Source organism: Schistocerca nitens, chromosome 8 (genome assembly GCF_023898315.1).
Source record: "Schistocerca nitens isolate TAMUIC-IGC-003100 chromosome 8, iqSchNite1.1, whole genome shotgun sequence".
NCBI classification, from domain to species: Eukaryota; Metazoa; Arthropoda; class Insecta; order Orthoptera; family Acrididae; genus Schistocerca; species Schistocerca nitens.
This window is the reverse complement of record NC_064621.1, coordinates 284,769,669-284,841,757: the sequence shown is the minus strand read 5'-3', so window position 1 is coordinate 284,841,757 and position 72,089 is coordinate 284,769,669. Positions and strand designations below refer to the sequence as shown.

The following is a 72,089-nucleotide window of genomic DNA, read 5'->3' as shown; positions in this document are numbered from 1 at the left end:
TGAAAGTATTTGTATGGAGTGTAGCCATGTATGGAAGTGAAACATGGACGATAAATAGTTTGGACAGGAAGAGAAGAGAAGCTTTCGAAATGTGGTGCTACAGAAGAATGCTGAAATTAGATGGGTAGATCACATAACTAAAGAGGAGGTGTTGAATAGAATTGTGGAGAAGAGGAGTTCGTTGCACAACTTGAAGAGAAGAAGGGATCGGTTAGTAGGACATGTTCTGAGGCATCAAGGGATCACCAGTTTAGTATTGGAGGGTAGCGTGGAGGGTAAAAATCGTAGAGGGAGATCAAGAGATGAATACACTAAGGAGATTCAGAAGGATGTAGGCAGCAGTACGTACTGGGAGATGAAGCAGCTTGCACAGGATGGAGTAGCATGGAGAGCTGCATCAAACCAATCTCAGGACTGAAGACCACAACAACATGTGCAGGCCAACGCAGTAATAGGAAAACGAGGCTACAAGTGCACTTTTCTGCTTGTGAATAGTTTATTGGTGGCTGTCATCTTGGTCTGGGAATTCCTGCGCGAGAGGGACGCAAGGATCGGCATCTCACGTGGACTTTCTCGGATGTTAGACAAAGAAGAAGAGGAAGCACTGGACATGGTTAAGACTATTAACATACATGGAAAATATTGTCATGAAATCAGGGTAAAATATACCATACCGAATGTTTTGTCTATAAGCAATAATCAATCTAAAGAGGGAAATTGCCACATAAAAAATAGCCAAAACGAGGAGTTCCATACGATTACCAAACTAACAGAGGCGAAAGTAGCCGAATCTGTCTACTTGAGTCTGCCACAACAACGAGAACTTTCTGAGTTGTTGAATGATTATCGAGACGTGCTCTTGAAGGAACCAGGTGCAAGTTAATGAATCCCAGACGTATTTCACGCTGCCTGTACTGGACCGAGAAGCAAACGGTGATGAAGGGGATCGGAAAAATGATAGACTGGGGAATTTCTGAATCATTGTTATCACTAGGGCCGTTAAAATATCGATATATCGATAAATTTCCATAGTATATCCATAAACATCGCCAACAACTTTTCTCCGTTGTATCAATATCAAAACGGTAATTTTGTGCGATATTTTACTTTTATTTTATATATTTTTACAATTTTCGGTAAATATTTGAAGCTGTTCTTTTGAAATTGTAGTAGAACATAATTGTATTTCCAATGTATGAAGAAGTCTTACTATTTTTTGAGCTTTCATCACGCCCATTCTGTCACTTTGACTATATGAAGAAAGTGTATGTGGCACAAAAGAAGACGTCCGATGGCGCTGGGGTGGGGGTGAGGTGCGGGGGGGGGGGGACGGAGGGGGCGGGGGGAGGGATCCTGAACGTTGTAACATTTCCAATGTGAATAAATAGCCCACCAGTTGCGTTGAAAAACAATTTTTAACTCAACAAGTGTACTATTTCTTCTCATCCGCATTCTTCAAAAACAATTGCTGAAAATGATGAACAAAAATTTAATCTACAGGACAGGTCTATGAGGTGGGCGGAGAAGTGTGAGGGGAAATGCTGATGTAAAGCATTTGGCGCTGCCAGCAGAACCCCGCAACGTTTAGCTTCACAACGCAAATTTGGCACTATGACTGCTACAACACTGGCGTTGGCAGGCATGAAAAAATAGTAAAGGCGACATGAAATGTTCTGGGCGAATGCGATATATGCCGACACCAAATGACGGACCCATGGGCACCTTTCACTGTCACTTACATGTCGTTACCATTGTTAGCAAAGTGGCTATCGCCAAACGTTAACGTGCATCGTTTTCCTTTCAATTCTTGAACTAAGGGGGATAGGCAGGCTGCTAGCTTGTTGACGTACAGAATGTCTAATAATAAATCAATACTTAAATATACAGCTGTAAAACCGGCAGTATATTCAATACGTGCAGCCAATGTCTTTATAGGTCGGTAAGACGATAATTTTCCGTCGAGATATCGATACATTTTCTGTATGTCAAGAGCAGATAGTGATATTGGTTAGATACTGATATATCGGACACCCGATATTTTTAAAAATATCAACAGTTCAAGTTCTCACCATACAACAAACAGTCCTTTGTTGGCCGTTGCAAAAGCTAACAGAAGCATTCGCCTGGTGTTGGGTGCTCGAGATATACGAGTATACAAAGTAATTATAGCTGTGTCGACAAGGCCAGAAAGCCTTTAAGAACAGACACAGAAGTATTACGGCGCACCATAAGTAACCCCAATAGACATGTGCTCTTCTTGTTGGTGAATTGCGTTGTCAGAGTCGTCTAGGAAATGTAAAGGTTTCGCATTTGTTGGTAGAAGTTACCAGTTTAAGGTACTACCTTTAAAAATGTGAGTGCACTTGATACAGTATTAGTACCAGAACTCACAGAGTCACGGTGCCTACCATATACATCATACTCCGCAGTTCATCTGATGACATGTGGCGGAGGGTACTTTTATACCACTAACTGAGCCCTCCAACCCTGTTCCACTCGCGAATAGCACAGAGGAAGAACGATTGTCGACTTACTCATCGCCTTCATTAGATTAGTCTCTTTCTTCAGACGTTTTGTACCAGCCAGTTCTTGAATAATGATGCTTTACTGAACTGATTGAAAAGGAATACACATTGGTACTGGTGTGGTACTGGTCCAACGCGTTCAGAGCAGCATTTGACAAAATCTAGCAGGCTCTGGTGAATTCAGAAATATTAAAACATCTGTATATGACAATGGACTTTTGTTTAGCAATTGATGCCTCAGCCTGTGGCTTGGGGGCGTGTCTATTCCAAATCGCCGAATCATCCGGAAAGACTGAGAAAAAGGTAATTGGTTTTGTGAGCCTAGTATTGACAGAATGCGAAAGAGCACATTCCGTTATGAAACTCGAGGCTCTCACAGGAGTGTTGGAGTCGTCTAAATATAAGGCTTTGCTGATCAAAGATATTATCTATAGGCAACGTTACCTGAGCATATGCAGGGACAAAGACAAACAACAAGATGCAGACCCTTTGTAGAAGAACGTTATACATTAAGGGCAGATACTAATCATGCCGTAATTCACTGCTATCGGATACAAGGGAATATATTGTTCTTCAGACACGACATAGACAGGGGCAAATGGTGTGGATGTATAGCAACTGATGGCCTAAAGGATTTTATCTGGTGTACATACGGTTCCTGGGGGCATTTTGGAATCACGTTGTTGTTGTTGTTGTTGTCTTCAGTCCTGAGACTGGTTTGATGCAGCTCTCCATGCTACTCAATCCTGTGCAAGCTTCATCTCCCAGTACCTACTGCAACCTACATCCTTCTGAATCTGCTTAATGTATTCATCTCTTGGTCTCCCTCTACGATTTTTACTCTCCACGCTGCCCTCCAATGCTAAATTTGTGATCCCTTGATGCCTCAGAACATGTTCTACCAACCGGTCCCTTCTTCTTGTCAAGTTGTGCCACAAACTCTTCCCCAATTCTATCCAATACCTCCTCATTAGTTATGTGATCTACCCATCTAATCTTCAGCATTCTTCTGTAGCACCACATTTCGAAAGCGTCTATTCTCTTCTTGTCCAAACTATTTATCGTCCATGTTTCACTTCCATACATGGCTACACACCATACAAATACTTTCAGAAACGACTTCCTGACACTTAAATCTATACTCGATGTTAACAAATTTCTCTTCTTCAGAAACGCTTTCCTTGACATTGCCAGTCTACATTTTATATCCTCTCTACTTCGAACATCATCAGTTATTTTGCTCCCCAAATTGCAAAACTCCTTTACTACTTTAAGCGTCTCATTTCCTAATCTAATTCCCTCAGCATCACCCGACTTAATTTGACTACAATCCATTATCCTTGTTTTGCTTTTGTTGATGTTCATCTTATATCCTACTTTCAAGACACTGCCCATTTCGTTCAACTGCTCTTCCAAGTCCTTTGCTCTCTCTGACAGAATTACAATGTCATCGGCGAACCTCAAAGTTTTTATTTCTTCTCCATGGACTTTAATACCCACTCCGAATTTTTCTTTTGTTTCCTTTACTGCTTGCTCAATATACAGATTGAATAACATCGGGGACAGGCTACAACCATGTCTCACTCCCTTCCCAACCGCTGCTTCCTTTTCATGCCCCTCGACTCTTATAACTGCCATCTGGTTTCTGTACAAATTGTAAATAGCCTTTCGCTCCCTGTATTTTACCCCTGCCACCTTTAGAATTTGAAAGAGAGTATTCCAGTCGACATTGTCAAATGCTTTCTCTAAGTCTACAAATGCTACAAAAGTAGGATTGCCTTTCCTTAATCTATTTTCTAAGATAAGTCGTAGGGTCAGTATTGCCTCACGTGTCCCAGTATTTCTACGGAATCCAAACTGATCTTCGCCGAGGTCGGCTTATACCAGTTTTTCCATTCGTCTGTAAAGAATTCGCGTTAGTATTTTGCAGCTGTGACTTATTAGACTGATAGTTCGGTAATGTTCACATCTGTCAACACCTGCTTTCTTTGAGATTGGAATTATTATATTCTTCTTGAAGTCTGAGGGTATTTCGCCTGTCTCATACATCATGCTCACCAGATTGTAGAGTTTTGTCAGGACTGGATCTCCCAAGGCCGTCAGTAGTTCCAATGGAATGTTGTCTACTCCCGGGGCCTTGTTTCGACTCAGGTCTTTCAGTGCTCTGTCAAACTCTTCACGCAGTATCGTATCTCCCATTTCATCTTCTTCTACATCCTCTTCCATTTCCATAATATTGTCCTCAAGTACATCGCCCTTGTATAGACCCTCTATATACTCCTTCCACCTTTCTGCTTTCCCTTCTTTGCTTAGAACTGGGTTTCCATCTGAGCTCTTGATATTCATACAAGTGGCTCTCTTTTCTCCAAAGGTCTCCTTAATTTTCCTGTAGGCAGTATCTATCTTACCCCTAGTGAGATAAGCCTCTACATCCTTGCATTTGTCCTCTAACCATCCCTGCTTAGCCTTTTTGCACTTCCTGTCGATCTCATTTTTGAGACGTTTTGTATTCCCTTTCGCCTGCTTCATTTACTGCGTTTTTATATTTTCTCCTTTCATCAATTAAATTCAATATTTCTTCTGTTACCCAAGGAGTTCTACTAGCCCTCGTCTTTTTACCTACTTGATCCTCTGCTGCCTTCACTGCTTCATCCCTCAGAGATACCCATTCTTCTTCTACTGTATTTCTTTCCCCCATTCCTGTCAATTGTTCCCTTATGCTCTCCCTGAAACTCTGTACAACCTCTGGTTTAGTCAGTTTATCCAGGTCCCATCTCCTTAAATTCCCACCTTTTTGGAATCACGAAGTGCACAAAATAAGTAGCTATCTTTTGCCATTACCCTAAACACCTGACACCTCTCTTAGCTGTGGGTAAGCTGTTAGTTTAAGAGTGACACTTTGGAAAGGGTTCAGAAGGTATTATCAGATGTAACTCTGTTTTACTGCAAATACTTAGGGGTTTTGCTTTCTGCCAAAGAATACAAGTTCTGTACTTGTCTTTTCAAGTTAGGGTAATAGCAATAGGTAGAGCAAGTAAATATCTGACACCTCCCTCAGATGTAGGTATTGAACCTGTATTGTTTGCCAGAAAGCAGAAGCCCTAAATATGTGTAGTAAAACGAAGTTACATTCAGTAATACCTTCTGAACCCTGTCCAACTCGTCGCCCTTGAGCTGACAGCTTACCCACAGCTAAGGGAGGTGTCAGATGTTTACTTCCTCTGTACCCAGTAAAATCTTCAATCTGCAGTTCAATTATGAAGAGAATCACTTAAAATCACATACCCTCTGTACGCAAACCAATTGCTATATTGTCAGATAATGTTTCTTACTTTATCAGCTGGAAATTGTAAGGTTTCATGCAAGAACGTGAGATTAAACATGTTTTAATTTCACGCTTTAAACCTAGTAGAAATTCAGCAGAGAGAATAGCCAGAACAGTTAACCTATTCATAAGAGCCTATGCTACTAAGAAGCAGAAAAGATAGATTGAGTATGTTGCTCAATTCGAGACCATATACAATAATTTGCCTCATGCTTCCACAGGTTCAGATGGCTCTAAGCACTATGGGACTTAACATCTGAGGTCATCAGTCCCCTACACTTGGAACTACTTAAACCTAACTAACCTAAGAACATCACAGACAGCCATGCCCGAAGCAGGATTCGAACCTGTGGCCGTAGCAGCAGTGCGGTTCTGGACGCTTCCACAGGTTTCACACCATTTGAGTTAATGTTTATTTCTGATGAATCTAATGAATGGTTAAATCATCTCCTGTATGGCAAGGATCGAAGGAAGAAGTTAAAATGGAGTAATGTGCAAACATATCAAACTGGGAACCTTGTGTTAGTTTGAACTCATCCTAAGGCCTCACTTATAAAGAAACAAAACAAAAAGTGGCATTTATTGTACACTGGACCACACAAGATAATCAGTATTCTTTGTAAAGGATGTTAAATTCTGGGACTCCCAGACATACATGATGAAAGAGGTGTATACACTCTTGTAGATTTGAAAAGATTCATTGTTGAAAAAATAGAACTAGTTGTAAGGATTCTTCTTTTTCCAGTGGTTAGTATTTATTCCATGTGTACGTCACATTTAACTACCAAGAGCAAGTACATAAATGGATGTACACAGTTAGTGTGAATGTTAACATTTTTCTTATGGAATGTGGAGGAGTGTTTTCTCAATAAAATGCACTACCTTAAGAAGTATAAAGCAGCATAAAAAACATACCCTTGGTGGAAGGAGTAAATATCTATTTAAAATGTTCTTATAGTAATTAGCTTTATTTCTATGGAAATATTCACTTTGTGTATGTTTCACTTCTTGGCTTGCAGAACCCAGGGTTCTATTTATTTATCAAAATATGTCATGAAAGTTAACGATCAGTTACAAGGGTCTAGTTTAGCAGGGGATACAACCCGTCGGCTTTGACCAATGACGTCAGAATTCGCCAGAGAGCATGTATTACAAAGATGAAAGAGCTGAGAAGAATGTTCAGAAACAAAGGAATGCCAGAGAGAAAAACTGTGCCTCACATATATAAGGGCCAGTAGTATTTTCACGTTAACGATATCGCGTGTTTGTATCTTAGTATTTCTCCGCAAAATACAATGGAAAGAAATGAATGAAATATGTTACTAGCAAAGAATACATCACGTTACATGTATGTCAGTTGTATCTCGAAAGTCTTTCGAACTGTATTGCTTAAGTGCAGTACGGGATACAAGTTCAGCGTAGTCGATTTCTTAGTTTCAACTAGCATTGCTGTCCTGTTGTTCACTTGAACTATGTATCCCCTGCTTCACTAAACCGCAAATGAAACACCCGATACAAATTAAAAGCTCATTCGAAGTGTGTTGCTTAAGTACAGTCCGGAATACGAGTTTGTCGTAAGGCGATTTCTTCGTTTTCACTAGCATTACTGTCCTTTTCTTCACCTGAACGATGTATCCTCCGCTTCCGTAAACCCTAAGTGGAACACGGGATACAAATTGTAGATGTGCTGTTTATTTCGTCTCCGCTATTACTAACAGTCTTTTCTTACGTACATATCAGTATTACTGCTGACAGAAGGACCTACGTATGTAATATATGTATACCATACTTCCATTGACCTCGATATATGTACACTGGTAACGAATAGGTGGAAATACACGTACGTTACATTTGCAACCTGTTTCATTTTATATGTTTTGATTGTTTATTTAACCTTTGTGTTTCACTTGTTGAAAGCGAACTACACATTGATCTTGTCAAAAGCCGAGAAGCGATTCTTCTTAGTGTTGTAGCTCCCTGGGGCACTCTGGGATGCTCTCTGGGTCACTCTGGGATTCTCTGGGACACTCTGGGATTCTCTGGGTCACTCTGCCTTGTCCTGGTCACTTTGGTATTGTCTTCGTAATCTATTCTATTTTCAGTTTACCATTTTCGCTTTTGCTGTTATGTTTTAGTTTAGTTTTTTTATTGATTGCTTAATAAAGTAGGATCAGTAAATATTCTATCTCGTGAGATTTTTTTTTTAAATCCAAAAAACACTTATCAGCTACTGAAGCATCTGTATCTTAGGATCAGTTTATTCTATCTCGTTAGATTTTTTTTGAAAAGCCAAAAAACACTTATCAGCTACTGAAGCATCTGTATCTTCTAATGGGTGCGGGAGTTCCGACTCCTGGGGAGGTGGGTGGGTGTTAAGCATGGCTGTCTTAGGTTCAGCTGTGTCGCTACGAAAGGCGGAGACAAGAAGACGACACATGTACAAATTTGCATCCCGTACTTCACTATGGGGTACAGGTTTCGTGTTGCCTTGGACGCTAATAGTATCCCATTCATTACTTGAGCTACAATCCTGGAAATGGAAAAAAGAACACATTGACACCGGTGTGTCATACCCACCATACTTGCTCCGGACACTGCGAGAGGGCTGTACAAGCAATGATCACACGCACGGCACAGCGGACACACCAGGAACCGCGGTGTTGGCCGTCGAATGGCGCTAGCTGCGCAGCATTTGTGCACCGCCGCCGTCAGTGTCAGCCAGTTTACCGTGGCATACGGAGCTCCATCGCAGTCTTTAACACTGGTAGCATGCCGCGACAGCGTGGACGTGAACCGTATGTGCAGTTGACGGACTTTGAGCGAGGGCGTATAGTGGGCATGCGGGAGGCCGGGTGGACGTACCGCCGAATTGCTCAACACGTGGGGCGTGAGGTCTCCACAGTACATCGATGTTGTCGCCAGTGGTCGGCGGAAGGTGCACGTGCCCGTCGACCTGGGACCGGACCGCAGCGACGCACGGATGCACGCCAAGACCGTAGGATCCTACGCAGTGCCGTAGGGGACCGCACCGCCACTTCCCAGCAAATTAGGGACACTGTTGCTCCTGGGGTATCGGCGAGGACCATTCGCAACCGTCTCCATGAAGCTGGGCTACGGTCCCGCACACCGTTAGGCCGTCTTCCGCTCACGCCCCAACATCGTGCAGCCCGCCTCCAGTGGTGTCGCGACAGGCGTGAATGGAGGGACGAATGGAGACGTGTCGTCTTCAGCGATGAGAGTCGCTTCAGCCTTGGTGCCAATGATGGTCGTATGCGTGTTTGGCGCCGTGCAGGTGAGCGCCACAATCAGGACTGCATACGACCGAGGCACACAGGGCCAACACCCGGCATCATGGTGTGGGGAGCGATCTCCTACACTGGCCGTACACCACTGGTGATCGTCGAGGGGACACTGAATAGTGCACGGTACATCCAAACCGTCATCGAACCCATCGTTCTACCATTCCTAGACCGGCAAGGGAACTTGCTGTTCCAACAGGACAATGCACGTCCGCATGTATCCCGTGCCACCCAACGTGCTCTAGAAGGTGTAAGTCAACTACCCTGGCCAGCAAGATCTCCGGATCTGTCCCCCATTGAGCATGTTTGGGACTGGATGAAGCGTCGTCTCACGCGGTCTGCACGTCCAGCACGAACGCTGGTCCAACTGAGGCGCCAGGTGGAAATGGCATGGCAAGCCGCTCCACAGGACTACATCCAGCATCTCTACGATCGTCTCCATGGGAGAATAGCAGCCTGCATTGCTGCGAAAGGTGGATATACACTGTATTAGTGCCGACATTGTGCATGATCTGTTGCCTGTGTCTATGTGCCTGTGGTTCTGTCAGTGTGATCATGTGATGTATCTGACCCCAGGAATGTGTCAATAAAGTTTCCCCTTCCTGGGACAATGAATTCACGGTGTTCTTATTTCAATTTCCAGGAGTGTATATAGCTATACGCAACATTTTTATCTTGCTCGCGAATTGACATATATAGTGTCAGTGTAAAGGCGAAGTGAAGGACGGGATACAAATTATAGTTGTGTCGTCAGTGTAAAGGCGAAGTGAAGGACGGGATACAAAATTTAATTGTGTCGGGGGTTTCGCCTGTAATATAGCAAGTAAACATTCGAAAATGTCGAACTGATACTAGTGCTGGGAAACGAAAGAAGATCGACAGCTGAGAAATTTCTATTACGTACTTCACAACACGAAAACACATATATTGGTGGAATAAAACTGTGAAATATGTCAAAATTGTGAAATACAGTGAAAGAAGCAAATGGAAAAGTGAGCTTACCACACGGAAATAGAGGAATAACCGAAGCTCGTCTAGACAGACAGTAACGAAAATTACATTCCCACAAACAGGCAAATCCATTTCTATAAACGAAAATAAGATTAAAAATTGTTCTACAATAACAAACTAATACTCCAAATTACCTCAATATCATTATGAATAATTATTTTAATGTACAATGATAGCGCTTATCCGGAACACAGAACTCATTTATTATCTATGCCTCGAAGTGAAGACATTACTATCTATGACTAAGGAATGACGTCATTGTTCAAAGCCGACGGGTTGTATCCCCTGCTAAACTAGACCCGACAATTTTATGTTTAAATGCATGCAATGTAGACTGTCTATAAAGGCCGGCACGTAAGTGGAGTCCTCAAGGTCACGGCCGCTCCCTGCTGTCAGCAGGGGCTGAGGGTTGTGATTCGCCCGCCTCTCGGCCTTGTTGCCATGTAGATACCGTTAGTGGTGCGGTAGGTCAGAGCAGCTGAAAGCTCAGTGTTACCGTGCTATATCGAGTGTTCACATCTGATCTCAGTGTCATACTGTCTTTAGAAAGGTGCTTTGACGTGTGTTCGGTGATGAACAACAATGCAGGAACAACTGCCTACTTTGTTGTACTCCTCCGGTCGGTGTGCGTAAAGGGCGGAAAGACATTCGTAAACAATCGAAAATCATCATATCGAATGTAACCAATTTTTTTACTGACCTGGCCGACAATGAAGAAGCCAGGAATAACTTAAATTTTGCGCCAATTCATAAACTTACTGCTAAAGCGCGTGGTGTCTCCGAGTCAACTGTAAGCCGTATTAGCAAATCTGTTTCATTGGCAGAATCTCCATGCATGACTGAGTGTTTCGATTCTCCAAGAAAGGGATACGAACGTGAACGGAAATCAACCGACTTTGACGACTTTAACAAAGAGCTCGTTCATAGAACTGTACTTGGATATTAGGACAGAGGAGAGTACCCAACGGCTAAAAAAATACAGGCTGACCTCCGTGAAAAAATTAATTACTCGGGCTCAGGACCACAGTTCTTCGTATTTTCCGCACCCTTGGTTTCCGATTCAAGAAGTGTAATGACGGACGGAAATTCTTAATGGAATGCAGAGACACTGCAGCAACAAGAGCGAAGTTTTTGTGTAAAATGCACTTCTTGCGTGCTGAAGACACCAGGCCTGTTATGTTCTTGGACGAAACTTGGGTTTCACAGAACCACACCAATAAGCATATATGGCACGACTTTAAAGGAAACGGCGGTTTCGAAGTGCCTACTGTTAGAGGTGGCCGATTAATCATCGCCCACGCTGGTTCATTAACCACAGACTTCATACCAGAAGCAAAACTTGTTTTACTTGGTGGGAAAAGTTCTTGCCAATCCGGTTACCATTCAGGAATAAATGGAGAATTTTTTAAGAATTGGTTTATTCGACTGTTGTCTGCGCTGGGAGAAGGGTCATTTATCGTGATGAATAACGCCAGCTACCACTCCATTAAGATAGAAAAGCTGCCACGTTCAAATTGTCGCAAGACAGATATTATGGAGTGGTTAAAGAGAGAGAATGTTTCATTTTCAGTCGATGAAACTTAGGCTGAACTCCTGTTTAAGGAAGAAATCGTAGGTGCCAAAAAGACTTACGAATTAAATCAACTGGCAAGCGAAATGGGACACCAAGTGGTACTGCCAGTATAGTTCCACTGAATCGATATGGGCCCAAGTAAAGGGAGAAGTAGCGAAAAGAAATACTACTTTCAAACTTACTGATGTCGAGAAACTAACACACGAAGCTCTTACAATGTTACTCAGCAGGACTGGGAGAGGTGCTTTGCAACAAACTGATTTCTTGAACGAGTCCTTTTTTTCATAGGAGTTACTGGCTGTTTCATAGTAAGGGTAATGCAAGCCCGCCCGGTTGGCTGTGCAGTTCAACGCACGGGTTACTGGGCGGGAAGGAGCGCCTGGTCCCCGGCACGAACCCGCCAGGCGGGTTTGTGTCGAGGTCCGGTGAACCGGCCAGTCTGTGGATAGTTTTTAGGCGGTTTTCCATCTGCCTCGGCGAATGCGGGCTGGTTCCCCTTATTCCGCCTCATACACTATGTCGGCGATTGCTGTGCAAACAAGTTCTCCACGTACGCGTACACCACCATTACTTTACCACGCAAACATAGGGGTTACACTCGTGTGGTGTGACACGTTCCCTGGGGTGCGGGTGGGTAGGGGGGGGGGGGTCCGCCGGGGGCCGAACCTCACAACAACCCTGGGTTCGGTGTGGGGCGGCGGAGGGGTGACGTGGACTGCGGTAGTCGTCGTGGGGTTGTGGATCACTGTGGCGGAGCCTCTCCGTCGTTTCTAGGTCCCCGGTTAACATACAATACAATACATATAAGGGTAATGCAGTTCATAAAATTACAAAACGTTGTAGCGCTTCGGTATCGACTGTATATATAAACAGTGCTGTAACATCAGAACAGTCCCAGCACCTATTCTGATGCTCCGAGAAGAGCATAGGAATCCATGATATTTGACGACTTTTACAAGAAGCTAGAATGTAGAATTGCATTACTTTAGTATGACAGAGGATAGTATCCGATGATTATTAATAATTATGGCCCACTTGGTTTTTAATTCAGAAACTGTAATGATGGACGAAATTTGTAACACAAGACAGGGACGTTGTAGTGGTAATAACGAGGTTTTTGTGTACCAAGCACGTATTACGCGCTGAATATAGTAGGCTTACAGCAAATTTAGATAAAACTTGGGTTTCACAAAACCTTTAGAACAAACATTTTGCTCGACTTCAGTGAAAATAGTGGTTTCAAAATAACTGCAATTACTTTTGCACAGCTTAACTTGAAGTTATGATAGATGGAGGCAATGGCGAAGGATATGTATTAGCAGCCAGTAAAATATTTTTGGGAAGCAGGGAATATTCTCGGTCATATGAAAGCAAGCCGTCCCAACAAAACTCTTGGTGACGTCCTACAATGACTCACGCGCTGCTGCGCACGGAATATCGCGGAAATAATTTGGCTCTGTACGTGATACAGCAATGGTGTCTGAAATGTTAGCAAAAATAATTTTGTAGTTTTCTTAACAACTTTGACGCGGGAATTTCCTTCTCAGTCCTAAAGAACGAAAATTCATCAGCGTCCACATTTTTCGCTACGCAGTCGGCACAGTTTCACACCTCTTATAATATTTTATTTTTAATCTCTGGATACTTTTATGTATCTGAAATAAAAGACGCAGCATATGCATCTGTAAGCTTTTACGATGTTCATTTTTTTTATTCAGTCCAATTACATTAGTGATTCTGTTACTACCACAGGTTGAAGTAAAAAATTATTTTCTTCCAAAATTTCTTGTAACGTTAATTTTCATTTCTCTCCCTAGCAGCTAGTGAGAATTTTCTTTTGGAAAGTACTCCATCATATTCAGGATTAAAAATAGAGTTGCCCAATATTTTTTTAAATTTTTTACGAACATTTGAAATTATCACTATAAAAAAACTGGCCTTGCTGTAAGACGGCGAGATGACGTTGAATCCCTATTTTCATGCCGGTCACTATAGTAGGCCTACATGTTCAAGGTCGTAACCGAACATAACTTACGAATATCGGAATGTACTTGGTCCATTTGCATTTTTGGGTTGTTGTTCAAGGTTCAAAAATTGGTTCAAATGGCTATGAGCGCTATGAGACTTAACATCTGAGGTCATCAGTCCCCTAGAACTTAGAACTACTTAAACCTAACTAACCTAAGGACATCACACACATCCATGCCCGAAGCAGGATTTGAACCTGCGACCGTAGCGGTCGCGCGGTTCCAGACTGCAGCGCCTAGAACCGCTCGGCCACTCCGGCCGGCTGTTGTTTACCTTTGCTAGCGAGTTTGTTTTTTCAGTGTGAAGAGCAGAAGTACATGCATAAAGGTCCTCTTTTTTTGACAAAAGGTGCAGAGAACTAAAGCCAAGGGGTGAATCTGTGTTGAATGGTTCAGGAAATGTACAACATACTCATCATTATGTAGACTGGTATGGTCAATTGATACGGTATTCAGCAAAGGATGAATTTTTTTTTTTATTGTGGGACCAAACTGCGGAGGTCATCGGTCCCTAAGTTTACGCACTACTTAATGTAACTTAAACTGACTTACGCTAAGGACAAAACACACACCCATGCGGCTACCACGCGCGGCCTGCAATTTATTTGCAGAAAGACAGTTTGTAAGCGAACCTTATGTACGGATACATCAAACTGTCAAAATGAAAAACGTATTCAAAGTGAATGAAAAATAATGGTACTGAATGGTAAAAAGTAGTTGAGTATGAACAAGGATCACAAAAGGTACAGTATAGAAAGGATCACGGAAAGTACGAGTATAATAAAGAAAGGATCACGAAAAATACAATATAGAAATGAAACTTCATTGATTTTAGTGATAATCACATACTCTTTATGAAAAATACGTAAGCGAACTGGTGAAATGTACTAGTGATGTTGTGCTCTGTGGGTGAAATATCACTTTTAAATTGATCGGAAAGACGTTCGCGTAATAACTGTTGAAATAAACCATATATATTTCAGCCAGGCCTGAGAGATGAGCTACTGCGTGTGGACAAGTATATGTGGTGTCGGATGTTGTGGGACCGACTGTTTCCGTGCAGCGCTCAACAATTAACTTTCCAAACGGTCTCTCGTAAGCAGGGAGCATCGCGGAAGCCGACAAAGCAAAATGTAAATAAACAGATAGGCATGTGCATCGCCAAGAACACTGATTTACATGAAAAATCGTTATGCCAAATAGTCGTGACTATTATTAGCCCTTAACTCACGAGGTGTGGTCTCTCAGGCCGCGCGAAAATTTCCGAACTCGCTCTCCAAGGCCAATTGTGGTGGAATGCGCTCTCCAAGGCCAGTTGTGGTGGAATAGTCGTATTTTGCCCTACCCTCCTTAAATTGACAAGCCTACGATGTTTTGCTGTCGGTTGCGTTATCGCCTTCTGTCTTTATTGTTGACACGTGTTATTGATAGGTGTTGGAGCCTACTAGACCGCGCCTCGTAAACTATGTACCTGTTTTCTTCAGTACGGTACCGCACGAATGCGTCATTTTTATCTTTCCCGAGTTTGATGAAATTGTTAGTCGGTCTACGGAGGAAGGTGTCAGTGACATAGATCAAGAAATATTGAGAGGGAGAAATTCAGGAAAGTTGTGATGGGGATCTGTCTGTTTCTTCAATGAAATACTGAAAGTGACTGTTAAAATCGAATGTGTTCTGAGTGGTGATAAAAATGTAGTTCGCGGCAATGAATGCCAATTTGACATACTTTCTTTTTGTACCTATCAGGTGGAATTTTTATGCGCAAATTTAAACCCTGGAGTTTAGTTTTATTTGGAAATTTATTTGCTACAGAGATTGTATAATTTTTCGGAATGTAAAATTCAATACTCTAACAGTCTATTTATGCGTAATATTTAAAAGAACCACACAAAATTATGTGATTTTGTGTGATAAAATGCAAAATGCTGCAGGCTTTGTTTAGTGCAATGAAATAAACTAGAAACATTTAAACAACACTTAAATAATTGTAAAAATAAATGTTATATAACAAAAATTAAAAATTTCAAATGATTTTTGTCTTAAATCTCGGTTTTAAAACAGGGTCCCAGAGACCCCACCTCGTGGTATACGTTACAGAAAAGTCATATTGCGAGGTAAGGGCTAGTCGAAAATGAATAGCAAAATGCCAGATAGAAGCTGGGCGATACAGTGCTCAGCACGGCCAGCGCATAAATAATAATAGTACAAAACACACATGTGAAAGTACTGTGAATGACAAACATTAACCACTTCGTTATAGGTGTTATCAAGCGTTTATTTTGTGAGCTGATGCTAGCCTTAACTTTTCATGGCCACTCGGCGACGTGTGATGTCTCAGAAGCTTGCGGCCTGGACTTTGCGGCCGTGTGAGCGACCCAAGATTCAACTCTTCCGTTTTACAGCTTACAGCAGATTCACTAACTGGACCGGCGGAAAACGTGACGCGTGTACCGGTCGGGCGTGCGTCGTGCGCCAACGACCTACGCGTGTGTCTAACAATGCCTTCAAAAATGAGGAATATAATCTTTACAAAAGGGCATAAAAACTCACCAAAGTTTTAAAACGATTTCCATAATGAGAACGAAGGCATGGACATTTTTCCGTTGTAGACAGTGCTTTGGAAATCGTTACTGAGCACCGAAATTTTACATGCATTTACTAAACATCTGCGTAAATGTTCTAAATGTTTTACGAATTGAAATTTTCAACCGTAATAGATGTGTTTCAAACCACGGTTGTAATTTTACGTACGATGGTATATGTGATATTAATATCAAGGTAATCTGAATCACAGACATGCAAGTCGCAACACCCTACACAAGTCACATGGTGTGGTCTGATAAATTAAAAAAAAAAAAACATTAATTTTTGTGGTTTATTAGTCTTCATTATATTTTAATGAAGAATGTGTAAGTGTTATAGTGCTTTTGTTTGATTTTACACATTTAAAAAAAATCTATGCTATTATAATCATAGCTGAAAATGCTTATTAATTCACTTTTTATCAAACTCGGGGTACATTCATTTGACATCAGTCCACTTTAATGTCATCTACGAAAAATCCCTTTCAAAGAAGCCATTAGAACTAGGGATACTAAACATAAACCATGAGACGTGGAAAGTTAGGGATTTCGTACTTGGAAAACCCTTCCAAGACTTTCTTCATTTCTCAGTCGCACCCTACTTTTTGTCATCAAAAGACTGTGTCATGTCCAAGCTTCTTTTCATTATTTGAAATTATTCGTATAAGGAATCCTTGTTCAGTTGATCGATCCTTAAAAGTTACGCAGCTTTTTGAAAATGGTCGTAATTTATTAGTGATTTTAAGTTTAAAAACAGCATCTTGCAAAGGATTTTGTTTCCTGGGAAATCATACCGTGGTAACAAATATCCTACAAAGTTGGTGTAGACCTATAGAAAATCGTTCCGAGTAGATTCTTTTGCGTTAGTGCTCAATTCACCCCTTATTTCTCTTGTCTTGGTTCCAAAAACGTTGCCTTTTATTCTTTGCTCATTCTTTCGCGAATCCCGTGCATTTCAGCATGCATCTCAGCAACTGACGGAGAATATTAATGATTCTTCTTCATTGTTGTTTCTACCGAAAACATTACGTTATGCAGAAACGACAAATACGGCAAACTTTTTTTTCTTTTCTTCTTCAGATGTGATTACCTTTTTAATAAACGAGGACATTCGTTGCGGAATTCCAGAAAATGAGATTTAGTGCAGGCCATATTTTTAATACTCTTTCGACAGCAGGACCAAGAGATAAGAATCTCGACGTAACATGTTTTATTATTTCTTCCCATTGCGTCTCATTCGCTTCAAACTGGAGTCGCAAATCCTCTCTTTTGCAGATCTACTGAAGTGACTACATATTTTCAGTATCAGACTTTCTACAACCACTTCCAGTTTATCGGCACTATATTCTGCAGCATTGTAGAGAATGTGGACGGGGCAACCAGGTTTGACAATTTTGTCATTTTCAGCTAAAAGAAGTGTATAAATGGATGGTTTTTCTGCCGAAGTTTACATTAGTGTTGTAGGGGGCGAATGCCGAAACTTTATTTAACGACAATTCATTCCTTTCCATTGTTTCTATTAATAACTTCGAAACTTGTTATGCACATTCATCGTCACATTCTAAAAATTCCAGTAGACGGTCTAGAATCACAGTATTGCAACCAAAGAATCGTAAGCAAACAGCAAAAATTTTTCTATTTCTTTATTACTTGCTTCTGTCCCTATAGGAAAGTATCGATTTTTTTCTTGGATGGTCTAAAATATTTTTAAAGATTCTTTGGCCAATACTTGGCATACTATAGCTTCCGCTTCTGTTCTTCCGCAACTAAAGCTTCGAGCGATTTTTGAATCACTGCAGATAAATGGTAATAATTTGTGTGGACAGTTCACACTAATGCAACTAAGAGAATGCTTCATCGTGTGAGAAATAGATGCGAGTTCTCCAGCAGTTATCTTGTCCTTCTCCGACGCAGATGGTTTAGGCTTCGAGGAATATTGGGATAAGGTACTTGATGCTCTGTTGCTAATAACAGTCATGGGAGATTTAGTAGAAGCGTGTTGTTTTACATCAGCAACGCCTCCATGAGCACATGATAAATCTTTATTGCACAGGCGACAGTACGCCTTGTACGAGTTTTCTTTTACTCGTCTAAACCACCTGTTCGGATTGTACTTAGTAAGCCTTTTGGCTTTATTAGAAGGTATTCCATCCCTTCAAGACGAATTATCTGAGCCACTGTCACTTAAATCATTCATTTTATCTATAGTTTTAGAAATAATTAACAAGCGTAACGCGTTCAACACTGAACAGTTCTCGCAAAACAATGAACGAAGTTCTAAACCAGAATGGAATTTAAAAAAAATCCTTTCAGTATTGTTAACGTAGGTTGACATAGTATTTAAACGAGTTAGCAAATGAACGAAAATGCTAGACGGAAAATTGTAGAAACAAAGTGAGATGGGTAACAAACAAATAGAAGATTTAAAACAGGCAGAAGCAAGCAGAGATACGCAACGGCGCGCGAGAGGGTGGGGCGCTATCATGGACCGACAGCCGAACTAGTCGTGTTTTCATGCGTTTCTAGGTATTCGCCAGCTGTAGCGGGAAAGATTTTGCAAAAATAATCGAAGTTGAAACACGGGACAGAGCCTGTCACAACGGGACATTTAAAGTTATTCGGAAATACGGGACGTCAGAGGGCTCCAGAGGGGTTTTACATCTCAGGATTTTTCACGCCTTGTAACCCAAACTGGGGAGCATTAATTTATTAACATATCAAGAAGTATGCTAAGTCTTTTCCAGGCTATATGAATTCTGATACTTACCGTACAGTAATTTGAACCACATTTTCAAAGAAAACATCGTAACTCTTTTGCAATAACAAATGATTTACGACACATACCTAAAGGCAATTACTCATGTATTTATCACATCAATATGAACGACTTGTCTATTACTGAAAGCGCAAAAAATAGATATTCTCAGTTACATAACTAGGTGTAACTAATTCACCGATACAAAGAACATTTGTACCGCAACACTTTGTTTTTATGCTTTAAATGTTTCTGGGGGCATTGTACCGTCTCCTGGAACTGACTTTCGTAAAGACGTTAAAAATGCGTTAAAAATACTCATGTCTAATTCGCAAGGTGAACATAATCAAAGGCATAATATGGAGTAGTGTGTGTGTGTGTGTGTGATCTAGACAAAAACATTACAAAAACTGGATGGCATATATTTTGTTTTGATGAAATGTTTCATCTCTCTAGCTACTACCGCCGAATTGAATGGGCTCACTAACATTTTGCCTCATTTCTCATGGTCTGTAACAATTAATAATTTCTAGATTTGTATTTGAAAATACATTTATTATTATAAAGTTTAAAATAATATTCTGTAAAAGTAGCGCCCTTTCCTATGTAGTACAATACTGAGATTAGCCAACTATTCCCATTGTTGGGCCAGCCGAGGTGGCCGAGCGGTTCTAGGCACTTCAGTCCGGAACCACGTGGCTGCTACGGTCACAGGGTCACAGATTCGAATCCTGCCTCGGGCATGGATGTGTGTGATGTCCTTACGTTAGTTAGGTTTAAGTAGTTCTAAGTTTAGGGGACTGATGACCTCAGATGTTAAGTCCCATAGTGCTTAGAGCAATTTGAACCCATTGTTGGACGCCGTTACGATGTATAATATTAATTTAGTTAAATATGGCCCAGAGAGCCAAGTTTTGCTAAGTAGAAGTGATAAATTCTTGACATTTAATGAAATACTGAATAACAGTCCTAAGAATTTTCACGTTTTCCTTCAACTTTCAGTCGTACCGGATAGGATATTCTAGTAAGTTACCTAATAGCAACTAGAACGGGGAAATTTTACATTACGTTAAGTAAATGATATTAAATGAATTTAACAAATGAAAAGTGTGTTTTCTACATATAGATCGAAGCAGACAGCTGAGACAGACACCTGAGATAATTATAGAGCTAATGTTTCAAAGTATTTGCAGCCCCTGGTGTGAGAAAACGGTTTGCGTGCTGTGTAATAATTCCACAGCTCTGCAAGGACATTTAATAACAATACTGAAAGTAATTATGCTCCAAGGTTTATTTAAAAGTGAAGTCATTAAAGTTACCATTTGTATTTTTAACCTACAACGCGTTTAAACAAATATTTTTCATGCTGAACGTGCAGTCATAACAGACCTCACCAGACTATATTTTATGAATATACTGTACATAATGTACCTGTTCCTCGAATAACCGAGCCGCGGCGCAGCGATAGATAGTTTTGACAACATAATACTTGAAACACATTGTATTTTCGCTTACCAAGAATGTCGGTGTACAAACTGCAATCTGAGTAGTCAACATCAAATCTTTAGTCCTGAGAAGGAAGATGTGAAGCGCATAAGGACAAAATGCAAATACATCGTTCAATACGCCTTAGACAACTACGTTCCAAGCAGGGTTTTAAGGGATGAAAAAGACCCACCGTGGTAAGTAGTAGCCGTGTTAGAAAGCTCCTGCGAAACAAAGAGAGATTCGTCACGGATTTCAGCGAAGTCAAAGCCCTGCTGAGAAACGCAAACTGAATGAAACGAAAATGAGCTTAAGAAGAGCCATGAGCGAAGCGTTGAATGAATCTGAAGCAAAAATTTTGCCACCCCGTCTGACTAAAAGCCATAAGAAGTTTTGGTCTTATGTAAAGTCAGTAAGCTGATCGAAATCATCTATTCAGAAACTGTGGCCCTACTGGCACCGAAGTGGAAGATGACAGGGAGAAAGCCAAATACTGAATTCGGTCTTGCGAAACTGTTTCATCGCTGGACATCTTAATATTATTTCCTCCTTTCCGTCACGGTACCAACGCGGAAATGGCGTTGAGATAAGTGATCACCAGAAATATAAAAGCAACTACAAACGCATAGCAGCGGAAAGGCTCTCGGACATAGATTCTGCAGAGACTATGCGAAATAATTTGCTTCCACTCTGGCAGTAGCTGATCATATATCGCTGGAGCAACGAAGGCTAACTAACTGGAAAGAAGCATACGTTATTCACGTTTTCAAGTTGGGCCGTAGGACAGACACACATAATAATAGGCCCATATAGCTGACCTCCATCTATTGCTAAATTATGTAACAACTTCTGTGCTCAACATGGATTCCACCACCAGAGATCGTGGGAGACTCAGGTCGCTCTGTTCGTGCACGTGACCTAGAGCGCAGTTGACATCGGCGCCCAGGTTGATGCCGTATTCCTTGACGTCAGGAATGCTTTTGATGCAGTTCCGTGCTATCATTCTGTGACTAGATTCAGACTTCCTTGCATACAGTCTCGACTTGTCGCTCTTAACGGTACGAAATCGACAGACGAATGCCAAGTAAGTCTGTTTACAGTATATACATATACTCTCGCTTTTTGTCGCGGTTTCGTCAGCGTATAATTATGTCACATATATTCCCCACATATTTGCCAGATTCTCACCTATTTTACACAATATGACCCTACAGAGGACGTTAAACTTATTTGTGGTATTCAGCTGTGTGGCATTATACTGATCCCCGAACCATGTTGAAGAAAGTATTGGCTCGCTGTAGTGCTCGTTCTAACGAATTAGTTGGCACTGTGAACTACACAAGTGAGGGACAAACGAGTTTCAGGCTTTTAAAGTATTCCAAGTCAACTAAATACGTTAAAGAAATACCAACAGGTCGTTTTATAAAATTTACACATATCACTATCTTATCATACCCGTCACCCGCCCTTGGGGTACTAGGGGTATATGACTGTATACAAAGATGGTAATGTATATACAAAAATTACCTGAAATAGTTCCAGGAGGACCTGAGCTATGCTTTTGTCACCCCTTTTCACCCCACCCTCAGCTGTCGGGGTGCTAGAGGAGTCCCATTTTCAGAGTAATTTTTTCTGGGTAGCAAATCTACTTACCAAGTTTGGCAGAAATTGCTTCAGGCACTACGTACATAACTTGGTATGTCACCTCAGCGTCGTCCTCCCCGCCCCCCCCCCCCCCATCCCTATTCACGACTGTCACCGACCGAGCCTAACGACACAAAAAACTATGGATTCAATAATAATATTGGTCTTTATTGAATGTAGTCACATTTTTTCATGAATTCTCATACTCAAACTCACTACTATGGATGTTAGTTGGGGATATATTACCCAGACAGTATTCCTATACAAATAATGAATCAGGAATAAGCAAATTTTCATTCAAATTGCTCCAGGTGCTTCTGAGTTATGCTTCTATGTTACCCCGTTTCCATTCCCACCCCTACAAAACGTAGGTGCTTATTACTCACATAGTGCTTCACAGATAGTAAATTATACTTGTGTACTGTATGTGTGTGTGTGTGTGTGTGTGTGTGTGTGTGTGTGTGTGTGCATATTCAACTGGGGACATAGAAACAACGGAGAGACTTTGTCTGTAGCCCTCAGTGGTTCACAACCCCACAACAGGCCACAGCAGCCCACTCAACCCACCGCCGCCCCACAACGAAGACAGGGTTATTGTGCGGCTCGGCCCCCATTGGACCCCCTCCTGTGAACGTCTCATACCAGAGGAGTGTAACCCCAAATGTTTGCATGGTGATCCAGCCCACATTCGCCAGGGCAGATGGAAAACCGCCTCAAAAACCATACACAGGCTAGCTGGCACACTGGACCACAACACTAATCCGCTGGGAGGATTCTTGCCGGGGACTGGCACGCCTTCCCGCTGAGGAAGAAGCGCGTTAGACCACGCAGCTAGCCAGGAAGGCAAATTATTCGCGTACCCCAAGTTTGGCTGAAATCGATGCTGTGGTTTAGGATGTGATGTGGAAGTTACATACATACACAGAGAGTGATAACTGCGTTAGGAGAGCTGATGTGAAATTGCAAACTGTAATGCAATCTCGTGGCGAGCTGTAGAATTACCTTCATCCAAGTTTCAACTACAGCTGTGCACAAGGTCAAAGCGTTAGCATCGCTGCAGCAGGCATCCTGGCTGTGAATGTAATAGTTTGTGTTTGACACTCGTCGGAAAATGGCGGTTGAGCAATGAGGCAACATCAAGTTTTGTGTTAAGTTAGGCATATCAGCCAGTGAATTCGTCTAATTCTACCCAAATATCGAGAGTCAGGGTCCTGGTCGCTCCTCCACAACAAAAGCTCAGCCCACAAAGTGAAGATGGTGTGCGAGTGTTTGGCCAGCAGAAGGATCACAGTCTTGGATCACCACAAATCCCTTCAAATCCTAGAACGCCATGCGCTCCGCCTCGCCTATCGCATCCGTCTCCCCTCCCCCAAGCAGATCCTGTATGACCTTATTCCGTTGCCACACCTCCTCCTTTCCCTCGAACGGATACGGAACCTCTACACCTCCTGTAAACTTGATCCCCCTCACCCGCTTATCTCTCCCATCCTTTCCCACCCCAGTCCGCTGCCGCACCTGTATTCCCATGTCCCACCTGCTCTCCATCTCTCCACTCTCCATACCCTCTCCCAAGGTGGCTTCCACCAACTCCCCCTCCCTGATGATGCCCTCATCCCATCTACCCCTCCTACCAACTTTGATACTCCGCTTCCACACCATGTGCTTTTTTTCCTTAGGGTACCCTCTCTCCCTTCTCTCCCCACTATGTGTTTTTTTATCCTTAGGGTACCCTTTCTCCCTTCTCTCCCTCCTCCGTTCCTCCCCCCTCCTCCCCCCAGGCTTCCCCCACCCCCCTACCTTCTTTCCTCCCCCTCCCATCTCTGCCACTGGCATCTCCGCCCTCCCCTCTCCCTCCTCCCCCAACTTTTCCCCTTTTGGCAGGTCCCCAGACTCGTACACATAAAGTGAACATTCGCGCGCCAGAGATCGTCGCCAGTGTGTTGTGTGTGCCTTCATGTTAGTGATTCAGTGTTCCGTCATTTGTGCTCCTTCGTTCACGTGTGCGTGTTTCTGTCGTCTCTGTTAGTGCCCAAGTGCTGAACGTTTTTTTCTTTAGACGTTGCACTTGTGAACGACTTCATGTATTTTTAAATTTGTATGTCTACTGTTGTCTATCCACCGTGTTGTTTCGTTTTTCGATGTCTCCACTTGTAATAAATGTACTATTTGTGGCCGAAGAGCGGCGTAGTATTGCCGCTGCCGGCCTACCTTTGTATAAGGTGTCAAAATAACAATAAAGGGAAAAAAATCTTGGATCACCAATCCTATTCGCCGAATTTGGCCTCAGCCGACCTGGTTGTTCCGCATGTTGGAAATAGAAATGAAGACGCTGTTGAGATGCACTGAAGGACATTCAAGAATATTGTAACGCGGTACTAAATGCAACTCCAAAAAAGGACTTCAGTGACTATATAAAAGAGCTTTTAAGACGATTTCAACTGTGTATTAATTCAGGACGAGTCTATTTTGAATACATACAGTGATTTTGTGAACATAATCTATGATTTTTGTTTTTCATAGATACAGTGCAAACGGAACTTGTCTACATCTATTTTCATGACGTATGATCTAGTGGATTACGTCGGAAGTTCAACAGGCTGTTCGCAGATGATTCGGTTGTCTATAAGAAAGTAGCCAGATGACTGTAACGAAATGCATGAAGATCTATAGATGGTTGGTGACTGGCATTGACCCTGAACGTTGGGCCGGCCGGAGTGGCCGTGCGGTTCTGGGCGCTACAGTCTGGAGCCGAGCGACCGCTACGGTCGCAGGTTCGAATCCTGCCTCGGGCATGGATGTGTGTGATGTCCTTAGGTTAGTTAGGTTTAATTAGTTCTAAGTTCTAGGGGACTGATGACCTCAGAAGTTAAGTCGCATAGTGCTCAGAGCCATTTGAGCCTGAACGTTGGTAAGTAAAACATGTTGCGCATAAATAGGCAAGGAGATCCAGTACTGTATGAATACACTGTTATTGATAAAGCACTGGAAACAATCACTACTGTAAATCACCCAGGTGTAGTCATCCAGAGCGACCTAACGTGGAATGACTAGATAAAACAAATAGTAGGTAAAGCAGATCCCAGAATGACATGAACAGCAAGACTCTCACAGACAAATAATTCATCCACGAAAGGAGTGACTTACAAAACTGTTGTTCGAGCGATCTTTGACCATTGCTCATTGGCATGAGACCTATACCACGTGCGATTAATTGGACAGATATACAAGATACAACGAATAACGGCGCGTTTCGTCACGGAATCGTTTAGTCGGCGCGAGAAAGTTACGTAGATGCTCAATAAACTCCAATGGCAGGCGCTGCAAGACAGGCATTAAAGTGTCATCGAGGTGAGTACTATTGGAATTCCGAGAGAGTACTTTGCTGGAAGAGTCGGCAATATATTAAGCCACCCCACACATGTCTCGCGGGATGAAGTCAACGAAGAACTCCGAGAAATTAGTGTTAATATTGACATTCTTCCATTGTGCCATTGACAAATGGGACAATGAAGGCAAGACCAAACAGTGGTACCAAAATGTCCTCCGCCAAACACTGTAAGGTGGCAAAGTGTATATCCTGATATGGACAGCGGAATTTGTCTTAGGAAAGCACGGAATGCAGCGCTGGCACACTGAGGATATGATTCACGTTCATACCTTCACTGCAGGACGCCCACAGCAGTGTTTGAATACGGAAGTGTTAAATTTCGTATATCATTTACTTTTTGCAATAATTATTGTTATAGTATCTATATATTTATAACAAGTATCACTTTGCCCCACCGTAGATACATCTCCACTTAGAGCCTGTAAAAACAGCTTATTAGCACTGCATTATTTTGTGCTAAATCTAAGTCAGAACCCATCATGAATTTAAATTATTACAAACTGTTTATGAAATATAGTGCTACCATCCACTAGTGTCATCATTACATGATCAGTGTGAAATGACACGCTTGTCGCTAAGTATTTCCAGCACGCAGATCCAGTGCAACTCTAGTAGCTCCAAGCTGCCAGTTCCGCTCCTGCTATTCGTGTCCGTCCAGTGATTAATTTTGTGCACTTACTGAATGACATGTAGCCACCTCAAAACAAACTACAGTTGTCATTCTTGTATGCAGTGAGGTCAGAAACAATCTGAAGAGCTTGTAACGGAGTTGAAGGGTAGGTCATGTTGGGGAAAGATGTTTAGAAAAAATTTCGATACGTTGCGCCGTTTCCGAATTAATTGCCATTGAAGATAGCCGTTCACTCGCACATTCAAGGAACCCCGTCAATTGTTCTGATAGTACAGATGATACCACACTTCCGGATGCAGAAATATGGTTTCTATGGAGAAAATAAAGTTTTCGGCTGATCGGCGAGCCACACATTTCTTGGTCCAAGGTGAATCGGCAGCCTCTTAATGCCTTTTTAAGTGGCCAAAACAAGTGGCGGTCGGAAGGGGCAAGACCAAGACTATACGGAGGATGAGCCATTACTTCAAACTTGAGTTTCCCGGGCATTCCAGCAGGGTGGCCAGACCTACGTGGGCGGGTGTCGTCATGCAGCGAGACTACACATTTTGAAAGTAGTCCTCAGCGTTTGATTCGATTTGCTGGCTTCAGCCTGGTAGTAAGTATGTCACTACAACGCGACTGTTTATTGCTTTGCCACTCTCCTGATACTGTTCCAAACTGGGGCTTTTGAGTCCCAAAAAATAATAAGGATCAGTTTTCCTGTGGATCGTTGGGTTTCGAACTTTTTCTTGCATTCCATACTCTGCCGAATACTCTCCGGATGTTAATGGTGGAGACAAAACTTGGCTCCAGCATTACAATTTTGCAATCCATTCGTTGCGACAAGACACTGTTCCCATATTGTACCGAAATTCATTGATGGATTGAGCCCCCGATACCCCTTCCGACCACAAAAACGGCAACACCATTCGTTGTTCCTCTTTGGTGCAAACTTCTAATGGAGTGTAGATTATCACGGTATAACTATATATGTGTGTGGGTATGGGCACTTATCACGGGATAATTATATATTTTTATTATTATAATTATTTTATGATTTTGGTTAGGGTGGCTTTAAATATTGTGGGCTAGCATGAGACTTTTAATTAACTTATTCCGCGATAACACTCGTACAGACATCGACTGCCCCGAAGTACGTACGATATAATATTTCTTAAACATAAGGCGCGACTCACCGCCTTCTAATAAATAGTTTGCGTGAGCGCTGCTATACAGAAAAGAAAATATGCGTATTCTTACGCAACCTGTAATTATTAATATGAGTCTCAGGGGCTACTGGTTATTTATGTACCAAATGTCACAAAGCTTAACTGAGATATTGCGGAGCTTGTTCATTATTTGCAAGGCAAAACTGGAGAGAATCTCATCTGCCGTTAGGCGGCCGAAATGAAACATACTGAACTCATTCAGTGCTGTGGATTGTAGTAAATGAAATTTATCACTATGCTTTTTAACTTTGAAATTAATGAAAGATCAAAACTGAGAAGTCTCTCGCATTTACGTTTCATATTATGACTTAAAATTTTAATTAAATAATACAGAGTCCGAAGCTCGTGGTCGTGCGGTAGCGTTCTCGCTTACCGCGCCCGGGTTCGATTCCCGGCGGGGTCAGGGATTTTCTCTGCCTCGTGATGACTGGGTGTTGTGTGATGTCCTTAGGTTAGTTGGGTTTAAGTAGTTCTAAGTTCTAGGGGACTGATGGCCATAGATGTTAAGTCCCATAGTGCTCAGAGCCATTTGAACCATTTTTTAAAAATAATACAGTCAGCGTAATAGCCGATTAAATCCTGCTAGGGGAGACGAGCTCCCTGCACTACGATTTCAGTAAAAAACTTGGTTAATGAGAATTAATGGTTGCGGTCATGAGATGTGACAACTAAGTCAATAATACACACTTTCTAATAACAATTATAAGTATATTTTACTAAATTAAAACCAAACTTGCATTAAATATTATCCAGCGCTACAATGGCAGCCTACCTCTAGACGAAACAAAAAACAGGAGAGCTCATTCAGTCAAAGCATTGTCTCTGATCTTCATGGCCTATGTTACACAAAGATTATACTAAAAAACTGTTTTGTTAATTACATCGATATTTGTGTTTTGATAATAATAACTTACATTGTTTACTATTTGTTATACATCGTGCAGACGTACTTAGACATTAGATAATTTGTTTTTCATTTGTCTCATAGCAAAAACTTCTTTTCTCTTTCGCCAAATGTCCATTTATGTGACGTACCGTCACAACATGGCCTGTCTGCAACAAAAGGAACACAAATTGAAGAATTAGGATCAAACTTTAAGAGCGGGACCACAATGGTATAACAATAATATAAACCTAGACAGAGATTAGTATGACCAATATAAGAAGAGTTCTGTCAACATTTGGGGTAATTTTACACTTACCCTTGCACTTTCGGCAAGAGCGCGTGAAAGCCTCGCGATGGTCAGCTTTGTGTAGACTGTTTCCAAGTGGTCCTTGAGAACCCCTAAGTCGTGATTTACTGCGTCTGCTGACTCAAATGTAAGTCATGATCGTGGTGGCCATGGTGCGCAACTGCCGGGTATTGTTCTCCGCGTCTAGTTCGAGACTGGCAAATTGCGTGGTATTTCAAGGGTTTCCAGGTTTTCTTCCACGTCACCCTGTAGCTGCTGCCAACCAGCATATATCTTCTCAGCATCTTCCGCGTCGGCAATACCGAATACTGCCTTTACGATTATGCCACCTGTGTCTACCCAGCTTCTTTTTTGCCAAACTCGTGGGACCAATTCCGTGGTCTGACGCAGTTGCTCCTGCAGACGTACGAAAGTTGTTCGTAATAAGCGATATTGCTTTTGATATAATGTATTTTCGCTCTGCCTTGAATCAGAGAGTGTACTTTCTCGAACGTGTCCTCGAGCAGCTGAATTTCATTTCCTACTGTCCATACATCTAAATTCTAATCAAAGTCCTCTGGTGCTCCGAAGTCAATACGTCTGACTGCTGCGTAATAAGTAGCCCACTGCATCTGTGACATTTTGGATTTGCTCCACAGGCCCAGGACCACCAAAATCAGCAATCCTGTGGCTCTCATGTTTCCCTTGGTTTATTTACAGAATCAATTTCAGTCAGAGCTACCGTAGATGCCTCTGCGTCGTCCAGGGTTCTCGGAAACTGCAAGAGTACTTTCCGAGACACTCTGGACGACAAACCACACAAAAAAAGCATCACGCCCCCTGTGTTCTACCTCCTGCAAAACGGATTTGTCGGAACGATCGTGATTTGTTAATTCATATACCCCTCTACTGACTCGCTTTTCTTCTGGGCACCATACCATTAAGTTGTTCAAGGAATCACGATAATACAGCGAGCTACCCTTCTTCCTTTAACAATCCACTATCCCTTCTTGAAGCCTCACAATTTTGAAGAAGGCTGACAGCAGCAACAGGAAATAAAGTTTTAATGTATAAAGTATACTGCCAACCGGTTGCGTAAGTTTACTGTAAAAATCTTGACCAGGTTTCAATACCACTAAGGGTATCTTTTTCGGGAGGAAAGTCACATATTTTACATGACGTCAGAATGGAGCTCTAGCCAAACAGTCAGCAAATACGGAATAAAGTGCTGTATGGAAATACTAAAAATTGTTACAGAGGTACAGCTTGCTAAAAGAGCAGACACTGAACATAACGTGTGGCAATTAGCTAGGTAAACGTGGTGTAGAGCGCCCCACTTACGGGGCACTATTAGCGTGATAAGCGGTCAACTGTACGAAGTACACAACTCTCACAGCAATAATTCAGTATCATACGTATTTAAATGTTTTAAACAAAGTAAACTGTAGTATAAAAGCAAGGATACATAAAAGACACAAAAGGAATAACACAGTTTTTATAAAAACGAAAACGATAGTATGTAGCATAAAACGACTAACATGGTTAACTACAAATACGCACTGAAAATAAAGAACAATCCGTAGCAGAACCATTAAAACCACTGACAGCCTTGGGAGAGCCAGGCCTAAAAAAACTCTACCATCTAGTGAGCAAGATGTATGACACAGGCGAAATACCCTCAGACTTCAAGAAGAATATAATAATTCCAATCCCAAAGAAAGCAGGTGTTGATAGATGTGAAAATTACCGAACTATCAGTCTAATAAGTCACGGTTGCTAAATACTTACTCGAATTCTTTACAGACGAATGGAAAAACTAGTAGAAGCCGACCTCATGGAAGATCAGTTTGGATTCTGTAGAAATGTTGGAACACATGAGGCAATACTGACCCTACGACTTTTCTTAGAAAATAGATTAAGGAAAGCCAAACCTACGTTTCTAGCATTTGTAGACTTGGAGAAAGCTTTTGACAATGTTGACTGGAATACTCTCTTTCAAATTCTGAAGGTTGCAGGGGTAAAAAACAGGGAGCGAAAGGCTATTTACAATTTGTACAGAAACTAGATGGCAGGCATAAGAGTCGAGGGGCATGAAAGGGAAGCAGTGGTTGGGAAGGGAGTGAGACAGGATTGTAGCCTATCCCCGATGTTATTGAATCTGTATATGGAGCAAGCAGTAAAGAAAAAAAAAGAAAATTCGGAGTAGGTATTAAAAACCATGGACAAGAAATAAAAACTTTGATGTAATTCTGTCAGAGACAGCAAAGGACCTGGCAGAGGAGCAGAAAGGAATGGGCAGTGTCTTGAAAGGAGGATATAAGATGGAGATCAACAAAAGCAAAACGAGGATATGGAATGTAGTCGAATTAAATCAAGTGATGCTGCGGGAATTAGATTAGGAAATGAGACGCTTAAAGTAGTAAATAAGTTTTGCTATTTGGGGAGGAAAATAACTGATGATGGTAGAAGCAAAGAGGATATAAAATATAGACTGGCAATGGCAAGGAAAGTGTTTCTGAAGAAGAGAAATTTTGTAACATCGAGTATAGATTTAAGTGTCAGGAAGTTGTTTCTGAAAGTATTTGTATGGAGTGTAGCCATATATGGAAGTGAAACGTGGACAATAAATAGTTTGGACAAGAAGAGAATAGAAGCTTTCGAAATGTGGTGCTACAGAAGAATGCTGAAGATTAGATGGGTAGATCACATAATTAATGAGGAGGTATTTAATAGAATTGGAGAGAAGAGAAATTTGTGGCACAACTTGACTAGAAGAAGGGATCGGTTGGTAGGTTATATTCTGAGGCATCAAGGGATCACCAATTTAGTATTGGAAGGCAGTGTGGAGGGTAAAAATCGTAGAGGGAGACCAAGGGGTGAATACACTAAACAGATTCAGAAGGATGTAGGTTGCAGTAGATACTGGGAGATGAACCTTGCACAGGATAGAGTAGCATGGAAAGCTGCATCAAACTAGTCTCTGGACTGAAGACCACAACAACAACAACTTTATATTTTAAGATTTTGAAAAAAATTGTGTTATCTGTAATGAATTCTCCTACTAGATACCATAAATATTTTAAGTTATATGTCACTTCCACAGTAAATGCCATATTAAATAAGGTTCAGAACCCTACTTACACATCAAAGCCCCTTTAAAAAGTATGTTGTGAGTAAAAGTCAAGAACAAGTAAGAAAATTTTGCAGTTTTAACTTTTTTTCAAGCAGGGAATTGAGCCCCTTGATAGTACACGTTATTGAAAGTTCATTGATATTGCTTAAAGTTTTCTAAAAGATATTTTCACGCTCATATCACTACTAACACACCTGTACATCAGTATAAGGTATATTGTTAATATTAGGCAACAACTGTTAACCAGTGTTGGACTTTTTTCTAATTTTTTAATGGAGGGTGTAAAGGATGTCCCCTTTCCCTTGGTAGTGTGCGTTATGGAAAATGCGTTGGTAAAGCTAGGGTTAACCTAAGTTCCGAAGAGAAATGCTTTATTGCAAGTGGTTTTATTGCAAGTGAGCGAAATATTATTTCAGTAAGGTGGAGTAGTTGGCGGCATTTGTCACACCTATATGGCTCTTGGGCGGGGAACTGTAGTTCATTTTTGACATGCTACGGTGTAGTGAAGCTATATTTGTGCTGTTATAAGTAGTTCTGCAGTTTATTGGAAATGAGTTCACACAATTGTTGGAGTAACCCAAACGTATTTTCTTGTGTTCGTGGCATTTACGTATTTGCTAAGGAAAGAAGGGAAATTGTTTCTTGAAAAATGTCTACTGTCTACACTTGGGTATATCGCTTTGTGGTAAAGACGAAAGCTGGGCTCCACACAAGGTATGCCGTACCTGCGTTGAGGAACTGAGTCTGTGGAACCAACCGCAAAATCATGCAAATGATTGTTGTATTGGTATGGCCAACGTTAAACGTCATAAGGTGGAAGGTAAGAAGGATGTGAAATATCCTACCAGATCTTCGGCATTGGAATCAGTGACGTATTGTGGATCTCTCCATATTTCAGTTCCCCTTACGGTTTTCGAAAATCTGCAACAGGATAGCTACCCTGAAAATGAATGCGAAGACGGATAGAAGGGGATTCTGCACCAGAATTATTCAGTCAAAATGAACTAAGTCTTAACTCGTGGCTTGAATGTGACAAAAAATGTCGCCGAAATGCTTGGGTAAAGACTGAAAGCAGAACATATCCTACTATTCGAAGTGTCATTCTCTTGGTACAGGAACAGTTGTTGCCTTATATTAAAATTATACTTTATAATGATGTACAGGTGTGTTAGTAGTGTCCTGAGCGTGAAAATATCTTTTAGAACACTGTAAGCAAGAGAATAGGAATTAATGAAACTCTTTAAAGAAGAAGACATGTTTTTGTTGCGATTTTTAGGGTTTATTGAATTTCTTTCGTGACATTTATGATCCAGTCCCTATTGCACATTCAGTACTCTATATGAAAATGTCAAAGCTCTGTCGACATACGTGAAATATGAAATGTTTCTTTAAGGCAATTTAAGAAATTCCCTGTTACAAGAAATGTGATTTCAGCTGAAACTTTAGACGTAATGTGTATAAAAATCTGAAGTTACACAGAAAAACAGAAATCATTTTTAAAATCGGAGTAAAAAGTACTTTTAAATATCACCTTACAGTCGTAAAACATCCTTCCAAAAGTTTTAAAATGCAGCGTTATTGGCGACCGGCTCGTGAGGCCAGACATCCTTTCGCAACGCCTCACAAGCGAGGCATACCACACACCCTGCATTTGGCCCAGCCCCCCTGTTAGAAGACGAAGGTTATTGTGCCTACTCCACGGCGGTACTCCAACACACCACTACTGAGAGTTGAACTAAAACACTATCACAGACAGTACGTTCGCACTTGTCTGGAGTGTTCTCACGCGTGTTTTTCAATCACTGAATTCTACACTGTCAAAGATCTTCTGTCTCCGCCTGAGTGAATCTTGTTTGAAAGGCATGTTTGTAAAATGTTTATTTTTCATAATAATGTAAATGCCTGCCGAATGGACATTAGTGGCGGTACCTTGCGATTTTCTCACGGTGAAGTTTTCCTCTGTTTACAATTAATGACTCGTCAAAGGCTTAGTATTACTCGTCGAAGAAATTCCACGGTAGGCTGTTGCGTGTGGTACAGTAGCGAAAAGCCGACCGTATGTACAAAGAAAAGTCCCGCAATAGGAATCATCATAATCTTTGTATATTTAAGTTTTAAAGCAACAAAATGGTTCAAATGGCTCTGAGCACTACGGGACTTAGCAGCTGAGGTCATCAGTCCCCTAGAACTTAGAACTACTTAAACCTAACTAACCTAAGGACATCACACACATCCATGCCCGAGGCAGGATTCGAACCTGCGACCGTAGCTGTCGCGCGGTTCCAGACTGAAGCGCCTAGAACCACTCGGCCAATCCGGCCGGCTAAAGCAACAAAAAACTGATCGCAGCCGCTTTATACAGGGTGGTCAGAAACAGTCTGAAAAGCCTGTAAGTGTGTTGCAGGGTAGGTTACGCAGAGAAACAGTTCTTAAAAAGTCGATACGTTGTGTTGTTTCCGAGTTAACTGGCATTGAAATTAGCCAGTTGGGCAGTTGTGCGCGCCCAGTTCAAGCTGCCCGTCAGAGACGGTGTCGCCAAACGTGTTTTTTTGTAAGGTTTATTAACACTAAGCAAGAGAGCGATACATAAATTGGGCATTTGACTGTAGTAGGGATCGAAACCGAGCAAGAGGCTGAACAGTCATGTGCGTTACATCTAAGCTCTTAGAACATTTGACACTAATATCTGTCGGGTCGCTTGAATTTGTAATTGCAACGGCTTGATTGTGTAACTTAAATGCTGAGTAACTCGAAACGGTGTAACTATCGAATTGTTTTCTTAACAACTATTTCTCAGCACGGCCTACCCTGCAGCACACGTACAAGCATTTTAGACCGTTTTCGACTACCCTGGATGGTAATGAATGGATTCATATGGATTTTTGCGCGGGAAACGTAGATTTTAATCCACGAACGTAGATCATCTTCTTGAAAACATCGACTCCCTTCACTCCAACGCCAAAAAGCAACAACGCTACCAACTAGATGTCCCTCAAATGTACATCAACAAGAGAGCCACTTGGCCGCTCCTATATCCTGTTTGCAAATTTTAATGTTAATTGAATAAGTGACATTGTTCTCAGACGGTGTAATTTGAGATTTTTCTATACTGAGTCAAAAGCTTTCTTTACAAACTTCCCAAACCCCTGACGGATTAGAAATTCTTAGTGTCGTTGACGACTCTACAAATATACGTTGTGGCATTTCTACATAATGCTAGTTTGTTCATTTAAAAAAAGATAAATACAATCTTTCTTCCTGTGCATTTTGTGATAATTACAGAGAATGTGTAATGCCTTCTGGATAGGCTACTGGTATATACTTCATAAAGTTTTATCTACACTCTATCTTGCGAAGTTTAAAAAAATGCGGGTTCCAATTTGGAGGAACCTCAAACTCTGCAGACATTTTTAAATAATTTTAACAAGATCCTTCAGTTCTTCTTTTCATCCAACATTCATTATTTATAATGGAATACCATTACCTTCATTCACACGTTATTTCTTCATCCTCCGAATGGCTATACACACCTACTCTGGGAGTGCTTCTGTGATATCATTATTTTCATTATTGTTGTGACTCGTTTCTGCTTCGCCTCCGGAGCAACGCAACCATTTAAATACACTCCTGGAAATGGAAAAAAGAACACATTGACACCGGTGTGTCAGACCCACCATACTTGCTCCGGACACTGCGAGAGGGCTGTACAAGCAATGATCACACGCACGGCACAGCGGACACACCAGGAACCGCGGTGTTGGCCGTCGAATGGCGCTAGCTGCGCAGCATTTGTGCACCGCCGCCGTCAGTGTCAGCCAGTTTGCCGTGGCATACGGAGCTCCATCGCAGTCTTTAACACTGGTAGCATGCCGCGACAGCGTGGACGTGAACCGTATGTGCAGTTGACGGACTTTGAGCGAGGGCGTATAGTGGGCATGCGGGAGGCCGGGTGGACGTACCGCCGAATTGCTCAACACGTGGGGCGTGAGGTCTCCACAGTACATCGATGTTGTCGCCAGTGGTCGGCGGAAGGTGCACGTGCCCGTCGACCTGGGACCGGACCGCAGCGACGCACGGATGCACGCCAAGACCGTAGGATCCTACGCAGTGCCGTAGGGGACCGCACCGCCACTCCCCAGCAAATTAGGGACACTGTTGCTCCTGGGGTATCGGCGAGGACCATTCGCAACCGTCTCCATGAAGCTGGGCTACGGTCCCGCACACCGTTAGGCCGTCTTCCGCTCACGCCCCAACATCGTGCAGCCCGCCTCCAGTGGTGTCGCGACAGGCGTGAATGGAGGGACGAATGGAGACGTGTCGTCTTCAGCGATGAGAGTCGCTTCTGCCTTGGTGTCAATGATGGTCGTATGCGTGTTTGGCACCGTGCAGGTGAGCGCCACAATCAGGACTGCATACGACCGAGGCACACAGGGCCAACACCCGGCATCATGGTGTGGGGAGCGATCTCCTACACTGGCCGTACATCACTGGTGATCGTCGAGGGGACACTGAATAGTGCACGGTACATCCAAACCGTCATCGAACCCATCGTTCTACCATTCCTAGACCGGCAAGGGAACTTGCTGTTCCAACAGGACAATGCACGTCCGCATGTATCCCGTGCCACCCAACGTGCTCTAGAAGGTGTAAGTCAACTACCCTGGCCAGCAAGATCTCCGGATCTGTCCCCCATTGAGCATGTTTGGGACTGGATGAAGCGTCGTCTCACGCGGTCTGCACGTCCAGCACGAACGCTGGTCCAACTGAGGCGCCAGGTGGAAATGGCATGGCAAGCCGTTCCACAGGACTACATCCAGCACCTCTACGATCGTCTCCATGGGAGAATAGCAGCCGGCATTGCTGCGAAAGGTGGATATACACTGTACTAGTACCGACATTGTGCATGCTCTGTTGCCTGTGTCTATGTGCCTGTGGTTCTGTCAGTGTGATCATGTGATGTATCTGACCCCAGGAATGTGTCAATAAAGTTTCCCCTTCCTGGGACAATGAATTCACGGTGTTCTTATTTCAATTTCCAGGAGTGTAAATTTTCGAATGCGAGTCAGTTTTGTGTCTTTTGTTAGTTACTCTGTCATCTGACATCTCTACTAATGAGATGGTTACCCTAGATAATGTTCTGTTTTGTTTCCTGTGTGTCCTAGTTGTTTCAGCGTAAGCCTCATTAACCTTTCATTGTGCCCCCCTCACATTCCCTCGAACACGTTTCATAGTAGTTTTGTTCAGTTCGTCATATCGCATAATGTTATTATTTTCAAAATGATGGAGCACAGCAATCAGTCGTCCTTTCCTTTCAGATTTTATTAAGTAAATCTAGATTCTTTAGTACTACCTGGCTCCATGTTTAAATACAGGGGGAGAATTTGAAGCAATGTTGAGTTCTTCATATATCTGATATGGACTGATGCTTCGATATTTCATCAGCAACGGTTTTTCGTTTCTTCTGTGACACTCTAGATTGCTGTCGCACTGCACCATATTTTCTCTTTCTGTGCAGTACGCCTTCTAGCTAAATTAATGGAATTTGGCTGAATATTTCTAAAAAATAAATACAGAACTAGCTTTCCTTTCCTGAGTTTGAGGCTTCATTCTCATCCTCTAATACTGGGGCAGCCAAGATTTTGGCTCACAGGCCATGCGCGGATTCGAGTGCCAAAGTGCTCAGCCTCGCTTTACATTTCCCCCACCGCCAAAGCACGCTGTTTGAGCGCAAACAGGTGGAAGAGAGGAAAATTAGAAACATGTCGCATTTAAATGGCAGTGCAGTCATACAACATACTACTTGGTTTAATGTTTCACATTTCTCAACAACGTAGGTCACAAACAATACAAAATTTCGTAACTATTTAATTATTTTTGGCACACTGAAGCCGTAGTATAAATTTTATCTAGTACAAAATGTTATTATATCCATAGACGCAGAAAATTTCGCAGAGTTTGAGACTCAAATTGCCACGTAACCATGACTTATTTAGTTTCGTAATCGAAAAAATGTGTTCCACACAAATATGTCGATCGAAATGTTGTAACACTTTTGCAACCTCATTACGGAGGCTTTGGAATTCTAACCGAGGAAAGCATTGTAGACGTCCTGGACAGTTCTAACGTAAGAAGGTTTGTCATTAAAACTGGAATTACCTTGCAGGTCAATCAGTTACATCGGCAAATGCCCAGGGGCGCTTTCAACAAAAACGCATACGGTCTCGAAGACAGTACAGAAGCAGGTGTAAGACTGATAGCGTCCACGAAATCTTTATAATATTACCCCCTTAAAATCTTTCACGGGCACAATGAATTTTACAAGTCTCGCCTTTTCTTGAACGCCAGTGAACATAAGGAACTGGACTGCATTTGTTAGTATGCTTCCCTCCTACAACGTAATTTTCTTTTCAAACGCATTCCCATTAAATCATATAGAAGTTACCTTTCAACGTCTTACAATGGGCAGTGCGTACTCAAGTCTACTTAAGATGCGAAATCTGCAGTCAATCCCGAATTTTCTAACTTTAGTTCCTGCACTCCTTTTTCCTTCGTAAATTCAACAGTAGAGTGTTTTAGATCGAAAAATCATTCTATTCATGCCCCTTGAGTTAACCAACATACTTTGCAGTAATATATGAAGTCTCTATACTCTTTGTTCAGATCCATTGGAAACAGCTGTAACTGACAACGCAATAATGTATACGCCTTCAGAAATTTTACTGTTTGTACCACCGATTTCTTCACGGGCTCCAGGCCTGCAAATTCAGCACAAAGTGCTTTTACAAGTACATAACAAAGAATTCATTGTGTCCATCGTTGTAATTTTTTGATCTTTCATTGTCAACCAAATCTTAAAATTCTTTCCACACGGTACTGCAATGTCGTTTCATAGCAAATATACATTATCTGTCGCTTACACGAATTGAGAATTCTCATCCCTCTCTTTTGTCACTCCCATTAATTTTAAAGGACAACGACCTAGATAGCTATACAACCTCTTTTTGTGCAAGCAGCCACTGTGCCTGTGTACGTTCTTCATACCAATAATAAATAGCGAAGGTTAAACAGAGCTGACAGCACGATTCTATCGAACTGATTGAGTTGTGCCGACTGAAAAATGCGGCACCACAATGCTAAATGATATGTCGGGCTGCACCAGGTACTTTGGAAGTGGCCGGCCCCACTCTAATAGGACGACTAAGTGATTTCGCTTCCATTCATTTACGGAATCAGATGACGTGAATTCCTGGTATCGTTTTTTACCTAATTTACATATCATTTCTATCAGATTGTATGGATACAACGAGATACACACGTGGCACAGTAATGGGCGTTACATATCTTTGTCTGGTTATTTTATTCTTCTAGACTTCTCAGAAATTAGCACCGTAGCAAGTCTTTGGGACAAGTATGTGGAACCGCTTCATAATATACTGTTATTTCTAGGGCACAGGCTGAAGGAAGACTCTGGCAATGTATCAGTTGATTATATGAAAAACTTGAGATAAAGTCTACCGTATTGGTTTTATAAGATCCTTACAACAATACGATTGACTTTGCATACTTTCTTGTCCTATTATATCGCCATGTTGTGTGTTTTACGGAACAGCTGTGAAATTATTTCCCGTATTCTTAACATTTCACATTTGTTTTGCAAATTATTTACGAGGTTTCTTCAACATTAGATTAGATGGGCCACTCTACATTTTCTCTCCACCCTTGATCTGAGCCTTCCCTTTACGTTTTCCGAGGCATGAGATTATATTTGGTGGCACAGTAATGTTCATTTGCTGGGAGACAAAAACGTGTTCGATTTTATCGACCGGGATTTTTGCAATTCAAGAATAAATAGGGAAAACGAACCCTTTGGTCAAGATAGTTCTGCCTGGAGCTTGGATACCATGAAAGACATAGCAATGATAAAAGTGTTTTAATTAAAAGACTATGACAACTTTTCAGAACATGAAATTGTGCCATCGTGTAGAGGATATTCCGTAGCAGTTCCGCATAGTGAATTCATTTAAAGCCAGCACATCTGTGGATGGTTGTTATCAGGAATGTAGGCGTAGTTGGCAAGTGTGCTTCGGAGAAGCGCACAACGGTTACTTCAAAGGAAGCGGCAACTTCCTTGTTTACATCCTTGTTGCGCTACATAGCTCGACCGCATCTCCGTACTATCGTAGTCACTAACACGCAAAGTGGCGGATGTGTGACTTTGCGCCCATCAAAGTGTATTCTGCTTTCAGCTGGTCTTCTGAAGCAGTTTTCTGTTTGTCACGTATATACCTCGCCAGAAACTCGCAAAGCAAAATTTTAACAGTTATAGAGAATAATGAAAGCACTTTTGCAAAACGCATTTCACATGATAGAAATGGATATGTTCAAGTTAAAACTCTATAGCTACTACATACTGTCGCCTACAGGTTTAATCTTCTTCTGTGTCTTCTTGTATTAATCAAATGTTGCATAGCTATTGTACTAATTTTTCAAAATCATTAACAAACAATAACAACGTAATTTAGCCCAAAGAAATCTTAGGGAAATAATAACATAATAATAATAATAATAACTGCCCTCGCTCATTCCTACTTTTCAAACAATCTCGTTAAATTTTACTATCTTTCAACAAAATGAAATTATTTAGAGATACAAGAACGGATTTCTTAATACATTTACATCTGTATTCTCCAAGCCAGTATGTATGAAGAAGGTACTTTTACGCGAGCCACGTTTCATGATCTCCCCCCCCCTCTCCACCGATTCCTCCCCCGAGTCTGCTTTGTAAAGCTTGATTGTGCATAGTAATACTCAAATTTTACCGCTACATTCCATATCTATATATCCGTGGGAAATGGACAGTAAAGCAGAGATAGACATTAACAATAATGAAGACAACACCTCCATAGTTACTGGTCCATCCAAAACTCCAAGAAACTAATTTCCTCGTCAGGTCCACCGTAAACGCTATGAACTTTCCAGACTGCTAAATTGCGCAGAAGTTAAATTAAATTTTACAGAACCAATATAAATTTCAAAACTGTTATTCAGTGAAAGATAGTTCTCTAGAAATTAAGGCATCAAAAAATTTCGGAGTCCATTCACTGCAAAGCTTATTTCCTTAGATACAGTAAAGTTATACACCAGCATACCCATCAAGGAGTGCGTAAACATAATTAGAGATATTTTATTTAAATACCAAGTCGAAAACCAAGTTTCGAATGGTAACGACAATATCAGCGAAAATTATGTACCCCTGCATTACTGACATATTCACGATACGTAACGGAACTAAAGAAGAAAACGAACTCTGTAAAGTAGATTCAAAAATTTAAACCGTTTTCATCCACTTCACCATAGAGTAGCAGAATGATAACCAAAAAAATTTTCTACACATGGTATTAACTAATACACACATCAAAAAGAGTTTTGTATCACCTCAGTTTCGAGAAAATTGCAGTAGACGTAAAAAACATTTCCACCCTTCTTATTTCTCATGAAAACCACACACCACCAGAGGTGGTGGTCCAGATTGCTGTACACACCGGTACCTCTAATACCCAGTAGTGGCCGGCCGCGGTGGTCTAGCGGTTCTAGGCGCGCAGTCCGGAACCACGCGACTGCTACGGTCGCAGGTTCGAATACTGCCTCGGGCATGGATGTGTGTGATGTCCTTAGGTTAGTTAGGTTTAAGTAGTTCTAAGTTCTAGGGGACTGATGACAACAGATGTTAAGTCCCATAGTGCTCAGAGCCATTTTTTTACCCAGTAGAACGTCCTCTTGCGTTGATGCAAGCTTGTATTCGTCGTGGCACACTATCCACAAGTTCATTAAGACACTGTTGGTCCAGATTGTCGCACTCCTCAATTGCGATTCGGCGTAGATTCGTCAGAGTGATTGGTGGGTCACATCGACCATCATCAGCCCTTTTCCATCTATCCCAAACATGTACTATAGGGTTCGTGTCTGAAGAACATGCTGGACCCTCTAGTCGCCTCGCCAACATGCTGCCGATATGGTTGCACTATCGGTCGGGCGATGGCATTCACGTAACGTACAGCCGTTACGGCGCCTTCCATGACCACCAGCGACGTGCGTCGGCCCCACGTGTTGCCACCCCAAAACAGCAGGTAACCTCCACCTTGGTGCACTCGCTGGACAGTGTGTCTAATGCGTTCAGCGTGACCGGGTTGCTTCCAAACCCATCTCTGACGATTGCCTGGTTCAAGACACATGCGACACTAATCGGTGAAGAGAACGTGATGCCAGTCCTCAACGGTCCATTCGGCATGTTTTTGGGCCCATCTGTACCGCGCTGCATGGTGTCGTGGTTGCAAAGATGGACCTCGCCATGAACATCGGGAGTGAAGTTGTGCATCATGCAGCCTATTGCGCACAGTTTGAGTCGCAAAACGACTCGCAGCCAAGATTCCGTGTTGAAATATTTTCATATCCCGAGCGACAGTATAGATGTCATCTTTGGATGTTCTGGAAATCGAAAGATTGAGCTTAGACTCTGTCGAAATCGGTCCTAGACGAAATTGTATTTCAACCTGTCAGCTTGGCGGCAAAAATTATTATTTGTTAAAGAAATTATATTTTTGTTGCAAGATTCAAGGATTTTACACAGAGTCACCTTGCAATGCAAAATAATACAATCAACAATAAAAATAATAAATTACAGATTAATTCAGGAATTTAACACATTTTCACGCAGATAAAGTACAGACAAAATCTCAGATTACACTTAACAATGTTCGAAAAACAATTAACAAGAACAATAGTGCCTGAAGACTCTTCTTTAAACACATTCATAGTTAATGACTTTGTTTGCAAGGCCATCCTCCGCAACAAGCACAGAAATATTTAAAATTGTAAAGAATGTAGCAACCAGTCGCGGAAACGTAATTTATTTATCTTGTTGCAAATCGGTTTCGACTGATATCAGTCACCATCGGTACATTTTTCTAACCGATTCATGCCATAAGTAGAAGTACTGTCCTTGGCAGAAAAATGGTTCAAATGGTTCTGAGCACTATGGGACTTAACTTCTGAGGTCATCAGTCGCCTATAAGTTAGAACTACTTAAACCTAACTAACCTAAGGACATCACTCACATCCATGCCCGAGGCAGGATTCGAACCTGCGGCCGTAGCGGTCGCGCGGTTCCAGACTGAAGCGCCTAGAACCTCTTGGCCACTCCGGCCGGCCCTTGGCAGATTTCTATCATGGTAGAAATCTGCCAAGAACAGTACTTCTACTTAGGGCATGTATCGGTTAGAAAAATGCACCGATGGTGACTGATATCAGTCGAAATCGATTTGCAACAAGATAAATAAATTATGTTTCCGCGACTGGTTGCTACATTCTTTATAATTTTATATTCCACGGTCGCTGCACGGTAAGGGAACCTTATGGAGCCAACATTTAACAGAAATATTTCTTTTGTAAATACAAGCCATCCTTTCTTGCTGCACTGTATTTTATTTCTCCCAGACGCGTTTCTCCTTCTTCACTTTAAGGCGTCAGTGGGTTATGTTGAATCCCTTGGGAAGTGAACTTAATAAATCATACATAAGGTATAGAAAAAGAGACATTGAAAATTAACAAACAATATTTTTAAACGTATAAAAATGAACAAATTATGAGGTAGGGATATTTTTTGTAATTGTGTCAAATATTAATTATATGAAACACAATCAAATAGAAGTCGATGCAAGCAAACATATGAGAATCACTACCATTGTAAATATATAAATAGCAGCTCACTGCTGGAATCCCCTCTATTGATCTTTATTACTCGTTTGGTTTTGATCTTGTTGTTCGTATATCGTATCCAGCTACTGTTTTTTTTGTTATAAGAGCAATTGTTCGGATCTGGATTTATAGTTTCGTATTGTCGTATAAGTATCATGGTTATGTTTCTTAATACACTGCAAAGCAACATAGACCATGCGTGTAATCATTTATTAGATAATAACCTCCATTTGCCACTCATTTGAGATTTTCAAGCATTTAGAACAGCTGCTGAGGAGTCGGAAAGGATTATCTTTGACCGCCTTCTGATCCGCCATTACGCCAACCTTTTAAAATGCAGTGTATTTAAAGCCATCAGCGCACTATAAGACGCAACAAATGTTTATAATACGGAGTAAATGATCCTGGCGAGTATTTAAATACAAGAACTTGACGTAAGTAGAAAATGGTAAAACGCACGACCTTGGCTTGACTATATGAAACTGCTTAAGTAATTGACATTTAGTTTGCAACTGTAGTGATAGTGAGGAGTGAGTCATTTTACGTCGTTTCTTGCATATCACACTATTGCCTCATAAGTAGGTATACATACGTATACTTACAGAACCCACGTATATCAAGTGTAACATTATAGTTTATGTGATTATTTTTCTTATTAGATGCTAACAAATATGAACCACTTAATCTGCGAAAGTGTTATCTTGACATTAGTGTGATTTTTCACCTCTTGCAGGGGACACTAGTACAAACAATGCATACAACACCGACTCTTCAAGACTGCGCAGTAATTGTGATGTATAAATCAGTTTCATAACCAACTGAGAGGAAGAGGACATACTTGAGAAGCTATCTGGAAACCCTTAAAAAGAGAGTAAATAAATAAACTGGATGTAATTCAAGTATGAACGGCATTAAGTGACATTTATTGTCGTGAAGGAATAATCAATGCATAGCAGGACCAGGATAAGCATAGTGAAGTGTAAATCTAGCATTGAATCATTTATATATGGATATGTTTTTCCTTGTGTCAGTCCTTGTGTAGAGTTTTATTGTGATTTCATTTGTGTTTGTGTACCGAAGGTCTTACTGCTCCTAGTGTGACAAACATGGTTAGGCAAAGATAATGGGCAGAACAGCAAGCTAGCCAAGGCTTGTCGGAAGTAGAAACCGTGACACATACAGTGCACGGACCAAACAATCCGTTGGAAATGATTTATATTGATAGTAAATTATAAACTGAAGCTATAAGTGAAGTAGGTGCTCTGTCTTCTGTCACTGGCAGTACAACGGAAGGCACTTGATGCAAATTAATTAAAGATTAGCTTGGTGTAAGTGTGTAAATAATGTTTACTGTGCGTTGCACTACAAGGAATTGTATAGCTTTGGTGTATGCCCTCAGCACACACAAACTTATCTTAGTATTTAATTAATTTCCGCATTTGGAGTTTTATTGAAACTTAGTTGTGGGATGTATAGGTGTGTGTTAAGAGAACACATACTCGCGTTCTCAAGGTAAATGAGAATATTTAAATGTAAATATGTATTTATGTGTTGCGAATTGTAAAGTCAAATGCTTATATCTGCAGTCAGGATCTAGAAAACCTATAGTTAAGGAATTGGCAAATGGAAGGGAGATGCTATACATTAGGAAATGTGAAGGTCTGTGCCCAATATACTACATGTTTTTCGAATGTAAATAGCTCAAACTGGTAAAGCACTGGTAATGTACAGTGACAAGATGTCATTTTATAGCACAGAGTGTCACGCAACAAAGGCTTACACCATCAAGCATGTTTATGGCACTAACTGTAGCAACTGAAAGCATATTACTTGAAATGGAAAGAGTTTGTGGTGGAGATCAGAGAGTGTTGAACGTTTTTTAAAATAGCAATACAATCTGAGGTTTCGTAAAACCCAAATGTGTTTTGCTTTGAGTGTGTACAGGCCTCCTGCTCAAGAATAATTAGAATTGTGTGAGTAGTGGTTATGCACCCCGAATGTAGACGGAATGTGTGTGGAACTGCTGATTGTTATCTGTACAGCCGAACGAGACCACACATGTCGGCGGCGTATGCAGCGGCGTCGCGGGTTTGACTTCGTTCCTACCGGATGTTCCTCCACCACAGAAGCCGAGAATCAACGCACCATGTTCGAGGCTTCGGTCAAGGAAACGGCATCGGCAGCCGTTGGAGAAGCCTTTAGTTGATTTTGCACTGTATGACGACAGGAAATGTTAAACAAAGAAGTTCGTAACAATTTCGTCATATTCGAAGACATTTTAGTAGAGTGCAAGTTGCAAATGGTCTAACGCATACTCCTTTACACCAAATAAGATGAAAATCAAGAGTTTGGAGTTTATCTGCAATGTCACGAATATGAGTGCGAAGGAGAGGTGGGATCGGTCGATGCAGGCTTTTTGCAGAGTCATTTTTTCCTGTCCACCACGCCTGAATAGATGGACCCATCGATTAATGGCTCCAGTTATTGGACCCCCTCCCCATGAACTGAGGGGTAGTTAAAGCTGCAAAAGCTGTAATCAAAAATAAAGCAGCAAAAACAAGTAAAGTGAATCCATGGACTGGCAATGCCAAATGGCAATAATGGACTGTAGATTCTCGAAGTGTGAAAGCTATAACAAAGTGAACCGCGTGGTGAACGTGTGACATTCACGAACTGTGATAAATAAAGTCATGTACTGCGTGATACGCATGCAAATGGTATGCCAACAACATCGCATTTTTGTGGGGACATCCCAGGAGGCGATGTTGCGTCCCTTGGGCAGTGAATTCAATAAATCGTACATAATATATAGAAAAGGTGACATTAAGAACTAAGAAACAATAGTTTTAAACGTATGAAAACGAACAAACACTGATTTAGGGATATTTTGTGTAATTATGTCAGATATTAATTATATGGAACACAATCAAAGAGATGTAGATGCAAGCAAACATAAAAGAACCGCTGCCATTGTAAATAGTGCATAAATAGCCACTGACAACAAGAATCCAGCTCTAATGATGTTTATTGCTCGTTTGCTTTTGATCTTGTTGCTTGTGTGCCGTATCGAGCTACATTTTTGTTATAAAAGCGATTGTTCTTACCTGGACTTATAGATTGGTATTGTGGTAAAAGGAGAGTAAATAAATAAACTGGATATAATTCAAGTAAGAACGGCAGTAAGTGAGATTTATTGTCGTGAAATAATAATCAATTTCCTAGCAGAACCAGTGTAAGCGTAGTGAAGTGTATATCTAACAGTAAATCTCTGCACTTCCATTAAACAACACTGAGCGTACATGTAATCATTTATTAGATAATAGCCTCAATTTGCCATTTATTTGAGATGATCCAGCAATTTAGCACAGGAGTAGGCAAAAAGGATTATCGCTGACCGCCGTTTGATTCACCATTACGCGGACTTTTTAAAATTCAATATATATTTAAAAACCAACAGCGCACTATAAGGCGCAACAAATGCTTACAATATGGAACAAATGATCCTGGCGAGTATTTAAACACAAAATCTTTGATTTCACTACAAGAACTTGATGGAAGTTGAAAAAAGTGAAACATACTATCCTGGCTTGACAGTATGAAACTGGATACGTAACTGACATTTAATTTCCAATTTCACTGATGGTGAGGAGTGAGTCACTTTGACGACGTCTCTTGCAGATCGTTTTATTGACTCATAAGTTGATGTATGACTTTCAGAACCAACGTATATCAAGTGCAGGTGCATAGCTTACCTGATTTTTTTTTTCTTATTAGATGCGGAAAAATATGAAACATTTAGTCTACGAAAGTGTTAGCTTGACATGAGTGTAAATTTGCGCCACTTGCAGGAGACATTAGTAAGAAAAACGCTTGCAGTACCGACTCTGCACTTCTGTCATCTCAAACGTCTTAACACAACTTTCTATACCGTATACAGACGGTTCTTAGCGCTTTTGGTTGGTATTTGCGTTTCCTCTCATCTAGTGACATGCTGGACGTCGCACTGTTTTCAGTATCAGACACATAGTGAATTCACAGCAGTTACGTCTTGAAATCATAGTTTTCGGTCAAATACCTAAAATTAGTGACAAAAGACCAATAGTGCATCACAACAAGGGCAAACAAGATGAAAAGCGGGAAGAAAAAATTTTGGAACATAAAAACATGCTTATGTTTCGTAAATAGTTCGACCAGACGAGAGGAAACTAAGATGCTACGCAAAACGCGAAGAACTATCGCACTGATGGTGCCTTAAAGTGAAAAAGACGAAACGCGTCAGGGAGAAATAAAATACAGTGTATGAAGAAAAGGCAGGTTGTATTTGCAAAACAAATACACTCATAATTATTTGTGTGTACGAGTGCATTTCTGTTAAGTAGTATGTGCTTCATTTTGCCTTCTTACATACAGACAATCCCGTGGAAAATCTGTAAAAGAAGTCCAGTTTCAAATGTTGATATGATTTTGGATCAAGAACTTTTCTAAATCCGAGAAAAACAGGCGCCAATGTGGTTACCACTACCCATGGTTCCTGGGATGTCATGTCCAAAGACGATTATTTGGATACAGAGATGTAAAAGTACTTGCATTCCTTACTCTGAAATTTCAGTCTTTGTTCGTTCTATTTGTAGCAATGAAACTAATATAGGCATGCGTATTCAAATACAGAAATATGTAAACTGGCAGAATACGGTTCTCCGGTCGGCAACATCTATATAAGATAGCAAGTCTCTAGCGTAGTTGCGAGATCGGTTACTGCTGCTGCAATGGCAGGTTATCAAAATTTAAGTGAGTTTGAACGTGGTGTTATAGTAGGCGCACGAGTAATGGGACACAGCATCTCCCAGACGGCGATGAAGTGGGAATTTTCCCGTGCGACACTTTCATGAGTGTATCATGCATATCAGGAATCCGATGAAACACAAATCTCCGACATGGCTGCGGCCGGAAAAAGATCGTGCAAGAATGGGACCAACGGCGACTGACGAGAATCGTTGAACGTGACAGAAGTGCAATCCTTCCACAAATTGCTGCAGATATCAGTGTGGGCCATCAAAAAGTGTCAGCGTGCGAACCATTCAACGAAACCTCATCGATATGGGCTTTCGGAGCCGAAGGCCCACTCGTGTACCCTTGATGTCTGCACGACACAAAACTTTACGCCTCGCCTGGGCCCGTCAACACCAACATTGGATTGTTGATGACTGGAAACATGTTGCCTGGTCGATCGAGTCTCGTTTCAGTTGTATCGAGCGTATGGACGTGTTCGTGTATGGAGACAACCTCATGAATCCATGGACCCTGCATGTCAGCAGGGGACTGTTTAAGCTGGTAGAGGTTCAGTAATAGTGTTGGGGATACTTCTAGATACGACTCTGAAAGGTGACACGTACGTAAGCATCCTGTCTGATCACCTGCATCCATTCAAGCCCATTGAGCATTCCGAAGGACTAGTGCAATTCCAGCAGGACAATACGACACCTCACACGCCTAGAATTGGTACAGGAGTGGTTCAAGGAACACTCTTCTGAGTTTAAACACTTCCGCTCGATCGAAATTCCCAGACATGAACATTATTGAGCATATCTGGGATGCCTTGCAACGTGCTGTTCAGAGGAGATCTCCACCCCGTCGCACTCTTACGGATTTAAGACTCAGTTCTCTCCAGAACTACTTCAGATATTAGTCGAGTCCATGTCACGTCGAGTTGCGGCACTTCTGCGAGCTCAGGGGGGCCCTAAACGATATTAGACAGGTCTACCAGCTTCTTTGGCTCTTTAGTGAATTTTGAATATGTTGTGTTACGTCCGCACTATAAAACAACAAATATTTTGTGATAAACAAATTTATTTGACCTTCTGTCACTCAAAACAAAACTTAAGTTCGACGACACAACACTTCGCTGGCTGTAGCGCCAAGGAGAAATCAGAGTCACTAGTAAAGAATACAAGTCCAAACCACTGCCAACCAGTCGATACCGACGCGTCGCAAGTTTCCAGCCAGGGAGGCCTCAGTACGGTTCGGTCGTCGTGAATCCAGAAGCCGGGTAGTAACACAGTCATCGGCGAAGATTGAACTGGTTAAACGGGCTCAGGGAGCTCGCTTAAATCCGCCGGTCCGGCCAATCAGGGTGTTGGTAGATGGCGCCCTTATACGGTTGCTCACTCTGGTGGCAAGGGCAGCGCCGCCAGGGTAATCCGTATCGATAGTGGTGTGTACGCTGCCGCTAACCCCGCGACGACGCGTTCACTTGCGCCAGTTGTTGACATCGTGTGCGGCGCCAGCGGTACTCGCTGTGTGCCGCGCGTGTTGCAGCACGCCGCGCCGAGTTGATGGCTGGTGTGCGGCGGCCGATACGACAGAATATGATTTACTTAACTCTGTTTCACAAAGCGCTCTTCCAGTCTCGCTCTTTCAGTTACCGAGCGAGGTGGCGCAGTGGTAACACACTGGACTCGCATTCGGAAGGACGACGGTTCAATCCCGCGTCCGGCCATCCTGATTTAGGTTTTCCGTGATTTCCCTAAATCGCTCCAGGCAAATTCTGGGATGGTTCCTTTCAAAAGGGCACGGCCGACTTCCTTCCCTAATCCGATGAGACCGATGACCTCGCTGTCTGGTCTCTTCCCCCAAAAACAACAACAACAACAACCCAATCTTTCAGTCTTTTCTTGTAAACAGGATAAAGGCTTATTTATTCTCTGCAGTGCATCCTAATACAATATCTATAGCCTAATACTATACCTTCAAAAGGCAAGGTCATTTTATTGACAAGTGAGATTACAGGGAGTTCATCATTGCAGGAGTATATGATAAATTCAGGCTCAATGAAAGTTAAAGGGTACTCGAAGAGTCGTATCAGCACAGTGAGTACTCCCCTTCGGCGTCAAGGCAGACGAGTATACTTGTATGCCAGCGATCATAAAGGCATAATGGCATCCTGCGATAGATTGCTATAAGCATCTTGAGCCTTTTACTGCAATTCGCCAATGGTACTTGCAGACCATTTTATCGTGTCCCGTACGTGTTCAGTTGGCAACAGATCTGGTAAGCCTGATGGCCAGGGTAGTTGTTGTACACCACGAAGAGCACGTTGCTTCGCGGCAGCAACATGTGGACATGCATTGTCTTGATAAAGTGTTACATCTCCTTCCTGTCAAATAAATGAGAGGAGCACGGGGATAAGAGCCGGTGCAGTATAGAGAGCACTTTACCCTAAAGGAAGACTAAATGCGTCCTCGAGCTGTAACTGATGACTACCCACACCGCGGAGCTGGGGTGGGACCTGTATGTCGACAGTTAACGCAGTTCACCAAGTCCACTGCGTACGAATGTGCGTTCATCACTAGAATACAGATAGAACCTAGTATCATCACTGAAGACGACAGAGCGCCAGTCCACTCTCCAGCCAACTCTTTCACGACACCAAAGCAGGTATGCCTGACGGTGTCAATGGTCGCCTCGCCAGAGGTATACGTGATCTTAATCCTGGTAAAAGCAGTCGGTTACCAGCGATCCTTGATGACACAGCATGTACAACGCGCGCCCACATGTCGTCCCTGTATAATTCTAGGTCGGCCCCCAATGCTTACACAGTGCGTCGATCTTGGCGTGCGTCTGTACTACGCGGTCGTCCAGAATCTGGTTTACAGGTATGGGAATGATTTACATCTGCATCAGCACCCCAAAAACCACTGACGTTGTGTGGCAGAGGGTACTCTCAGTACCACTAACTGATCCCACTTCCTTGTCCTACTTGTGAACAGCACGTGGAAAGAATAATTGTCGGTAAGGAGGAAGTAATGTGTTGTCCGATTCTTCCCTGAAGCTACCCTCCCGAAATTTCAATAGCTAACCTCGCCGTGATGTTCCTAGGACTACTATTGAAATCAGCGATGTGCCATCGATACATTGTAGCCAACAAGAGCAGCAGTCTTTCAATACGTCCATCAAACTTCCCTCTTGCTCGCAATGTGAACTCATTAACATGGCTGAAGCTAGAATGAGATTTTCACTCTACAGCGGAGTGTTCGCTGATATGAAACTTCCTGACAGGTTAAAATTCTGTGCCGGACCGAGACTCGAACTCGGGACTCCAGGAGTGCTAGTTCTGCAAGGTTCGCAGGAGAGCTTCTGTGAAGTTTGGAAAGTAGCAGACAAGGTACTGGCGGAAGTAAAGCTGTGAGGACGGAGCGTGAGTCGTGCTTGGGTAGCTCAGATGGTAGAGCACTTGCCCGCGAAAGGCAAAGGTCCCGAGTTCGAGTCTCGGTCCGGCACACAGTTTTAATCTGCCAGGATGTATCATGGTTGAAGCTGTTCAACAAGAGTGTATATTGGCTGGTTGGGCGTGACTGTACCTTAGAATGTTGTAAACACTGTTGACCTTTGAACTCAGCACAGTTACTGATACGGAGTGAAAAAGAAAGAGGGCCACCTGAGCGGTGTCTGATCGCTGAAGACCGTGACAAATGAATCACTAGCACTGCAACCCCCTCCCCTAGCATGTTCATATTATATCCTGGTGCCACTGAACACCATTCTTGAGGGTGTTGCATTTTTCTCCCAGCAGTTGTGATAACCCACAAACAGTTTTTTTCTGGTGTATGAACTCTAGTTATGTGCGTAGTGAACATCACTAAAACGATGTAAAATGTGTAAAAGCAGTATGCATCATGTCATTATATGATAAAAGAGATTAAAATTAAGATGTTTCCGTGTGCTTTTTATACGGCTTGTGTAGGAAAAGGTGACGGTAAAAATGTGAGGCGGTGAAGGGAATTACTCAAGGGCATAGGCAGACAACAGCCTTCTCTGTATCCATTTGTGGTTGCTATATGAAACTTTTGAAGGTAATACATCATTATTATAAATGACTGAAGCGATATCATAAGTTCACTGCAGATACATTAAATGACACATCGTCACAAGACTCAACACTCATACAGTAAAACTCCAAAGTTCTTGCAGTGTTGCAGCAGCACTTCAGATTTCTGCCAAGAGAGAGCAGCCGGCCGTTGTGGCCGATCGGTTCTAGGCCCTTCAGTCTGGAACCGCGCGACCGCTACGATCGCAGGTTCGAATCCTGCCTCGGGCATGGACGTGTGTGCTGTCCTTAGGTTAGTTAGGTTTAAGTAGATCTAAGTTCTACGGGACTGATGACCTCAGATGTCAAGTCCCATAGTGCTCAGAGCCACGAGAGCGCAGCTGTGAGCAGTTAGGGAAGTTGGAGACAGCCGTCGAGAAAGTGTATCTTGTGCTTGAAATGCATTCACACCAGTCTCCAATAACAGTGCAACGACACTTCAGCACTAAATTCAACGAAGATCCGCAACTGGCCACTCCATTCGGTGACGGTATGCGCAGTTTTAAGGCTTCAGGTCCTGCTCACGGCCTCCAAGCTCTCCCGACCTAACCCCAAGCGATTATTTTTGGCCGCGCGGAGTAGCCGCGCAGTTTGAAGCGCCCTGTCACGGACTGCGCGGACCCTCCCGCTGGAAGTTCGCGTTCTCCCTCCGGCATGGGTGTGTGTGTTGTTCTTAGCATAAGTTAGTCTAAGTAGTGTGTAAGTCTTGGGATCGATGACCTCCGCAGTTTGGTCCGTTAGGAATTCACACACATTTGAACATTTGATTATTTTTGTGTTTACGCCTGCTCTATCAACAAACCTACCACAACTACGAGATCGCATCAGAGGTGCTTCTGAGCAAACTGATAGGGACACGCAGTGCCGAATATAGGAAGAAGTTGATTATAGACTTGATACCTGCAGCATCAGTAGCGTTTAGATATGTACTTGTAATATGTCAAAAATGAAAAAAAAGTTTTTAGTTTTTCTACATTGTGCAACAAAATTAAAAAATCACTTTTTCGAAACCCCGTAACTGTGTTCCATTCCAAAGCATAAGTTTGAATTTCGGCTTGAAGGTTCATATAACGCTAGTCTGTAATGGTGGCAAAAGGATACACCCGGCTACGCCACCCTCGGGTTCGGTGACGCATGAAACGGCAAGGTGACGACACATGTGAAAAAAAGGGTCACAGTTCAGTTCATGTGAAGTGTAGCGTGGTTCGTGATGTTACATTGACACTAAATTTTACCACAATTCTGCCCAACGCCACTGTGGAGGTGTCACACGGTGGAATGGTTGCAACAATCCCCCCTACTCATTTTTCAACCCTTATTGTTAGAAGCCTCTGCCGTGGAGGTCCTGTGGATGACACAGGAAAACATTTCAGACACAGTGTGGGTCATAATCGACACGGAAAGCGCTCTGGGTCAGGCATGAAGGGAGCCAATAAAACTAGCCCTTCTCTTAGCGCGCTCTAAATCTGCGGCTCGCATTGTCATGAGCAACATGACGACGTTCTTGACTAACTTGGCCACTGCTGCCAAGCCCTGGCGTCTCAGCCCTGCTCTAAGGACATAGCGGGGCTGCAACGTGATCTCACCCCTTTGGATTGTAGGGTAACAGCAATTTTTGCTTAGCCACAAAGTGTGGAACAGCTAGGGACCGTTCGAAAACATTCGACGAAATTTTAATGTGATCCGTGGAGTGATGAAGGGAGAGTTAGACATTGACACATGCGTGAAAGAAATGCAAAGCGTCTGTTCAGTAACACCCTCAGCGCTACCCACGCACTTTTCTTGAGCACGTTAAACTGTTTCTGCTAGAGAATTTGACACTAACTCAGCAAGGAAGCCAATCTAGCGCCTGAGGGTTAGACAACTCCCTCGGCACCCTTAAGTGGATTTTGCCTACTTGCTGGTCGGTGGGGTTGCAGCCTCACAATGTCCATAAAGTAGGGTTGGAGCGCCCAGGGGTGGGACGAGTGGCCAAATTAAGAAGGCCGTCGCGGTCCTCATTGTAGTTTCGTTTTCGACCGCGAAGTGTGGAAATAAACACGCCAAGGCAAGGGGAGCTTTCACTGACGCACTTTACGCCACCCCCAGAGGTCTTTCGTATCGATTCTGAATGGTTCAAATGGTTCAAATGGCTCTGAGCACTATGGAACATCGGAGGTCATCGGTCCCCTAGAACTTAGAACTACTTAAACCTAATTAACCTACAGACCTCACACACACCCATGCTCGAGGCAGGATTCGAACCTGCACCGTAACGGTCGCGTGGTTCCAGACTGAAGCGCCTAGAACCGCTAGGCCACACCGGCCCGCTATCGATTCTGAGCGGCACCAATAAGAACACCATGTGATTTCCACGCTGGGGTTCGCGGTTCTGACTTCCAACGCAGAGGTGTCAAAAGAAGGGTTAAATGCGGTTTAGAGTGGCTGCGACGTCCTTCCCATGGCGTGACACATCAACGGCGGCGGTGAGCAGAATTGTGGCAAAATTTGGTGCCAATGTCGCGTTTGTCGACACCTTGCTGCTTGGAACGTCGCCAACTCGGACGGTGAAGTCGCAGGACGTCACACTTTTGCACCATTACACAAGAATGTTGAGCACACTTGCAACCCAAAATTCAAACTTATGCATCGCAACAGGAGACAAATACGGGGTTTCCAAGAAGTGATCCTTTAGTTTCGTTGAGAAGTGTGTGTGTGTGTGTGTGTGTGCTAAGCCAAAATGGCTCAAATAACTCTGAGCACTATGGGACTTAACATCTATAGTCATCAGTCCCCTAGAACTTAGAACTACTTAAACCTAACTAACCTAAGGACATCACACAACACCCAGTCATCACGAGGCAGAGAAAATCCCTGACCCCGCCGGTAATCGAACCCGGGAACCCGGGCGCGGGAAGCGAGAACGCTACCGTGTGCTAAGCCCTTTGGCTCATATTACACATAATACAACTATAGTAAATCTGTGAAACAGGTGCAATCATGTGTGACAACTACGTGCTCTGAAACCTGTTTTCGAGAGAAATCTGAGCAACGACTATGTACTTGCACTCTGACGCGTGACTGGTAATACTTGGGCAATGTTGAATGTAAAGGAAGCAAGACAATAGCCAAGCCGAAAAAAAGCGCCATCAGCTCCACAAGTTCCAGATACCAGCGATGTGTAAATAGTAAAATTTTTTACGTCATTCTACTATCGATAATAATACCCGCTAGAGCTTTTGTTGTTCACATTATATTTTTTTTGTTTTGTTTTATCAAGACACTATCGATTCCGCTCACTGCTCTTCCAAATATTACGCCTTCTCTGATAGAACTACTAAGTAATCCGAAAAAAAAGCACTCCGTCTTCAGGCTACAATTGGCCCATCGGGACCATCCAACCGACGTGTCACCCTCAGTTGAGGATGCTGACAGGAGGGGCATGTATTCAGCACACCGCTCTCCCGGTCGTTATGATGGCTTTCTTCGACCGGAGGTTCTACTATTCGGTCGGGTAGCTCCTCAATTGGCATCACGAGGCTGAGTGCACCCCGAAAAATGGCAACAGCGCATGGTGGCTGGATGGTCACCCATCCAAGTGCCGGCCACGCCCAACAGCGCTTAACTTCGGTGATCTGACGAGAACCGTTGTATCCACTGCGGTAAGGCCGTTGCCTAAGTAGAACTCCTAAGTAATCAGCAAAAAGAAAGCACTCCGTCTTCAGGCCACAACTGGCCCATCAGGACCATCCAACCGCCGTGTCATCCTCAGTTGAGGATGCTGATAGGAGGGGCATGTATTCAGCACACCGCTCTCCCGATCGTTATGATGGTTTTCTTCGACCGGAGGTGTTGCTATTCGGTTGGATAGCTCCTCAATTGGCATCACAATGCTGAGTGCATCCCGAAAAATGGCAACAGCGCATGGCGGCTGGATGGTCACCCATCCAAGTGCCGGCCACGCCCGACAGCGCTTAACTTCGGTGATCTGACGAGAACCGTTGTATCCACTGCGGTAAGGCCGTTGCCTAAGTAGAACTCCTAAGTAATCAGCAAAAAGAAAGCACTCCGTCTTCAGGCCACAACTGGCCCATCAGGACCATCCAACTGCCGTGTCATCCTCAGTTGAGGATGCTGATAGGAGGGGCATGTATTCAGCACACCGCTCTCCCGATCGTTATGATGGTTTTCTTCGACCGGAGGTGTTGCTATTCGGTTGGATAGCTCCTCAATTGGCATCACAATGCTGAGTGCACCCCGAAAAATGGCAACAGCGCATGGTGGCTGGATGGTCACCCATCCAAGTGCCGGCCACGCCCGACAGCGCTTAACTTCGGTGATCTGACGAGAACCGTTGTATCCACTGCGGTAAGGCCGTTGCCTAAGTAGAACTCCTAAGTAATCAGCAAAAAGAAAGCACTCCGTCTTCAGGCCACAACTGGCCCATCAGGACCATCCAACCGCCGTGTCATCCTCAGTTGAGGATGCTGATAGGAGGGGCATGTATTCAGCACACCGCTCTCCCGATCGTTATGATGGTTTTCTTCGACCGGAGGTGTTGCTATTCGGTTGGATAGCTCCTCAATTGGCATCACAATGCTGAGTGCACCCCGAAAAATGGCAACAGCGCATGGCGGCTGGATGGTCACCCATCCAAGTGCCGGCCACGCCCGACAGCGCTTAACTTCGGTGATCTGGCGGGAACCGGTGTATCCACTGTTTTTTTTTTTAATTTCATTTTGTTCGTTTTCGTTCGTTTCATCTGCTCGGTGCGAACGTCGCAAGACATCCGTTTAAGTTCGTTGTTGAGCGATTAACTCAGTTTTTTTTATTACAGAGAGCTGCTAACCCTCTGACCGAACACGCTGAGCTACCGTGCCGGCAACCACTGCGGCAAGGCGGATGCCTAAGTAATCAGCAAGCTTCAAAGTTATTATGTCTTCTCCCTCTATGTATCAGATGAAAAATTTATGCAAACGTATAGTCCGGGTATCTTTCCCGTCTCCGTCACAGGATAAAAGAAGACGAGGAAAAAATCGCCAACGAGAGTGTAGGAGACGCGCTTACGCACGGAGAAGACGCCGGGCCGTTCTCGGACTGCTGTGCTTCCCTTCGGGGAAGCGCGCCGTGAGTGACCACGGCCGCAGGAAGGACCATCGCCGCCCACGGCCGTCCCACGCAGGTGGGGCCCCCGGCGTGCTGGTCACGTACGCGGCCGCTGCTGGCGCTCCCGCTGTGCCGCGGAAGGTGCTGCAACTAAGCGAGGCTGGCACAGTGGTTAGCACGCTGGACTCGCCTTCGGGAGGACGTCGATTCAAGTCCCCGTCCGGCCATCCACATTTACGTTTTACGCACTTTCCCTAATTTGCATAGGCAAAATACCAGTATGTTTCCTCTGAAACTTCGTTCATGCGGGCCGCTTTTGACTTCCCCTGCACTGAGCTGCTGTGCTGTAATTCTGATGCAGGTAATTTTTTATGAATGGGGCTTTCGCTGACCATAACATTGACGACATTCTTTGAATAGTAACTTTTGACTAGGAGTGACTTGCATGCCTGTGATTTTTTAACGTTGTTCACCTGATGATGCGGCTTAAAGCCGCGGAACCGGTTGTTTTTTAATGAACAACATTTTTACCAGCTGTGGGAGGAATTATTCCCAACATCACGAATTTCAACAACTGCGGTTGTAGGGAATATTAAACAGTTTGTAATTTCATATTTCATAGGACTTTCTCAGAGGGCAAGAGAATAATTAAAGAAGGTTTGATATAAGCTACACTACTGGCCATTAAAATTTCTACACCAACAAGAAATGTAGATGATAAACGGGTATTCATTGGACAAATATATTATACTAGAAGTGACGTGTGATTACATTTTCACGCAATTTGGGTGCATAGATTGTGAGAAATCAGTACCTAGAACAACCACCTCTGGCTGTAATAACGGCCTTGATACGCCTGAGCATTGAGTCAAACAGAGCTTGGATGGTGGGTCCAGGTACAGCTGCCCATGCAGCTTCAACACGATACCACAGTTCATCAAGAGTAGTGACTGGCGTATTGTGACGAGCCAATTGCTGGGCCACCATTGACCAGACGTTTTCAATTGGTGGGGATCTGGAGAATGTGCTGGCCAGGGCAGCAGTCGAACATTTTCGGTATCCAGAAAGGCCCGTACAGGACCTGCAACATGCGGTCGTGCATTATCCAGCTGAAATGTAGGGTTTCGCAGAGATCGAATCGAGGGTAGAGCCACGGGTCGTAACACATCTGAAATGTAACGTCCACTGTTCAAAGTGTCGTCAATGCGAACAAGAGGTGACCGAGACGTGTAACCAATGGCACCCCATATCATCACGTCGGGTGATACACCTGTATGGCGATGACGATACACGTTTCCAATGTGCGTTCACCGCGATGTCGCCAAACACGGATGCGACCATCATGATGCTGTAAACAGAACCTACTAGATTCATTCGAAAAAATGACGTTTTGCCATTCGTGCACCCAGGTTCGTCGTTGAGTACACAATCGCAGGCACTCCTGTATATGATGCAGTGTCAAGGGTAACCGCAGCCATGGTCTCCGAGCTGATACTCCATGCTGCTGCAAACGTCGTCGAACTGTTCGTGCAGATGGTTGTTGTCTTCCAAACGTCCCCATCTGTTGACCCAAGGATCGAGACGTGGCTGCACGATCCGTTACAGCCATGCGGATATGATGCCTGTTATCTGGACTGCTAGTGATACGAGGCCGTTGGGATCCAGCACCGCGTTGCATATAACCCTCCTGAACCCACCGACCCATACTCTGCTAACAGTCATTGGATCTCGACCAACGAGAGCAGCAATGTCGCGATACGATAAACCGCAATCGCGATAGGCTACAATCCGACCTTTATCGTAGTCGGAAACGTGATGGTACGCATTTCTCCTCCTTACACGAGACATCACAACAACGTTTCACAAGGCAACGCCGGTCAACTGCTGTTTGTGTATGAGAAATCGGTTGGAAACTTTCATCATGTCATCACATTGTAGGTGTCGCCACCGGCGCCAACCTTGTGTGAATGCTCTGAAAAGCTAATCATCTGCATATCACAGCATCTTTTTCCTGTCTGTTAAATTTCGCGTCTGTAGCACATCAACTACGTGGTGTAGCAATTTTAAGGGGCTGTAGTGTAAATCAAGAGATATGTTGAACCATAGTATTTACAACAAACATCTACACTGATCAACCAGGACATTACACTATGTGATCAAAAGTATCCGGACACCTGGCTGAATATCATTTACTAGTTCGTGGTCCTCCATCGGCAATGCTGGAATTCAGTATGGCGTTGGCTCACCCATAGCCTTGATGACAGCTTCCACTCTCGCAGGCATACGTTCAATCACGTAATATCAGAAATTGAGTCCGCCTTACTGCAAAACACCTTGTTATTATTTATTTCTTTACTCTCCCAAACTAGTTTCGGCGACAAATATCACCATCATCAGTGGTTTTCTTTTTAATCTAAAATTTGCAGAGTATAGCATGGCTATACACACACAGTAACACATTATTACATTTTTTTTACTATTAGTTTTTTTTTTAAATGTAGTTTACTATGGATGCTTTCATACTACCTTATTTATTGTGGTGAACTTCGCTTGTCAGCAATATATACTTGGGATTGTGGTAGTTTTATGGAAACTAGTAATTTGGTTTTTACGGAGCTGTTACTTAGCTGTTCGTGTACCCACGTTCTTTGGATGGTATGTAGCTGCTTTTATACACAGAAAAACGAAACTTTCGCACTTTGTTTCTGATCCAGAATATTACGCGATCTTGCTGTTCTCGTGTGTCGCGAGAGGTGTATCGCATGTGGCGAGAGAGGCTATGAAAAACTGTAGCGCGAATTACGACAACTTCTGTTCATTACTTATGTCTCTGTGTATGATATGCAAGTGGTTATTTTGCGTGTGTGTGCTTTCTGTTCTGTGTCCTTCGTCAGTTCTCTCAGAGCGGTAAAGAGTGTGTTGTTGCATAGTGTTGTGTTTTCGTTTATTACATTTTTCCCTTCGACTATAGCCTTTTGTATGTAGTACTTTTGTTCTACTGTTGGTTGTCGGTATAGACTGTTGCTGTTTCTCAGAATGTGTACATCGTATTCGATATTAGTGGAGTTATGGTTTTTGGTCATTAGATGTTCTGCAAAAGTTGAGTGTGTGCTGTCACTCTTTAGAGCTCTCATGTGCTCGGTGTACCTCGTTCGGAAGTTTCTGCTTGCTTGTCCTATGTGTTGGGCGTGACAGGAGTTGCAAGTGAGTTGATATATTCCAGCGTTGCTGAATTTGTCTGAGGTTTTTCTGGCTGGTCTTAGTCTTTTCTGAACTGTATTGTTTGTTCTGAATGTTATTGGGATCCCTTGATTTTTCAAGATGTTTCGTATGCTATGTGATATTTTGTTATTGTATCTGCTGTGTTGTCTGTGTGTACTGCATGTTTCTGTTTTACCTTGTTGCTGAGTTTGTTTACGATGTGTGTTTTGTAGTGTTTTCAGCAGCAATTTGTTTGATAATATTCAGTTTTCTCACCTCCCGCCTAACTGTCGTATTACTTTCTGTGGTTCCTGACGCAGTTTGGAATTCCTGTGTGATGGTCTGAATAGATGTCTGCCTGTTACACATTGCGACTCCCTTGAACTGTCGGTGGTCTCTGTCAGTCAACAGACGAGGTCGGCCCGTACACTTTTGTGCTGTACGTGTCCCTTCATGTTTCCACTTGGCTATACATTGGAAACAGTGGACCCAGGGATGTTTAGGAGTGTGGAAATCTCGCGCACACAAGTGACAATCACCTGACCATGCTGGAGCTCCGTGAGTGTCGCGGAGCCCCCCTTTCTGCACTCTCACGATGTCTAATGACTACTGAGGTCACTGATATGGACTACCTGGCAGTAGGTGGCAGCACAATGCACCTGATATGAAAAACGTATGTTTTTGGGAGTGTCCGGATACTTTTGATCACATAGCGGATGACCACCTACCTAATAGCTCTGTGTCCACCTTTGGCATGGATAACAGCGGCGACATGTGATATGGAAGCTTTGAGGCCGTGGTGAATCGCTGGAGGGAGTTGAGGCCGCATCTGGACACACAAGGCTGGCCGAAGTGGCCGAGCGGTTCTAGGCGCTACTGTCTGGAAACGTGCGACCGCTACGGTCGGAGGTTCGAATCCTCCCCCGGGCATGGATGTGTGTGATGTCCTTAGGTTAGTTAGGTTTAAGTAGTTCTAAGTTCTATGGGACTGATGACCTCAGATGTTAAGTCCCATAGTGCTCAGAGCCATTTGAACCATTTGAAGTTCCACCACATTTCGGCACCTGTCCTGTTTTACCGGTCTGCTCAGGCTACGACGGCCGGCATCTGTAATGAGGGGTGGCCGCCCACCCCCACGATGTCTGGACGCCGTTTCACTTCGCTTTCGCCACGAGTTGAGGACACTCACCATGGCGCTCCTCGATCAGCTGACAAGTCGTAAAGTTTCAGAAATGCCACGATAATCCGCCCTCAGGTAGGTCGCTCGCTTTCCCCATTCTGCTCACAGATACAGCACTCACTGACACTACATGCACCGTGCATGTTTCTGACTAGGCACGTGAAGCTGCTATTGTCTGGAAGGATTTATACTGATAGTAGGTCGGTGGTCACAATGCTCTGGCTGATCGGTGTATACGGCATTTGTGTTTTACACCTTACAGGCGTAATTCGGGCATTGCTGATGCGTTTGATCTCAGTATACTACAAATTCTAATGAAATGCAAATAGTTGAGCTCCCGTGACAGTGAAATATCGAAGTCTCCCTGGGTGCAACTACGTGCCTTGAAGTTCCACTGCGATACGAACGAACTTACCTGACCAGTTGAAAATTTCATTTAAAATTAAGATAGTACTACCATTGCTTGAAAGCAAAACGTATTTCATTCGAGTGCGTAGTTCTTAAGTGAATACTTTCAAAAATTTGAATAAATATCTAAGGAGGTAAGAATTATGTGAATACTGATTATATATATTCTTCAAAAAATTGATACAAAACCTTATATTTCACGTGTCCCTTGGCCGACAACGTGACTTTACATAACCATACGTCTACATCTACATGATTACTTTTTACAATTAAGTGCCTGGTAGAGTATTCATTTACTCACCATACCAATCTTGAGCAGCGTGCGGGAAAAATCACCACTCGTATATTCCAGTGCAAGTTCTGATTTCTCTTATTTTATTATTATATTCATTTCTCTCCATGTATGTATGTAGGTCAGCGCCAGCAAAATATTTTCCCATTCGAAGAAGAAAGCTGGTGATTGAAATTTCATGAAATTGGTCGTGCCACAACGAAAAATGCCTTTGTTTTTATGATTACCACCTCAGTTTGCTTACATATCCGTGGCACTCTCTCCCCTATTTCGCAATGATATAAAACGAGCTGCCCTTCTTTGATGTCCTGCGCCAATCCTATCTGTACAGATCCCAAAGCGCGCAGCAATATTTGAGAAAAAGACGGAAAAGCGTAGTGCAGACAGTCCCACTTACTAAATATTCTGCGAATAAATTGCAGCATTATCTACGTTATCGTTCCAAGTTAAGTTATTCGTAACAGTGATCCCTCAGTATTTAGTTGCATTCACAGCGTTTAGATTTGTGTGATTTATCTCTTAACCGAAATTTAGCGGATTCCTTTTAGTAGTTACGTAGATGACCTCATAATTTTCATTATTAACGGTCAATTACCACTTTTTGCATCATCCAGATATATTTTCTAAGTCAATTTGTAGTAGATTCTGATTATCTGATCACCTTAGAAGACGATAAATGACAACATCATCTGCAAACAATCTAAGACGGCTGCTCATATTGTCTCCTAAATCATTTATGTAGATCAGGAACAGCAAAGGGCCTATAACAGTTCCTTGGAGAACGCCAGGTAATATTTCTGTTTTGCTCCATGAATTTCCATGAGTTGTACGAATTGTGACCTTTCTGATAGGAAATCACGTATCCAGTCGGACAACTGAAAACGTACCCTGTAGGCAGGAGTTTGATTAGGAGTCGCTTCTTAGGAATGGCGTCAAAATCCTTCTGGAAACCTAAGAAAATGGAATCAATTTGAAATTCCCTATCAATAGCATTCAGTCATTATTTCGTGCGGATAAAGAGCTATTTGTGTTTCACAAGAACGATATTTTCGGAAATCGAATGGGCTGTTTGTCCATATTTTTTTCTTCGAGGTAATTCATGACGTACTAATGTATGTTCCAAAATCGTACTGCAAGTCGGTGTTAGTGATATGGGTCTGCAGTTCAGCGGATTACTCCTATATCCTTCTTGAATATTAGTGTTACCTGGGGAACGTTCTAATCTTTAGGTACGGATCTTTCGGCGAGGGAGTGGTTATATATGATTGCCAAATATGGAGCTATTGTACGAGGGCTATTCCGAAAGTAAGGTCCGATCGGTCACGAAATGGAAACGACTATGAAAATCCGATAAAGCTTTGCACAGATGTGTTGGGTAGTGTCTCTAGTATAGCCCCAGTTAGCATCACGTCGCTCTTCTCATTTCTGAGCTCGCAGTGAGTGCGTAAAGATGTCTAGAAAATAGTGTCTGCCGCCAAGTACGGGGGCCTGGTGAGAAATTTCCCCTGAAGCTATGCAGCTAACATTACATAACTGTCGTGCTGTTTCGTCTTCAAGACAATTCTCAGCCGCATTCTGCAGGGGCAATGAAGATGCTCCTGCATCGTTTTCAAATGGAAATGTGTGATTACCCACACTACAGCCCGTAATTGTCTCCCTCTGAGTTTCAGCTCAGGTCACATGAACCGCTGGTTATGAAGACAACATTTCGGCACAAGACAACGAGCCGTAGGCCAGCGTAGAGAATTGGCGGAGAGCACTGGCGGCTGCCTTCTATAGCGAGGGTATGGGAAAGTTGGTACAACGCTACGATACACGTCTAAGTCGGGTCGGCGACTATGGAGATAAGTAGCTGCAAGGTGTATCTAACTGTTGCAAATAAAACATTTTTGATTTTTACCGTGGTTTCCATTTCGCGACCTATCGGACCTTACTTTCGGAATAGCGCTCGTATTAGATAGATATTCAGCGATCACAGGCCCTGCAGACCACGCGCTGCTTCCACAAACTGCCTCCATTCCTTCCTGTATTGTGCCCGGTCCTTCCAGGTGTCTTCAGTTCCCAGGACTGCTAGATCCTTCGCCAGGTCGTCCATCCAGCGCTGCATCGGTCGTCCAATGGGGCGCTTGGTTTTTGGTTTCCCCGCTACTGCCATCTTCGCCTGTCTTCCATCTGGCGTACGGGCTACATGGCCCACCCGCTGTATTCTTTTGCTCTTTATCTTCTGTAGGATAGTTTGTTGTGGCATCAGAAGGTAGATTTCTTCGTTTTTCCTCCTTCTCCATCCTCCGTTATCTAAAACTGTTCCCTATATTTTCCTCATTACTCTTCTTTCAAATGTTAATAGCTTTTCCCTTTCTCGCTTAGTAATGCTCCATGTTTCTGAACCGTACATTACTGCTGGACATATTACTGAGTTTTAGATTATCATCTTAGTATTCACCGCGATCGATTTAGAGCCAAGCGTCCCTCTGAATGAATGCATGAATTTCGTTCCCACTGCTACTCTTTCCTTGATGTCCATTTTTATGATGTTGTCCGTGGTAAACCAAGATCCCAAGTATTTGAACTGGTTTACTCTCTTGAACCTCTTGCCATCTATCTCAAGAAATTGTACCTGCTCTTCGCTTCTTCCTAATTGCATGAACTCTGTTTTGTCTCAATTCACTTTTAGCCCTACTTTCTGGGCATAATTGTCCATTTTCTGGTACATTTCATTCAACTCGTGCTTTGATTCACTTAATATTACTATCTCATCTGCATATGTGAGACAACTGAAGTCGTACATCTCTCCTCCATCCCACTCCTGTTGCCTAAACTCTATTTTATTAGCATACTTGAAAGGAACCTAAACGGCATACAATTTGTTTCGGAGGCCTTGCTTTGTTAAGTGAATTAAGCTACTTCGGTATAGCGAGGATATCTACGGCTAAGCTACTCAGTGTGACAGTTGTTATTAATTCGAATTCTGGAATATTTACTTCGTCTTCTATGGTGAAGGAATTTTGGGAAACTATGTTTAGTACGAGTCTCACACTGAAGTTACTAAATGTTGCACGGAAGTATTGGAGCTGCAAAGCCACGTCATCAGCTACTGAAAGACTGTTTTAAACGATATAGAGTAAAGGGAAAACTTCTCTCAAAGTGTTATTTTTTATGTTGTTTGCTGTATAATGTTAATTATTATTGTATTTATTAACAAATATAAAATTCGATGAATATGATTTACGGAATTCTATAAATTCATCTTTTAATGTCTATGTTAAAAGCATTGGTTTTTGGGGTCGGTTATTATCGTCAGTCGGTATTTAGACATCGGTGGTGAAATCAAAATCAGCGTCGTTTACCAACATCAGAAATCCCTAGTATGAAGTGGTCAAACATGGAAAATTAGCTCTGTTGTGTAAGCATAAAAATGGAACACATCTGTAGCAAAGTTGTAGGAACCGTTGTGGGATTCATTAGAAGTGAATCCCCTAAATACAGCATGAATTATCTACGACTTGCACTCCTGTATTTGTTGAACAGTTGAAGATGTTAGAACGACGTTTTGGGCAAATGGTAATCGGCAGAGCGGTACGTAATTCCGTTGCATGATTAATACTTTTAACTCTTGTATCAACCGCTTCGACTTTTCTTCGTAGTACTGCGGCTGGGCGCCGGACGCACTGCAAGCAACACAGATACGATCTCATGTGTCCACCAGAGAACGTTTCACGACTTAAAAGTGGAAAGAGAAGGGACGCTGTTTTTAACAAGGTCCATGAAGAGACTACTCTGCGCACAACGTAGAAAACTATGTTGCAAAGGCAACACACCAAATGGTATGGATAATACTTAGAAAACAGAGTGTGAACGTGTAGTCTTGCAGCGCCTTTGAAAGAATGGGACGCTTCCGATGGCTGACTTCACAATAACTAAATATTTACAGAAAATAACAACTGCTAGGAATGGCTATTGTAAACAAACTGGAAGCTAGAAAGATGTAGTAGTAAGGACCATTTTCATTGGCCACAGAGCGAGGTATAAACAGTGTGTGACGACTTTTTCAACACTGGTTAACAGCCTGAGGTAAACGTCAGCGAAAGGGGGTCCAGTGCCTTCTAATGAATGCTTTTACCAGTCGGAATATCTGTAGTACAGCCAATCTCAACAGGGTAAAGAACGCAAAACAACGAGAAAAGGATTTTCCTTTTGGTAAACGTTTGGTAGAAATTTACTTCATCTCTTGATATGCGGGAGCCTCCACCATCAGACTTCACCTAACACGACCTGCGACGCCACCAGAATCCATCTCCAAGCAGATAAGCTGAGAGAGAAGGATTTCGGGATGACTTGAATTTAGCCGCTGAGGAGGGTCGATGGTGTGCCGTCACTGACTGCTTCGGCGGCCGCTTCTGCCTTCACCTACAATTCGACACGGTGAGATCCCGCCGCGATCGCGAGATGATGCATAGGGACAGAATAGCCATTTTTACAGAATTTCAGTAACTTCAAGCTTCTTGTTTTCTAATGGCCATTTGCTTCCAACTCTCGCCATAAATGCAACATCTTCCCCTTTCTAGCACCATCCGTCTGTTATACTAACATTATGACAATCACGTTACAGCTTTGTGACTAGGATTGTTTCATTTCTATACGATTATTACAGTCTTACCCCAGACCCTTTCCCAGATGTTTGCATTTATTCTCCTTCTGTTTGCTGTACCTACAACTTTGAAAGTTTGCCATTTTCATTGTTGGAATTATTCATTATTTTTATAATGGCGTGTTATTTTTTTCAGTGTTAAAAGTGGTCTTTCTTTCAGCATCTTAAAAACTCCAAACCAGAAATCCAAGCACCCTGCAATTTCACTTTTCAAATTAGTCGTATCAATTATATTTACATCATCATCTTTCATCGTGTGATTCAATTTTAGCATTTAGTCTCGTCTTCGGAAATTGTCCCCAGCATTACTTATACTCAATACCAGAACTATCTCTAATTCGCACAGACGTAACAGTTTTGTGGAGAATAGCTTCAAACTATTCCCACGAAGCCTGATGCGGGAGCTCTGCCCAGCTTACGTTTTGACTCCATCTTTAAAAAGAGTTCTGAAATAAATGAAATATCACAAAAAAATGGTTCAAATGGCTCTGAGAACTATGGGACTTAACATCTGTGGTCATCAGTCCCCTAGAACTTAGAACTACTTAAACCTAACTAACCTAAGGACACCACACACATCCATGCCCGAGGCAGGATTCGAACCTGCGACCGTAGCAGTCGCGCGGTTCTGGACTGAGCGCCTAGAAGTGCTAGACCACCGCGGCCGGCGAAATATCACAGTGAATATACGACGGCGTGCTGAAAAGTAATGCCCTCGAAATTTTTTATTCTGTTGCCAATATCGGTTGAGGTGTTACAAGTCATGCTTATTACTTGCTCAATTTCCTCGCTTCACTGACGGTAGTTGCACTATACTGCCGATAGAGGGCCCAGAATTGTAGCATGTAATATGGCGGTATGTCGGTGCGTCAGCAACAGCGTTCTGTGGTGGTGGTGGTGGTTAGTGTTTAACGTCCCGTCGACAACGAGGTCATTAGAGACGGAGCGCAAGCTCGGGTTAGGGGAGGGTTGGGAAGGAAATCGGCCGTGCCCTTTCAAAGGAACCATCCCGGCATTTCCCTGAAACGATTTAGGGAAATCACGGAAAACCTAAATCAGGATGGCCGGAGACGGGATTGAACCTTCGTCCTCCCGAATGCGAGTCCAGTGCAGCGTGCTGTATTCTAGTTTCTAGTCGCAGAAGATTTCGTCCTCTTCTTCAGCTTGACAATGCCAGACCACACACTAGCGCTGCGACATTTGCAACAATCAGACGCCTCGGGTCCACTGTTCTAACATTCTGCGTGGTGTCTCTTTGTTCTAAGTCGTGTCTCCCTACCACTTTCGCGCAACGACGCTCTGAGCGTGTTTTTTAGGGAATTGACTAGTTTGAACCTGGGACCTGTTGCTGGTAAGGAGACGCAAGACCACACATGACATGTAGAGTTCAGAAGAGTTCAGTGAGACTAGCGATGATATAATCAAATACTTAATGATTTCAGCGTCAGCTCCACTGCACTCCCTGTAAAAGAATCTTAATACTAACTAAATTTAGTGGAAGGGGTTCAAGACTTTCCTATTTTTAGCTAGCTGGTAAAATAACGTCGAAAAAGCAGTTAAGTTTACGATTGCAAATTTTATTCTACTCATAAAACATTGTTTATAAATTGCACTATTGATAAAAGGAAATATTTTAATACAGGATGATAAAAACCAACTGCGTTCAACAAAAATGTGAACGAATATTCCATGAATAGGTTTCCAAGTTTCCAAGTTCTATAATGGATCGAAGGATGACCTATGCCATATCACATCTATAATCTAGGTTTAAATTAAGTTTCACAAAAGAGAAAACTATCAAAATGGTCTACAGTGACCCTCAATTATCTTTAATTGCTTATTTAACTTGTCGTAAATTATAGTGGCTGATGTGGCTTCTCAATAATTATATAACAGAAAAACCATCGCGTTTCACATTTTAACTTACGTAGCAAATGTGAATACCATGAGCTTTAATTGACGATCGACACTAGTATTACGCAAAAAGGGGGTGTAACAGATGAGACTTCTGCAGTTCTGAGTGAAGCTTTATGCGCTGTTATGCGGCATCACGTGCGTTCATTACCTTGTCGTTGGTTAGGCAGCATCAGGGGGCAGTGGGCGGCGCAGCTCCACACCCCGACGTCTCGGAAGCAACAACTCTCCTAACTTCTCCTTACTACAATTTACCGAAGTTGGATTAAAAACGCTATCTGGCTGTGTTTTCAACTGACCAATCAGGGTCTCAATGTTAACCTTAAGCTCCGTCTACAAAAAGTCTGTCTATCCAATGAGAAAAGTTATACTTTTCTGGTGGGGCAATGTTTTTAACGTTTGTAACGTAACAGAGACACAAAAAAGTCTCACGCTAAAACTTTCAGCTGGTGTGGTCCTTTTAGTGTTATCGTAAGATCTATACTGTTCTTCTGGAGGGCTCTATCTTTTAACATGGGCTGGGGGGTGGTCCTGGCGGTTGGCCGGAGATGTGGGTGTCCGTCCCTTATCGTAGGGCCTTCTAGGTTAACACGGTTCTGCTCTCTGCTTCTGCATTTAGGCGTTCTTATGTTAGTCTGTGGTATTCCATTTGCTCACTCGTTAATCGTATTACTTTGGTTAATTTAATGTCAGGATTTATTCGGAGCTATGTGACATACTGCCAGATTTTCTTATCATGTCAGGGTTTTCATGGAAGGTGTTGGATTTGCCTGACACCTTACACTGTCTTAGATCATCTTCAATACAGTCCCGATTAGACCACATCCGATTTTCGTCTGTTTCCAAAACTTAAATATTACTTTCGAGAACTTCTCGTTAACAGTGGTGAAACGGTGCAAGCAGAGGTGAAGTTGTTGCTCCGTCAACAAAGTCCAACACTCTCTAGTGACGGTATCAACAAACTGAACACTGGCTGGGAGAAACGTGTTCGTCGCCACGCTGACTATGTTGAGGAGTAAGTGTGTAGTCACGAAGACTATAGATGTAGAAAGTTAATCGAGTCTGTTTTCTTTAAAAATCTTTAAGGGTTTTCGCAAATAAAATTCGGTGGCATTACTGCCCAGCACGCCCTCGTACAATATCAGAGCACTCCTATACAGGTAACTTGTTAAATGTGCAACACCATATTGTATTTAATACTGGTTAAAATATCGATACAAATGCAGTGATAAATTATGAAATACTTTGCCTTGACAAGATCCGGCTACGGATTTATATTCTGGCAATTGCAAACATGCATTTAATGCATATGATGTGCATATTCAAGCGCATGTTGTTCAGTTTTTACTTCGACATTTTACAGTGATTTCCATTTTTGTTCAACAACGTGATATAAACATGATTTGTTTGTGAAGAGATCCACTAATATGAAACATAGAAATAAAATCTTCAACAACCAATATGATTAATTATAATGTTATTTTTGATGACCAGTTTCGTCAGATCTAAGTTGCTTTCACAGGCTCTTATGCAAATACGCCACAGTACATCTCCATCATATGTAATATACACTACTGGCCATTAAAATTGCTACACCAAGAAGAAATGCAGATGATAAACGGGTGTTCATTGGACAAATACATTATACTAGAACTGACATGTGATTACATTTTCACGCAATTTAGGTGCATAGATCCTGAGAAATCAGTACCCAGAACAACCATCTCTGGCCGTAATAACGGCCTTGATACGTCTGGGCATTGAGTCAAACAGAGCTTGGGTGGTGTGTACAGGTACGGCTGCCCATGCAGCTACAACACGATACCACAGTTCATCAAGAGTAGTAACTGGCTTATTGTGACGAGCCAGTTGCTCGGCCACCATTGACCAGACTTTTCAATTGGTGAGAGATCTGGAGAATGTGCTGACCAGGGCAGCAGTCGAACATTTCCTGTATCCAGAAAGGCCCGTACTGGACCAGCAACATGCGGTAGTGCGTTATCCTGCTGAAATGTAGGGTTTCGCAGGCATCGAATGAAGAGCAAGGCCACGGGTCGTAACACATCTGAAATGTAACGTCCACTGTTGAAAGTGCCGTCAAAGCGAACAAGAGGTGACCGAGACCTGTAACCAATGGCACCCCATAGCATCACGCCGGGTGATACGCAAGTATGGCGATGACGAATACACTCTTCCAATGTGCGTTCACCGCGATTTCACAAAACACGGATGCGACCATTATGATGTCTGGATTCATCCGAAAAAATTACGTTTGGCCATTCGTGCACCCTGGTTCGTCGTTGAGTACACCATCGCAGGCGCTCCTGTCTGTGATGCAATGTCAAGGGTAACCGCAGCCATGGTCTCCGAGCTGATACTCCATGCTGCTGCAAACGTCGTCGAACTGTTCACGCAGATGGTTGTTGTCTTGCACACGCCCCCATCTGTAGACTCAGGGACCGAGACGTGGCTGCACGATCCGTTACAGCCATGCGGATAAGATGCCTGTCATCTGGACAGCTAGTGATACGAGGTCGTTGGGATCCAGCACGGCGTTCCGTATTACCCTCCTGAACCCACCGATTCCATATTCTGCTAACAGTCACTGGATCTCGACCAACGCGAGCAGCAATGTCGCGATACGATAAACCGCAATCGCGATAGGCTAGTATCCGACCTTTCTCAAAGTCGGAAATGTGATGGTACGCATTTCTTCACCTTACACGAGGCATCACAACAACGTTTCACCAGGCAACGCCGGTCAACTGCTGTTTGTGTATGAGAAATCGGTTGGAAACTTTCCTCATGTCAGCACGTTGTAGTGTCGCCACCGGCGCCAACCTTGTGTGAATGCTCTGAAAAGCTAATCGTTTGCATATGAAAGCATCTTCTTCCTGTCGGTTAAATTTCGCGTCTGTAGTACGTCATCTTCGTGGTGTAGGAATTTTAATGGCCAGTAGTGTATATAGTGGGTAAACACGGATAA

At 42.8% G+C, this 72,089-nt stretch overlaps 3 pseudogenes; all 3 read right to left on the bottom strand.

Moving 5' to 3' along the window:
• Positions 1-55,913: 55,913 nt before the first annotated feature.
• LOC126199886 (5S ribosomal RNA) lies at positions 55,914-56,030 on the bottom strand (annotated as a pseudogene).
• Positions 56,031-56,266: 236 nt separating this feature from the next.
• LOC126200018 (5S ribosomal RNA) lies at positions 56,267-56,383 on the bottom strand (annotated as a pseudogene).
• Positions 56,384-56,619: 236 nt separating this feature from the next.
• Positions 56,620-56,736, bottom strand: LOC126199954 (5S ribosomal RNA; annotated as a pseudogene).
• Between the last annotated feature and the right edge of the window lie 15,353 nt (positions 56,737-72,089).